Source organism: Benincasa hispida, chromosome 8, assembly GCF_027475165.1.
Source record: "Benincasa hispida cultivar pf3 chromosome 8, pf3_genome.v1.1, whole genome shotgun sequence".
Lineage (NCBI taxonomy): Eukaryota > Viridiplantae > Streptophyta > Magnoliopsida > Cucurbitales > Cucurbitaceae > Benincasa > Benincasa hispida.
Genome location: NC_143485.1, coordinates 41,314,922 through 41,387,010, shown reverse-complemented (window position 1 = coordinate 41,387,010; position 72,089 = coordinate 41,314,922). Strand labels below are relative to the sequence as shown.

General features: G+C 35.1%; 2 protein-coding genes across 3 annotated transcripts; one reads left to right on the top strand and one right to left on the bottom strand.

Moving 5' to 3' along the window:
* The first annotated feature begins 59,495 nt into the window (after positions 1–59,495).
* NFXL1 (NF-X-like 1) lies at positions 59,496–65,155 on the top strand. Of its 2 annotated transcripts, XR_005483435.2 has the most exons (3): positions 59,505–59,748; positions 61,363–64,854; positions 64,974–65,155. XR_005483435.2 is itself a non-coding variant. In XM_039039259.2 (2 exons), exons 1-2 carry the CDS (start codon positions 59,503–59,505, stop codon positions 64,684–64,686), a joined length of 3,570 nt encoding a protein of 1,189 aa, XP_038895187.2. In that variant the 5' UTR covers positions 59,496–59,502; the 3' UTR covers positions 64,687–65,155. The 2 variants fall into 2 exon arrangements, 1 of the variants encoding a protein (XP_038895187.2); XM_039039259.2 differs by having other exon boundaries at positions 59,496–59,748; positions 61,363–65,155.
* A 340-nt stretch (positions 65,156–65,495) lies between these two features.
* On the bottom strand, positions 65,496–68,801 carry PYD1 (pyrimidine 1). Its single transcript, XM_039039260.2, has 7 exons — positions 68,246–68,801; positions 67,503–67,766; positions 67,247–67,417; positions 66,601–66,713; positions 66,313–66,499; positions 65,962–66,071; positions 65,496–65,865 (listed from the first exon to the last, which is right to left on the bottom strand). The coding sequence occupies exons 1-7, from the start codon at positions 68,516–68,518 to the stop codon at positions 65,709–65,711; spliced, it is 1,275 nt and encodes a 424-aa protein (XP_038895188.1). The 5' UTR covers positions 68,519–68,801; the 3' UTR covers positions 65,496–65,708.
* Positions 68,802–72,089: the final 3,288 nt, after the last annotated feature.

Sequence of the window (72,089 nt, the reverse complement as noted above, 5' to 3'; positions counted from 1 at the left end):
CAAATGATCGCATAGCCTTATGGTCGCAATCTCTTAATGCGCTTTGACGTTAATTTCTTTGGATCGCATTTTCGCCTTGCGCCAATGCATTTTCTGCACAAAAATACATAAGTCAGTTGTTTTAATGCGATGGACGCATGCGATCGCAATGTTGTGAACTTAATACTTTTGGACGCAATATTGTATATTTTTACCATCGCAATCCTGCATTGTTTTATGACTTTCCGCTGTAATAACGTGCATTTCTGCCCGTTATCACACCCCCAAATTTAAAACAATGCTTGTCCTCAAGCATAAGCTAAAGATTTTCTTTAGGAAGTCGACCGCCTTCTCTTTCCTAGATTTCTCAAGGATGCCTTATTCAAATCCTATGCATCAAAATCTCCTTAATTTTTATCCAGGTCTCTTAAAATATTTCTAAAATTTAGGAATCTCAAGTTTAACCTTCAAAAAGATTTTACTAGCTTCCAGGGCATCACATGATTTATTTCATAAAAAAAAATTCACTGAGGTATTCTCAAATGATCTTTATCTATATATATATATATATACCTTTTCTTTATCTGACCTTGCGCTGATCCAAATGTCTAGCCTTCGTTTTGGATTGCCCCCACGTGTGTCATGCGGACATCCAACTACGAGCAAGGTGCTCTTCCTCAGTCTAAACTCATGCCCATTTGGCAGTGGAGGTACGATCATTTATTTATGCGTTGCTCACGATTCCTACCTTCGTTTTGGCTTGCCCCCACGTGTGTCATGCGGACATCCAACTACGAGTAGGATCCGATTGCAACATTTATAATTTTTATTTTTTTAGAACCTAAAATAGCAAGGTCGAAAATGAATACCGCACCCCCAAATTTAAAACACAGCAATGTCCCCATTGCTGAAAGATTGAAAGAAGTGATGCGATGCTCTTAGAAAGTTTCGTACAAAGTCAGTTTGAAAAAAAGCTAGCAGACCACTAATTTCTAGAAATATTTCATGAGTTGACTGTCCTAAAATTAAGTTGACTCTAGGATATACGAAAAAATAGAGGCATGCGTTTCATCATTGAAATCATAATTGGCACAGAGAAATAATGCGGTGACCTACTAAATTAATCAATGTTAAATGATTGCGTCGACTAAAAAGGATGCGATGATAAAATTTTCAAGATTAAATTGCGATGCGAAAGAGCAAAATTTGGAAATAACGAAGTCAAAGAAAGATACAACCCCCAAATTTGCGCTGTCGCCCGCATTATTTGTGAATGCATCCTTCTTTGCGGCGAACTGCTTTCTTCGATTGCGGTGACAGAATAAGCTAGTTGCGTTTTTCGTGTGGCGCCTCCGCAATCGTTCACCATGATCGTTTGCAAGGAAAACATTGAGAGGGTCAAAATAAAAAAACAAAGTTAACAAAACATAATTTTTTTTTAGAAGCAAAGCAACAAATAGCGAAATACTAAAAGGAGATAAAGATAAGTTCATGAATTGAGGATTTCAACGAATACTTCACAAAACTTGCGTCCCTGATGAATTTGAATCATATGATTGCGCAGGGACTACGCACTTCTTTTTCAGTTAGATTTTCTCAGGTGCATGGAGGCGACATTGCGATGCTAGCCTTCTCCGCGATATACTTTCACTCGTTGCCCATTGACTTTGAATATGTTGGTCCCGTTTTCATTGGATAACTCGACCGCGCCATGCGGGAATACCTCTCTAACTATGAAGGGTCTGGACCAACGTGACTTTAATTTTCCAGGGAAGAGTCGTAGTCGCGAATTAAATAGTAAGACTTTTTGCCCGACTTGGAGATTCTTCCCGCATAATTGTTTGTTGTGCCAGCGCTTTGCACGCTCTTTGTAGATTTTTGTGTTCTTGTATGCGTGAATTCTCCATTCCTCTAGTTCGACCAATTGAAGTTTCCTTGGTTCTCCTGCGGACTTTAAGTCAAAGTTTAGCTTTTTCACCGCCCACAGTGCTTTATGTTCCAGCTCGAGTGGTAAATGACATGCCTTTCCAAATACTAATGCATACGGGAACATGCCTAGAGGTGTCTTATAGGCGGTTCTGTATGCCCACAGTGTGTCGTCCAACTTTGTTGCTCAATCTTTTCGTAAAGGCTTTACCACCTTCTCTAATATTAGCTTGATCTCCCGGTTGAACACTTTAGCTTGACCATTTGTCTTTGGATGGTATGCGGTGGCCACTTTATGGAGGATATTATATTTGAGCAGCAAATATTTAACAGTGTGATTGACAAAGTCGGAGCCTTCATCACTTATTATGACACGCGGAGTGCCAAAACGAGTGAAAATATTTTTCTTCAGGAACTTGGAGACTACTGCCGCATCGCTTGTGGCACACGTTACAGCTTCTACCCATTTGAAAACATAGTCAATGGCAAACAGAATTTGTGACCATTCGATGGTGGAAATGATCCCATAAAGTTAATTCCCCAGATGTCGAACCAGTTCTAAAATGATGTTCATGGGCATCGCATGCTTCCATGAAATATTACCCGTGCATTAGCACCGGTAACATTTCATCGACTAGTCTCTTGCGTCCTTAAATAATGTTGGCCAATAATACCCATTTTGTAATACTTTCGCTGCTGTGCATTGGTCTCCAAAGTGCCCTCCATATGGCGAGTCATGACATTGTGATAATATGCGTTGGTGAGAAGCATCTAGTATGCACAGCCGCAAAATCTGGTCTGACCCCCACTTATACAGATTTGGCTTATCCCAATAATATGACCTGCAGTCATGTCTGAGCCGCCAGTTTTTGTGGTTGGTATAATCTTTGGGAAATTGGTCACAAACCAGATAATTTACCACGTCTGCATACCATGGTAATTCTTCAATCTGAAATAGCTGTTTGTCTGGGAACGTTGCGCTCACCTCTGACTGATTGTGGTCAACTTCTGGATTTTCTAATCTGGATAAATGGTCCGCAACTTGGTTCTCCATCCCCTTGCGATCAATGATTTCCATATCGAATTCTTGGAGGAGGAGAACCCATTTAATCAATCTCGGCTTCGCATCTTTCTTTGTCATCAAATATTTTATCGTCAAGTGGTCAGTGTGAAGGATTACTTTAGTTCCCAACAAATAAGCTCTGAATTTTTCCAACACAAATATCACCGCAAGTAATTCTTTTTCTGTGGTGGTGTAGTTTGCTTGAGCAGGATTCAAGGTTTTACTCGCATATGCGATGAGATGTAGCATTGTTTTCTTCTTCTGTGCCAGCATTGCTCCCATCGCATAACCGCTTACATCGCACATTGATTCAAAGGGCTATGTCCAGTTTGGTACGATCAACACTGGTGCGGTCGTTAATGCGTTCTTCAAAATCATGAATGCGTTGAGGCATTGGTCATTGAAGTCAAACTTTCTATTCGCCTCTAGCAACGCACTCAGTGGTCGTGCAATCTTTGAAAAGTCTTTGACAACACGTCTACAAAATTCAGCATGTCCTAAGAAGCTCTTGACAACCTTTACACTTGCTGGAGGTGGGAGCTTTTCAATCGCCTCAATTTTTTCCTTGTCCACCTCAACCCATCCTTGGAGACCTTGTGCCCATGCACAATGCCTTCCTTCATCATGAAGTGGCATTTTTCCCAATTAAGCACGAGGTTCGTCTCTTCACATCTTTTTAATATCTTCTCTAGGTTACTAAGACAGACTTCGTATGTTTGCCCATACACAAAGAAGTCGTCCATGAATATTTCTACAGATTCTTCGAGATATTCAGAAAAGATGGCCATCATACACCTTTGGAAAGGGCTCGACGCATTGCAGAGGCCGAACGACATGCATCGAAATGCAAATGTTCCATACGGGCAGGTGAATGTGGTTTTTTCTTGATCTTTAGGAGCAATCATGATCTGGTTATTACCGACATGCCCATCCAAGAAGCAGTAAAAGTCATTTCCAGCAAGGCGATCTAGCATTTGGTCGATAAAAGGTATAGGGAAATGATCCTTCTTTGTTGCCGCATTTAATTTGCGGTAGTCCATGTAAATCCACCATCCCGTGATGGTTCTTTGCAGTATCAGTTCGTTTGTTGCATTAGGGACTACCGTCATCTCTTCTTTCTTCGGCATGCATTGCATGGGCTGACCCACGTGCTGTCGGCTATTGGATAGATGATGCCCGCGTCTAACCACTTGATTATCTCCTTCTTTACGACCTTTTTCATCGCAGAGTTGAGTCTGCGCCAATGTTCGATCGATCCTTTGTGATTATCTTCGAGACGAATTCTATGTATGTAGTATGCGGGGCTGATTCCTCTAATGTTTGCAAGCGTCCAACCAATTGATTTTACATACTTTCTCAGAATGCTCAGCAGCTCATTTTCTTGGTCTTCATTAAGTGCAGAGGAAATTATTATAGGTAGCTTTTCATTCTGCCCCAGAAATGCATACTTCAGGTGGTTAGAAAGGGTCTTTAACTCTATTATTGGTGGTTGTTCCAAGGATGGTTTTGTTGTTTTCTTCTCTTCATTCACTGTCGGCTTATCTTCTTGGGATGCGATCATCTCATCTTCTTTGGTTGTTTTTTTTATGATCGCATTGCATGCTACAATGGATGCGATCGCATCCTCATCTTCATTTTCATCGTCAGGCTTTTCTTCGTCATTCAAACTTTGTTCATCGTCAGATTCATTAAGGTCTTCTTCATCAGGATATTTCATGACTCGGATAATGTCAAACCTGAGCTTCTATCCATTCACGCTTAGCATGATCTCTCTTTTGTACACATCAATCTGGGCACGACTGGCAGATAAAAATGGTCGTCCCAAGATGATGGGTATATCTTTGTCTGCTTCGTAGTCCAGGATGATGAAGTCTGCTGGTAATATAAATTTGTCGATTGTAACTAGAACATCCTTCACCTTCCCCTCTGGATGCACAAAAGATCTATCTACTAATTGAAGAGTCACCGTTGTGGGTGCAAGCTGCTCTGCATTTAACTACTTGAAAATTGATAGGGGCATCAAGTTAATGTTGGCCCTGAGATCGCATAGCACTTGACCGATGTATAATCCTCCAATAGAGCAAGGTATAGTGAAACTCCCAGGGTTGCACACTTTCAGTGGGATTATAGATTTTGAACTCTACGTCAAAGCCACCATTACGAACTTGCCAGTGCCTCTCTTCTTTGTCATCATATCCTTTAGAAACTTCGCATATGCGGGCATCTATTCAATGGCTTTAGTGAACGGAATGTTAATATGCAACTGTTTTAGCATATCCATAAAGCGTTGATACTGTACCTCATCATTTTTCTTCTTTTTGAGTCTCTAGGGGAATAGTGGCAGCTGTATTCTTACGGTGTTCTGTTCTTTCGGCTCTGAGGTGGACGTAATCTCTAGTTCCATCGCCTTAGTTTCTTCTGTTTCTCCTCGAGTCAATGCAATCTCTGGTTCTAGCGCAATTGGAGTAGTCCAGCTAGACTCATTCTTTTCCCCTGCCACAGTCTTTCCGCTCCGCAACGTCACCACTTGACATTGTTCTTTTCCCGTACCCCTTGGGTTACGTGGGAGTTTTGTTGAACTCAGCAGACCCCCTTGCGGTCTATTCTTGAGTTCGCCCACAATCTGGCCTATCTGATTTTCTAGGTTGCGGATAGATATCGTTTGGTTTTGAAGCACTGTTTCGTTCTTTTCAATATATTGCTTCAACAAACTCTCCAAAGAGGAAGATTGCGGCGCCTGTGAACTACTGGCTTGATTATGTGTTTGACCGTTGGTTTGTGGGAAAAATCCAGGTAGCCCTTCTTTTTGCGCCACTGATTAAAATTTCTCTGTTGATTTTTCCACGTGAAGTTGATGGTTTCTCCACCCAGGGTTGTACGTGTTAGAAAACCGATTAATCTTCACAAAATAGACTGACTATGGGTTTCTCGAGCATTCCTCCATTTGATGTCCTTCACCGCAAGTAGCACAACTTGCGATCGTCTGGTTGATTGCATTCATTTGCCCACTATGCATTGTTGGGCTATTGATTGCGATTCCCTGTATCAAGTTCATCATCGCAGTCATTTGACTTCAAAGGGATGCGATGGCCTCGTTATTCGCATCATTGTCCTTGATTCTCAATCTTTGATCGCTTTCTCTCCAGTCTTCATGATTTTTAGAAATGCGATCAAGGATATTCTTGGCCTCATCATAAGTTGTATCCAGCAGACCTCCAGCTGCTGCCGCATTGGCAGTCGTCTGCGAAGCAGTGTTTAATCCGTGGTAGAGAATCTTCATTTGTAAGCAGTCTGGTAAGCCGTTATTCGGGCAATCTCTTATCAGCCTCTTAAACCTCGCCCAAGCGTCGTAGAGAGATTCGTCAGTATCTTGTTCAAAATTGGTGATCAACTTCCTTCTTCAGGCGTTCTCCGTTGGAGGGAAGTACTTCTTCATAAATTTCTCTACTACTTGCTCCCATGATGTAATCTCCCCTGGTTCGAGAGAATAAGCTCATTTCCATGCCTGGTCACACAATGAAAATGAAAACAAAGTTAATTGAACCTCCTCAGTGGAGATGTTAGGGAACACAAACGTGTTGCAGATCTCAATGAAACTCTGGAGGTGGGCGTGCGGATCCTCGCCACGCCTACCATACAACTATTCAGCAATTTGGATCATCTGTAACATCACCGCTTTCATTTCGGATCTCGATCCGTCAAGATTGGGCCTCATGATTCCTAGGGAGAAATCATAGAGGTTGGGCGACGCATATTCCCGAATGGGCCTATTGCGGTCGTTCGCCAATAGGATAGGATTCACCATGACATTATTTTCATTTGGTGCTTAATTTCCTGGTTGTTCCGCCATGTTATCTTTCTCTTGTTATTGTTGTTGACGACTGTCTCTCAATCTTCGTCGGAATGTTCTTTCAATCTCTGGGTCGTAATTCGCCAAAGATTGAAATCTGCAAAGAAAATAAAAAAAATACCATTAGCACGATGTATTGCCGAAGTCCTCGGCAACGACGCCAAAAACATGATGCGGTGTTGTTATGCGATGAAATAATGACAAAGGATGCGTTGGTGGAAAATGCGTTGTGCATGCAAGTTTTCTCAGCAAGGTCCAAGTATAAACCCTACTGAGTTGCCTGGTAAGCCCAGGGTCAAACTCAGGGACTAAGAAAAACAATATGCGATGGTAATGTTTAGATCTTTTTGCGATAACAAATAAATAAAGTCGTTGGTTGGTTTATTGTTTACAGTATAAAGTGTATGCAGCGGAGTTGAGAAAAGAGTTAATAATACGAAAGATGCGATGAATATGCGGGGGAACGGGTTGAGAAGGGATTTAGCTAACACTTCCTAGGATTGCGTTCATTGTTATGCGATCATGCTACATACATACAACAAAAAATCATCTCTCAATGCAAATGCTACGGCTTCTAGTTTTAGAACGCATGCGATATATGCGATGATGTCTATAGGACTTAGACATAAGCCTCTATTCTTGTCTATGCGATGATGATTAACACACACACATACAAGGCGACCGAATACTACCATAACCTATCTTTAGGGTGCATGCGATGCATGTTGAAAAATAGAGCTTATCTCTAAGCCTTTATCTCTTGCTTATGCAGATCTAATCTTACTCTCTCAAGTCTAGATTCTAACCTAGCTCTCTCAAGTCTTAGGTTCTTTTTTTATACTCGCTCTCGAGTAGTTCTAAAGGGGTGATGGATGCAACATAAGACAAGATGATTGCATGCAATGACGATCCTAGGTCATGTTAGCTAAGTACTTCTCAACCCATTCGATAGTTTTAGCTACTCATACGTGTTTTAAAGAGAGTGAACAGATGTAGATAAGCAAGTTCCATTTTATAGATATATAATCGAAGTACAGAATGACAATGCGGAATGAGAATAAAGAGTCTGGTAGAAATTTCTTTCTTCCCAAGGCTTTTACACTATTCTTCTCTACTCTGCTCAAAAGATATTCTTGCTCTTGCAAGAGTCGGCCCTTTATCTGTTTTCCCACGCTCCCTGGCACTCTCTCGAGCTGACCAAGATGATCTTCCAGCGTCTCTTCCCTTCTCTTGCTCCGCCTTATAGGGATAAGAAACTAAGAACAAGGCTAAGTATCGTCTAAATGGTGAACTCTAAAAACTCGGCGAACTAACTAACTGAACGAACTCCTTCACTGAAGATGGCCTTCAGTATTTATAGAGCTCCAGAAGAAAAAGCTTCTTCTCTCTTATGATTGCACTAATGGGATGACATTAATTCTGTCTGATGCGCCGAATAATTGTCACCGAAAAGTTGAGTGTACTTGCTACAGTAGGTCGTTAACGGCTTGTCAACTTAATTCGGAATCGATCGTCATCAGCTTTCTGTCCCATCGTGATTTATTAAGCTTTCACCTAGATGCACCCACCTTGATGCGTCAGCTTTATGCGGCAACCTTCTTGAGCAGATTTTCACGAGTGCAAATGATCGAATAGCCTTGTGGTCGCAATCTCTTAATGCGCTCGGATGTTAATTTTGTTGGATCGCATTTTTTCCTTGCGCCAACGCATTTTCTGCACAAAAAAATAAGTCAGTTGTTTTAATGCGATGGACGCATGTGATCGCAATGTTGTGAACTTAATGCTTTTGGATGCAATATTGTATATTTTTACCATCGTAAACCTGCATTGTTTTATGACTTTGCGCTGAATAATGTGCATTTCTGCCTGTTATCAATGACCATAGGTAACATGACATTAATCTTGAGTAAGTTGGGAATTTCTGCCTTTGAGGGCGGTTCTTTGATTTGCATGGGTGCAAGTGGCCAGATTGCCGACTCAAACCTACCACTTTGGGGATTTTTCTGATTTTGGAGCTAGGAACTCAGCTACACAAGATAGAATTCACTTCTTCCCCGAAGCAAGGATAATTAGATAGATTGCTCCCTTAAGGGCTTATACCGTTTGAACAGATCAAGCACGAGGCTCTTAAATGCATCTTCAACACCAAAATGGAGGAAGGCACCTCTGTTCGTGAACATGTGCTTAATATGATGGTCCACTTTAACGTGGCGGAGATGAATGGGTCTCGGATCGATGAGGGCAACCAGGTTAGCATAATCCTGCATTCGTTGCCAGATAATTTCCTGCACTTTGTCAGCAATGCGATTTTGAACAAAGTGGACTATACCCTTACATCTCTCCTCAACAAGTTATATATATTCCAATCTTTACTGAAAAGTAAGGAAAAGAAGGTTGGTGACAAAAATGTTGCCTCGTCATCCATCAAGGTTCGACCTCAGGGACTAAATCTATGCCTTCTACTTCTAACACTACTAAGTGGAAGAAGAAGAATGGTGGTAAGAGGAAGGGGAAGACACCTGTTAACCTACAGCCTGTCACCCAACGAGGTAGGTATCTAGCGCCGGGTGACAAGGGAAAGTGTTTCCACTACAACCAGGATAGGCACTGGAAGAGGAATTGTCCTCGCTGGATCAAAGAGAAGAACAAGGTTAAGGCTAAGATCAAGGAAAAACAAGGTAAATTTGACGGAAATGGAACACCCCTACCTGGGAACCTACCTGGAAAGGTGAATTAGATAGATTTACTACAAGCATGCAACAGTTGATCAAAGACTTCGTTAAAGTGTTTAATGAATGATGATCAAAAGTTGTTAAACTTTCCAAAGTAAGAGTTACTTTTGGCCAAACTTAAAAATTCGCTTAGTTAAAATCATTAGCCATGTTTTTTTAAGTATATTAAACCCTAGGTTCTTAAAATACTTAGTGAGAAGAAAAGATATATATGATATGTCAATTCCACTCACGTTTCTCCCTTAATGTTCATACCGTGAGATTCATGCTTGGCCTCATGGTGCCCTGGGAGCATCCCCCTTCAAATGGTGTTTGCATGAGTCAATATCAAGGTGGACGGAGAAAGTATTTATAGTAAGTGGGTGAAGAATGTGTGTCAACATGTCTTGCGGTCTCCTTCATTGGTTTGCATTGTGAGATCTTCTTGCATGACCTCATTGCGCCCTGGGAGCGTCCTCCTTCGGATGGTTTGTGTGGTTGGTCAATATGAAGGTGAACTCCAGAAATGGATAGGATCACTTTAGTTTTTGCCCCAGTCGGATTTTTTCCCTTCAGATTGGCTGCTTGAGGCGGAACTCTAGGATCTAAAATGAAGGGTCACATTTATGGGAAATTGTTAAGCAAGTTAATGATTTCTTGACCAAATAAATGATGGCTAGTCGTTATGTGAACAAGAGTTGTTCTGGTGTTAATGACTGGTTGAGAGTGTCTCAATTCAGGGGAGGGATAAATGGACTACACTTTGGTGACTTTTGTCCTAAACCACTGTAGCATCATTGCAAAACTAGATGTCACATGGGTTCATTTAGATTTTGCTAAACCAGATTCCATTTTGTTTTAAAGTGTATTTGCTAAAATCTAATATAGATCAACATGTTTGTTTTTTCAGCAACATGTATGATTTTCCATTAGTTCCCACTTTTAATTTGACCGATTACATACATTGGAAAGCGTCTCTTAAAACATGTTTCGTGGTAAACGACCTTCAGTTTGTCATGGTTGAGGAGTGTCCTCAAGTCTCGACCCTTGATGTACCGCGAAATGTTCATAATGCATATGAGGTGTGGATGAAGGCTAATTCGATGGTTCGACTTCACATTTTGGCTTGCATACCTAATGCATTAGTCAAAAGGGCGGAGAACATGGTCATTGCACGTCAGATCATGGACTTGTTTCAAAAATTGTTTGAACGTGAGTTCTCACTTTTTGAGCATAAAGGGATGATTGACAATGAAATCAATGGTGTCAGCTCCCAAGATAATCTCTAGTCTTTCTTGAATGTCAAAGGACTAAAAGAGAAAATAATTGTTGCTGATTCAGATGAAGTTCATCGATGAGAATTGTTATCTGAAATGGAACTTGAATCTTATATAGGTTCTGATACTGATCCTATTACTCTCCAGAAGAGGAAAAAGTCTAAAGACAGTAAATGTGATTTATTTGTCTTGGAGACGTGTTTAGTAGAGAATGATGATTTTGCCTGGATACATGATTCAGGTGCTACTAATCACGTAAGTTCTTTTTACCATGGATTTAGTTCTTAGAAAACATTGGAAGATAGAGGGATGACTCTTCGAGTCGGTACTGGTGAGGTTGTTTCAGCTGTTGTTGTAGGCAGACTGAAGTTATTTTTGGACAAGAAACATTATCTGTTACTGGATAATATTTATGTAGTTCCTCATATCAAGAGGAACTTAATTTCAATTTCCTGTCTGATTGAACAAGGTTATACCGTCTCCTTTTCTGAGTAGGGGTGGTCATTCAAACTGTAAAAACTGAACCGTTTCTAAAAACCTAACAAAACCGAACCAAAAACTCAGTGAAACCGAAAAATGCGGTTCGATCCGGTTTGAAGAAATTTTGAAACTGAATTAATTTGGTTCGGTTCGGTTTCAATTTCGAAAACCGAATTGAATCGTTTTTAACTAATATATATATTTATTTATTTATATATTAAAAAAAGAGTAAAACTGAATTTAAAATCGAACCGAACCAAATTGTTTTTTAATTTAAAAAGAATATAACATGGATTTTTAAAAATACCAAAACTGAATTTGAAACCGAATCAAACTGCAGGTTTGGTTCAGTTTGAACCAATAAATCGATTCGGTTCAGTTTCACATTTTAAAAAATTTGGTTCGGTTGGTTTGACCACCAAACCGAACCGAACCGAACCATTTCCACCCCTATTTCTGAGAATAAAGTGTTTATTTTCAAGAATGGTATGGAGATTGGTTTTGGTTTAATGGATAATAACTTATATGTGCTAAGGTCGTTAGTCATAAAAGCCTTGCTTAATACTGAAATGTTCAAAAAAGCGACAACTACAAAAAGATCAAAGGTTTCTCTTAAAGAAAATGCCATCTTTGGCATCTAAGGTTAGGTCATATCCACCTCAATAGGATTGAGAAGTTGGTGAAATGTAGACTTCTAAATGGTTTAGAATAAATCTCTTTGTCGGTATGTGAATCATGCCTTGAAGGTAAGATGACCAAACGACCTTTTACTGGAAAATGTTATAGAGCCAAGGAAACCTTGGAGCTTATACATTCAGACCTCTGTGGTCCAATGAGTGTTAGAGCTCGAGTTAAGTATGAATATTTCATCTCTTTCATAGATGATTATTCAAGATATGGGTATCTATACCTAATGTAACATAAGTCTGATGCTCTTAAAAAGTTCAAGGAGTATGAGGCTAAAGTTGAAAACTTGTTAGGTAAGAAGATAAAAACACTACGATCTGATCGTTGTGGAGAGTATATGGACATAAAATTCCATAACTATATGATAAAACATGGAATCACGTCCCAACTCTCGGCCCCCGGTACACCTCAGTAGAATGGTGTATCAGAAAGGATAAACAGAACCCTGTTGGACATGGTTTGGTCTATAATGAGTTATGCTTATCTTCCAACTCGTTTTGGGGATTTGCAGTGGAGACTGCATGTTACATTTTGAACAACGTTCCTTCAAAGAGTGTTTCTGAAATACCTTTTGAGCTGTGGAGAGGCTGTAAAGGTAGTTTACGCCATTTCAGGATTTGGAGATGTCCGACCCATATGCTAGTGGCTAACCCTAAAAAGTTGGAACCATGTTCGAAAGTTTACCTCTTTGTAGGCTACCCAAAAGAAACATTCTTTCGAACAATCTAAGTTAAAGATGCTTTTACCAATTTGTCAAGTTAGCTTGAGCTTTAGAATGAAGTTGTGCATAAAGTATTAATGCATTCAAAATAAACATGAAATAAACAATGGCAAGTATGATGGATCAAACATATGAATTTTATAAAGAAGGAGAATCTTTACAAAAGCAATATTTAATCAAATGGAATGAAAGTGATAAATGAGAAGAAGGAAACTGAGTCGAGCCAAAGAATACAATCTCTTGTATTTCTTTGGCTCAATCTCATTGTGTACAATCACTTGTTTAGAAATTGGATGAAGTGTCTTTCTCAAGATTAGCTTCCTCCGCTCCCTGACCGGCGGTGGGGTGGTTCTCAACCCTTCTGATCGTCTAGCACCACAACACAGCCTCTACAGAACTAGAATTATGACTACAATATACAGAGAGTAAAGATCTTTATAATTTCCGAACTTCTTAACTCTGGAGGGACTTCATCTATTTATAGGTGTTGGTCACGTCCACTTAGTTAATGGGCAGCATTAAAGTCCATGTCTTGGTCAGCATTAAAGTTCATGCCCTGATTAGTCGCCTGACTCTCTGAAGCTTTTCAGATGCCGCCTGCTGCGTGGAAGCTTTTCAGACGTCGCCTGCTGCAGTTGCTAATACTTGCAAGTGGTGATGTGACACAATCAGCCTGGAGCAATGAATCTTCTCTGCATTGAACTCCCTCCAACGCATGGCCCATGCATTAGAGCTTTTCCTGCGACATTTGTCTAATGCGTTAACGTTAATCCTTGCGTTGAAATCCTGCAATACAATGCGTTAGTTCCGCGATATTTAGTAATAAAACTTCTTTTGCATGAGTTTGCTAATGTTTGAATAAATCCATACGTTTCTTCTAAAAACGAGGAGAATCTAGCATTAAAAACTTAGTTGTTCCAAGCTTAAGAGCAAAAATAACTTGTATTTCTACAAGTTATCAGTAACCCCTCATTTTAGATTCTAAAGTTGCGCCCCCAATTAGCCAACCGTAGGAAAAAACTGAATGGGACATGAAACTAAAGTAATCCTATCCTTTTTTGGAGTTCGAATAAAGTGAAGTGTCATACAACAATGCCAACCTTAAGGGGATACTCAAGGTGCCACGAGGTTGTGCATGAAACTTTACTTCAAACTAATGAGAGAGACCGAGGGATGTGCTGTCACACATCTCATTCCCACTTACTATAAACACTCTCTCCATTCATCTTGATATTGATCTATACAAACATTAGCCGTAGGAGGACACTCAAGGTACCTCGAGGTCGAGTATAGATCTCATGGTGTGAACTTTTAGGGAGAAACGTGAAAAGGAAAAATGAAATATCATATACCCATTTTTCTCCCATCGAGCATTTTACCTAGGTTTAATTAATTTAGAAAAAATCCGGGTATTGATTTTAATTAAGTGTTTGTTTTAATTTGCCAAAAAACAATACTTGCTTTGGATAGTTAAACAATTTTGATTAAGGTTTATTAAACACTTTAGCAAACTTTAATCAAACATTGCATGCTTGTAGCAAATCTATCTAATTTACCTTTCCAGTTAAGTTCCTAGGTAGGGGTGTTACGTTTCCGTCAACTTAAATACCCCAGCCTAGACAGAACTAGCCATAGACAAAAGATCCCTTATAGATGCATTTGTTATAATGTTAAGGTTTTAATTAAGAATCAATTTAATCCTATTAAACCGATTAAAATATTATACTTAAATTTCTAATCTCATTAGAAAAGTGATCTTAGGTCTATATGAATCATATTTTAAAACAATTTTAAAAGATGATTTTAACTTAAGGTTTGCATGCAATTCTGAATTATTGATTTTAATTTCTAGATTCATTTAATTATAATGATTATAAAAAAAATTGAACAAATTAAAACCAATCAATTGCATCGGATGACATACTTAGTAAATTATAACAATTATAAATTACCTAATGTAATGTCATGCTTGGAACCCATGAGGTCCCCCTACTAGTTCATATCGGACAAAACCTTAGAATAGTATGACACACGAATTTGAAGATTTTTAAGTCGGTTTTGGAGCAAAGCATTAAATATATACGATATATTTAACCTAATGTTTAATTGTGAATTAATCATAAAGAGAGAGAAAATAAGAGATATTTAAATAAGATTTAAATATCAAGATTATAAATAGGGATTCATATTGGTTGGGATTAGTGTTGGATTTAATATTAAATTAAATTAATTAAATTGTTTAATTAATTATTTAATATTAATTTAATTTTAAATTAATTATTTAATATTAATTTAGAAATTAAATAGAATTGATCAAAATTGCAATAAAAGTCAAAATAGTTGACTAGGTCAAAATTGCATCAAAAGTCAAAATTGTTGACTAGGTCAAGATGTATGAAAGTCAAAATATTGACTTTTGATTTTGAAAGTCAAAAGTCAAAATTGCTGACTTTGGACTTTGAGAATCAAATTTTGACATTTAACCAAGTTAATGGAAAGATCCAACAATTGCGAGTGGGATATTCCAACATTTGTATTGCTAAGTGTTGTCTTCAATTGAAGACACTTGCCCAACTAATCCCACTTTGAGTTAGTGGATTTTTGTGTTTTAAATTCTCATCAAACTCAAAATTGCATATTTTGCATGAAATGATCTTCAAAAAGAAGAATTTTATGAATTTTACCACTCTTGGCCAAGTGCAATTTTATGAGATTATTTAATAATCTCAACCTTTTTCTCTCACAAATCTTTAACCTTTTCCTTTCCAAATTAGTCACTCACCAGATTTCACCATCCCGTTCTAAGGCTGGAGAATAGTCGGGAAGATTTTCATGGTGATCTACAGACCGTTCGTGAGGAGATTGGAGCTAATTTGAAGAAGTTTTGAGACTACAAAGGTAGTATATCTTATATCCATTCGTTCTTAATTTAATTGCATGCTTATTCTTTGAAATTAACCTAATTAGAGTACTTTAGATCATTTGTTTTTTCCGCTGTGCACGTGTTCGTTCCATCAATTGGTATCAGAGAATGCTTAAAGCACTCAATTTTGGTTAATTTTTGCATATGGTTGGTATTTATTCATGTGATGAATGTTTGTGTTCTAAAATGGATATTTCGGTTTTGGCATCCAAATTCTCTCTTGGGTTGTAATAATTATTGTAATTTCCCGGTGTTTATGGACTTTAACGTGTCATGAAGGGTCTGTAAATTTGCTAAAGTCATTAGAGTTGTTTTTAGACTGTATTTGTACATTTCTGGTAAAGAGGACAACTTCAAATTTAGAGAAGAAAAGCTTTCAGACTCGTTTTCTCCACCTAGACTCGGTTCACGACCTATACCCCGACCTGGAGTGGCGCCTGACTCGTAAAGTGACGCTGACGCGTGTAACAGTTCCAGATCCGGCAATCCTGCAACTCAACCCAACGTCTTCGTTAGCTGCTCCGTGTTGAGGCCCAGTGCGTGCCAGTCTACTCCAAGCCTTTTAGCCGGCCCGTGTCTCCAGCCATTCGTTCTGACCTGTGCCTAGCTCTTATCGCATCCAGATCCATTCCAGCCGACCCGTTGACCCGTGCACCAATCCGACCCATTGACCTGTGTGTGCCTAGTTGGTGGCTCAGTCTGTCCAGATGGTCTAGACCGGTCTGATTCGACTGATTTGACCAGTTTTGACCAATTTTGGGCAGTTTTTGCCAGTTTTTTGGGTTTTTGAAGTCGGTTCAAGCATTTTTCAAGGGGTTCAAGCTAGTTCGAAGTGTTTGAGTTATTATTTAATTATGCATTGTGAATGTATGAATTAAATAATTTATCTATTGTGTGCATATTGTATGCCATGTAGATTTAAAATCCAACCATAGGATAAGCATGTAGCATTCATTGCAAGTATATTATAAGTGTTATAATATATAGTATGCATGTATAGGATTCCATGGTTTTTGATATAAATTGTTGTATTAATGCATAAAATGAATGTTTATATAATTGTTATATAAAGCATGTTTAGATGCTTATTATAGGTTTGTTGTCTTTTTATAAGTGTTATAAAATTAGATAGACTTTAAAATCTATAACAAAGATAAAAACATGCTCACTTAGGGTTAACGAAATCCAAGCAATCCTGTTTTAATAGTTAAATTAGGTCGTTATCTTATAAACTTGGGTTACAAACTCAACTGGTATATAACCCTGTCTAGGGCTAGGGATATTTAAGTTGACGGTCTATGGAACACCTCCTACCTGGGGATTATGACCGAATAATTGAGCATGATTAACTGGTTTTATGAGCACATGTGAGCGGTGTGAGGTGTTAAAACTGGTTTCACCTAGACATCGTAGGTTAATTCTAAATATAATCGTTATACTTGGAAAATCACCTAGACTTAGGGTGTTTAATTAGCCGGAACATACCTAAGATTTACCCAAAAAAAAAAAAAAAATAGAACACTTTAGTGGAAGATTAATAATCTATAAGATATGTTGTTTTTAGCTCTCACGTCCCTAAGAGTTCATACCGTTAAATCCATATAACGCTTCGTGTCAATTATACCTCGACTGCTCCATTCAGAGAGTGTTTGTATGGTTCAATAGCAAGGTGAATAGGGGAAATAGTTCATAGTAAGTGGGTGAAAGATGTGTGTCAACGTGTCCTACTGTCTCTTCCATTAGTTTAGACTGTGAGATTCCTATGTTGACCTGCTTATTGACTTTACGCGATCTTCGCTAGTCGTTATTTCGACGACTATCCTCTCAGAGGGTTGTAACATATGATTTTGAACAACTCAAACTCCAGAAAGGAAAGGATTTCTTAGGTCGTTCCCAACCTTGACTTTTCAATTCGGTAGCATCGTTGGGGCCGCTAATCTCTGAGATCTGAAAAATGGAGGGTTAGACTTACAAAATTACTAAGTGTTAGTAGGTTCTTGACTGAAAACGGCAGCTAAATGACTATCGAAATATGAGTTATTCTGAAGATAGTATTTAGTCAAGAATATTTTGCTTTAGTGAATGAGTATTTGACTGCCTTTCGGTAGCACTTATTCCGACTCACTATAATATCGTTGCAAATAAAATAATGAAATTTGGGTACATTATTACTTTGCGAAAAATTTACTTGGCTCTTAAAGCAATTCAATAATAGAATTTGTTTACTTTTTCAGAATTACTAGCTCATTAATACAATTATTAGCTTTTGATAAACTTACTGGGGACAATTATACTACATGACAATCGAATCTTTATACAATACTGATGATAGATAATCTAAGGTTCGTTTTAACTGAAGAATGTCCTTTAAACTCTAGCTCAAATGCAAACCGAACTGTTCGGGAAGCATATGACAAGTGGCTAAAGACAAATGAAAAAACCCGAGCCTATATTCTTGCCAACATATCTGATGTTTTGGCTAAGAAACACGATTTCATGTATACCGCTAAAGAGATTATGGAATCTCTGCGGGGGATGTTCAGACAGCCGTCATTTTCCCTTAAACATGATGCCATCAAGTATGTTTACAACTACCATATGAAAGAAGGGGTCTCTGTTAGAGAACATGTATTGGACATCATGGTCCATTTCAATGTGGCAGAAGTAAACGGAGCTATCATAGATGAGAAGAGTCAAGTCAGTTTTATTCTAGAGTCTCTTCCGAAGAACTTCTTACAGTTCCACACAAATGTGATGATGAACAAGACAGAATATAACTTGACTACTCTTCTCAATGAGCTTCAGACTTATCAGTCCCTCTTGAAATCTAAGGGACAGGAAGCGGAGGTAAATTTTGCCACCACGAATAAAGTCTATAGAGGATTGTCCTCTGGGATAAAGTTTGACCCTTCTTCTTCTAAGAACAATAGTGTTCCGACAAAAAAAGATAAGGGGAAAAGGAAGACTCCTACTGACTACAAAAACAAGACTAAAGTTGCAGATAAAGTAAAATTTTTCTACTGCAATGAGGATGGGCACTGGAAAAGAAACTGCCCAAAGTACCTTGCGGAGAAGAAAGCCGTAAAAACAAAACAAGGAAACTAGTTTTTGAAGAATGCTTACGGAAGGCGAGATAACTTTTAGGGTTTCGAACAGGAGAGGTTATCTCAGCAAAATCAATGGGAGTTTTTGAAGTTGTTATTCGAAGATAGATTCATTATATTAGATAATGAACTTTTTGTTTCTGAAATGAAATCTTATATCTATCTCTTGTTAAAACAATTGAACAAAGTATCTTTTGACATAAATGAAGTGTTCATTAGGAAAAGAAATATTGTTATTTGTTATACTAAAAAACAACTTATGTGTTAAAACCAACCAAAGTGAAGGCTATTTTAAATATTGTGATATTTAAAAAATGGCTAAAACGAAAAACAAAAGGCAAAATGTTTCTTCGAGTACATATCTTTGGCACTTAAGCCTTGACCACATTAATCTCAATGAGATTAAGAGATTGGTTAAAAGTAGTCATCTAAACTAGTTAGAAGATAACTGGTCTTAGAGCCAAAGAACCCTTATAACTTGTTCATTTAGACCTCTATGGTTCGATGAATATCAAAGCATGAGTATGGTATGAATATTTCACCAGATAATTATTCAAGGTACGATTATGTTTACCTAAACTCATCATAAGTCGAACCACTTGAAATGTTCAAGGTATATAAGATTGAAGTCGAGAACTTGTTAGGTAAAACATTTAAGACACTTTGATCAGATCGAGGTGGAGAGTACATAGACCTTAGATTCCAGGACTATTTGATAGAACATGGAATCTAGTCACAACTCTCTGCACCTGGCGCCTCACTAGAACGGTGTATCAGGAAGAAGAAACGGAATCCTATTAGACATGGTTTGGTTGATAAGTGAGTTATGCTCAGTTGCCTAATTATTTTTGGGGATACACAGTAGAGACTGCTATATACTTTTTGAATGTAGTTTCCATTAAGAGGATTTCTAAAACTCCATATGAGTTATGGAGAGGTCGTAAAAGTTGTTTATGACACGTAAAAGTTGTTTACATTATTTCAGCATTTGGGGACGATCGACACATGTGTTAGTGCAAAATCCTAAGTAAATGGAACGCTGTTCAAAAGTATGCCTATCTGTAGGCTACCCAAAAGTTGAATACTTCTTCAAAGAAAATAAAGTATATGTATCTACAAATGCTGCTTTTCTCGAAAAAGATCACATGAGAAATCATCAATCTTGTGGTAAGCTAGTATTGTGTTAAAATTTCCACATAAGTTACAAAAAATCAACAAGTGTTGTTGATTTAGTTGGTCCTATAACAAGAGTTGTTAGAACTAGTCAGATACATCTTTCTCAAGAGTTGAGAGTACTTTGATGTAGTGGGAGAGTTTTGTGACAAACTACCCATAGCATGAGTTTAGTCAAAACTCAAGTCACTAATATTTGATATTAACAGTTAAGAAGCCCACTGTATACTGATATTTTTATAGTAATCCTCTCGGCTAAAGTGTTCAAGGGTCACCTAGTGGGACTAAGACTGCAAGATAGATAGAATAAGAGCAAGTGGGAGAAATACTGGGTATCTGATGTCCTAGTTTATTGTATTTATTCTCTCATTACTCAATATTGTATATATATATATATATATATATATTTGTATATACGTAAAATACACTAGAGTTTTAGTCAAGTGGGAGCTTGTTAGGTTGTATGTCCTAAAACTTGCAGTTTGTAATGTTAAACATATTCTATTATCAATGAAGATGTTATTAACGTTTATTCAACAAAACTGTTGTTGAATATGTAAATTGCACTTGTAAAGACTAAATCCAATAAATTAAAGATCCATGGCTATTATATGAATACTTGAACTTTATGTGGCGACATAAAAATAGATCAAGTTCGAGTAAATAGCCAAAACGATTTATAGTATATGAATAAGGTTGGGTGCCTTATTCTAGTAACACTATCGGATGCGGCCCACTCTATAGTTGTTATAATTTGTTGTAAAGTACTACAAATGAAGTGATCTTGATTCATTCATGTAGTGACATGAGGAGCGGGGACATCCTATGCAATGAGTTTGCATAAGATCAGACCAAGAAATAAGTCACTCTTACTTTATAACGCTGTTTACTATTTATGACTGACTATTTCAAAACAATGACCTAGGTAACTTGACCTTAATCTTGAGCTAAGTATGAACTCCCTTTTATTCAGAATTATCCCTAGATTTGCATGGGTGAGGGTTGGTTCAACGACTCAATAAGCCTTCAATTTCAGGGATAAGATCGGGTAGATAGCTGGGGACATAGGGTGTAACACAGAATTCATTCCTACCCGCTTTTAGGGATAGTAGAGAGGTTATTCCTTTAAGTGTTGACTCCGGGTCTTTGAGGCTATCCTTTCCTATTTGATCCATTGATATTTAAGATATAAAGGTTCAATATAAGAGGGCCTTTTCTTTTGGAATAAATAAATATATAAAAGATGGTCTTGGTAAAAAATAGAGATGCTTTGAATATTTTTCATCGTGTTTGGCTTTAGATAATTATTAAAAAGAAGTTTATTGGTTCAAATCACATTTAAGAATAATATAAAGAAAAGCATAATTAAGGTCCTGTTAAGTAACCATTTTGATTTTTTATTTTTGTTTTTAAAAATTAAGTCTATAGACACTATCTTCTACCTCTAGATTTCTTCCTTCATTATCAACTTCTTACTAATGGTTTAAAAAATCAAGTCAAAATTTGAAAACAAAAAAGTAATTTTTAAGAATTTGTTTTTGTTTTTGGAATTTGGCCAAGAATTCAAACATTATATTTAAGAAAGATGCAATTCGTTATAAAAAAATGAGGAGGAAATATACTTAATTTTCAAAAATAAAAAACAAAACCAAAATGATTACAAAACGGGTCTAAATTGATATGAGAAGGAATTCAAATGAGTAATTTACTTGAAAACAATTTTTTTTTTCGAAACTAATTTCATTATAAAAAATGGTTCTTTTCAAATATAGAAAAATGAGTAAACTTATTTACATTATAGTAAAATGTTACTATTCATTAGTGCTGATAGATAATCACATTTTTTCATATTTGAAAATATTTTCAATATTTTTATCATTTAAAATAATTATCCTTATAAAAACTGCTATCAGTAGTCCTATAAAAAAATTCACTACTCCTATTTCACAAATTATTGTCATTCGTTTGAGTTAAAAAAAATATATTGTCATTAGTTTTCAGTTTTCACTCATTAGTTTTACCGTTTTTCGTTTATTTGACCAAATTCTTTTACATTTTCAAATTTTAAATAGAAGTATATTACAAGAAAAAAAAAAAAAAACCTTTTGCCTAGTTTTATTTCAAACCTTTACCACAACCAAATAATGATTTTTCTATGGTTTTTTCAAAACTATTTCTTTTCAAACACAAACCAGAGTGGAAGTTTCAACATTTGAAGTTTTCCATTTGCGAAATCTATAGAATTAAAAAAAAAAAAAAAAAAAAAGCCAAATAAACACACAATATATAATAAATCATATAACACCAAGTATAACATACATTGTAATTTATTAAAGAGATGTTTCTTAATTAAAGGAACAGTTTTGTCGTTTGAATATATCCTATATAATATCGTATTACATATGGTGAATAAATTACAATATATAATAAAATTTATAAGACCAATAAACATATATATTATGATATGTTACTTTTAATTCAGGTTCATAATCAATTTTTATTGAAATAATGTAATATTACAAAAAGATGGCGAATAAATTACAGTATATAATAAGAAATGGTATAAGACCAGTAATCATACACGTAATAAATCTTTCATCTTCAAAACATAATTGTGGTATTAGAAGAAAACACGATTCATGAAACTAATAACAAAAAAACATATCCACGTATTTCAGAAATAGAAGTTTTGATAATGTTCAATAACAAAAAGATGAACAAAGTAAATTGGTGGATCCTGAAATGAAATTCTAAACACCAAAACATGAAGAAATGATCAACATCAAAATATGAATAAAATGAATAACTAAAGCAAGAAATTTAGATTATTGATTGAACTCATCGTCAACACAAAAGAAGAAATCAGGTTTGGTACGATGCAAGAAAAAAAAATGTTACTGTCATATCATATTCCTTAATTCTACAAATATATACCATCTTAATTTTACGAATATATACTATATTAATTAAGAAATAAAATAATATATCATTAGATGACAACCCAACTTTGATGATGATATATAGTGTGATTAATGTTTATTAAAAAAATAAAATTTATGAAGAATTAATACTATATTCAGAGTGATTCCTTTTTTTTTTAATATGAGAGAGATTGTACCAAAAATTAAAATTGTCCTAAATTTATGTTGTAATCTAGTTATGGAATATACTAGAGTGATGTAGATTAATTCTCTAAATCTTCTTAAATGATTTATACAATGTTTGGAAAAAAAAACATTTTTTTCATTGCATCAAGTTATTCTTACTTACATCTTTATTATTATTATTATTTCCCTTTTAATAAACTTTATTAGACAAAAAAATCGGTAATAGCAAGGTCTTTATTAAGCGTAAAAGACACCCAGTTAATGAGACTAAAGATGTCCATTTAACCTACGGAGTTGACCTCGCTCTGAATGAATGGAGAATTTTCGATTAGACAGAGAATATAGAGGAATCGGAGATTTTTTTTTTCCATTGACTAAACTGGGATGGGGATGAGGATTATATAATATTCTCCACCGTGCCCCACCCCATCTCGATTATATATATGTATATATATGTATGTATGTATAAAAGATTAAAAAATATTGTTATAATATTTAAATTTAAATTTTTATACATTATGAAAAATAGACATTTTAATTATATCTTTGTCACAAATGAATGAGAAATTTAACTATTTAATTAAAAAAACATGTTCATAGAAGTAGTTTAAGTTATTTTTTTAAAAAAAATCCAAACGGAGAAAAAGTCCTTAGAAATGCTCGATCTCTAGAATTTTCAGTGGAGAATTTCGTGGGGATAGAGAATAAAATTGGTAGAGAGAAGAGGACAAAGAAGTCATCTCTAATCCTGCCTCATCCCGTGACATCTCTAAATGAGACACTTAACCAAGGTTTTATTCAAATCTTGATTTCAAAATATATGAAATAAAAATTTCTTTTGAAATTGTTTGAAAAATAATTTAAATTGATATGAATTTAAATTACAAACTATTAAACTAAAATTAATAAAATACATAATATTTAATTTTCATTCACTATATTAACAAAAATATTTTAGTTACAATTAGACTTATTCAATTTCTTTAAGATACTATTAGAATTATTCAAATTTTTTGAGATACAATTAGACTTATTCATGGTAAAAAAAAAAAGGGTATGATATTCCATCCTAAATAGCAACATGAACATATCTCTAACTTACATAAAAAAATACACAACTTACATTAAAAAATACAAATTGATTTTTAAATTTAATCATATTTAAACATTATGAAAATAGTCTATTTTAATTTGACTATAATTAAAGTAACAAATTTAAACTATTCTAAAATCTAAACATTGTCATTCATTAAATTTGTAGTCAAACACAATTTTTTTTTAAAAAAAATCCAAATTACCTAAAAATATGAGTTAACCTTCCAAGATCAAGATTCAAAAAATGTACATACAATCAAACTATCAACTTCTAAGATGTTAATATGTTTTTTCTTTTGTAAGATGAACTTTCAAAATTTTTATCTACAAATTTAATTGAAAGTTTTCAATCCTCATTTTCAAGATTTAATTGATAATCAGTGGTATTATTTTATATTTTCTAATCTTAATATTCTCTATGACGATACGATGTCTTGGAGTCTTAAAGATCGATCATTGGTAATGGTTGGTGGACCATGTTTATGCTTAGGAGTTTCATAAGTTTATTGTGCTTGCATGGCAAATATGGAAAGCTAGGAATAAAACTATTTTCCAAGACCAAGTGGGTAGATCGAGCAGCTTTTGTTTACTAAACAGCAGGAGATCTCAATTAACACTAACTCTATATTTAAAGCTCTCCAATACTCATTTTGGATATTAGTCTCATGTGCTTGCAATGAGACGAAATCCTCTCCTGATCAACTCATGAAAGCTCGATTATGATCCTACATGAAGTCGGTATTATATGATCATCTAGGTTGTGTTTGGTTTGTTAGATATATTTAAATAATAATATGTTTAATTAAAATATGGGTTATATATGTGGATTAATAATTAAAATATGGGTTATATATGTGGATTAATAATAAGTGGTTTTGTGTGTTTTAGCCGAAAAAGGAAGGAAAAACAATGGAATCCGAATCATCACATAGGATCTTCTAGCTTGTTTTAATCACGTTGACACTGGAAGGTGCAGTTTCCAAATTTTTACTCACAATTTGACTCAAATCATTTTTTTGGGTGGGTCTAATGTTCTTGTCAATTTGGGGATGAACACTTTAGAATTCCTGTGTAAACATGTGGCTTTTATCTTAGTTTTGTACCAGGTCTTCGAACAATGGTTTTTCATTGACTAACAATTAAATTGTTCGTGGCTAGTACTAAACGAGGGATTTGAGGGAATAAATCAATCCATTTGATATTGTCATGTTTCTTGTTTGATCTTGTTGGTCGTTCTTGGATCTTGATTGATAAGATTGAGAATTTGAATCTAAAATTTGATTGATAATTCAAGTTTACATTAAATTAATTATATTGTGAATCTGATTTAATTTGATTTATCACGTTGTGGATTCAAAATTAATTGACCATGTTGTGGATTCATTTTAAATTTGATCGATATTTTGGTTAATTTAAATTTAAATTTGATTAATGATATTTGATGATAATCACATGTTTATGTTGCTTTAATTGTATTATATGTATGCAATTATTGGGTGAATTTTGGTCAAGATTATTTGGTGCTCTTTTCCCATTATTTTTGTACAATAATATTGTTATATTATTGTGTCTTATATTTTAGATTAAATTTGTCAAAATAATATGTTACCGAAGTAGCCTCTGTAATCTAGATTAATTTAATTATGAAATATAAGATGTGCATATTCATGAATTTATGTAGATAATTATCGGCCCAAAGGAAAATAACTATTTGGCTGAATTGTGGTACTCATATGGTAATGAGTATGTGATTAAGGATTGCTCATGTGACAAATAGTTGATCCAAAGAAAGACTATTTTTAAATAGAGTTTATTGTCAGTACTTTGATTACTACATTGAGAGTACCATTTACAGTTGGTGTTTTTGTCCAAAGCCTGAACATCGATGTTGTGCTAGGTATCTTGTTAAAGGGGCCAACCACATATGTGAAATTATTTTATTTATATTTTAATTGTGAGTATCTGTTTCATTGTTTATTGTCTCAGATGATCTTACTCAAATATTTGGAAATCTAAGTTCAATTCCTAAGTTGAATGGATCGAACCTCAAGACTTGGAAGGAAATCCTAAAGATACTTGTTGGGTGTATGGATTTGGACCTTGCATTAAGGACCGATAAACCTATTTCTACCGAGGAACAACCAAATACGACTAGTATAGAGAAGTGGAAACGGTAAAATCGCATGTGTCTAATGATCATTAAGCACTCCATTCCGGAGACTTTTTGGGGCTTTATCACGGAAAGTGAAAATGTCAATAAGTTCCTTGCTCAAATTGAGAAATATTTTGCTAAAAATATAAAAAGGGAAGCTAGTAGTCTTTTGACTTCTTTAATTTCTATAAGGTATAAGGGCAATGGAAACATAAAGGAGTACATATGGAAATGTCCAATCTCGCAGGTAAATTAAAGGCACTTGATATCGAGATAAATGAAAATTTACTCGTACATCTAGTACTTGTCTCTCTTCTTGCACAATTCACTCAGTTTAAGATAAGCTATAATACTTAGAAGAATAAATGGAGTATTAATGAGCTTATCTCACAATATGTGTAGGAAGAAGATAGGATTAAGAGAGAAAGAATAGATAGTGCTCATTTGACAACTGGCTCTCATGATAAGAAGAAAAGGAAATCTATGGGTGTTATAGGAGGGGCATCTCAGCAAAATAAGAGCAAGAAACAGACTATTGAAATTCTTTCTTTTTTCTGCAAAAAGAAAGTTCACTTCAAGAAAGATTGTCCCAACTACGCCAAGTTGTGTATAAAGAAGGGTAAACTTCTTACTTTGGTTAGTTATGGGGTTAATTTAGCTTCTATATCTACAAATACTTGGTGGATAGATTTTGGTGCTATTACTAACATAGTATATCGATGCAGTGTTGCCTGTAGAGTCGATCGCCAAGTGATGTTGAAATATTCATTTATGTGGGCGATGGAAAAACAGTTCCAGTTGAAGCTATTGGAAATTTTAGATTACTTTTAAAAACTCGTTGTTATTTGGATCTAAATGAGACTTTTGTTGTACCGTCATTTAGATAAAATTTAGTTTCTATTTTCAATTTGGACAAATTTGGTTTTTCTTGTTCTTTTGGAAATAATAAAGTTAGTCTTTTTCAAGATTCCAAGCTTATTGGTACCGGTTCTTTAATTGATAATTTATATATGCTTGATTCTTTTGCTTCATTTAACAAGATCCTGTTATCTAATTCATGTGGTACAAAGCGTAAATTAAATGAGAATTCTGCTATGTTATGACACAAGCGTTTAGGTTACATCTCTAAATAGAGAATTCAGAGACTTGTGTTAGATGGAATTTTTGAGTCCCTTGATTTAAGTAACTTCAATATTTGTGCAGAATGTATTAAGGAAAAACAAATAGACATAAGAAAATTAGGTGCCAATAGATGTTTAAACGTTTTAGAACTAATACATACAGACATTTGTGGTTCATTCCCTACGACTTCTTGGAATGGGTAACAATATTTTATTACGTTCATAGACGATTATTCAAGATATGGGTACCTATATTTAATTCATGAGAAGTCTCAATCTTTGGACATTTTCAAGTCTTTCAAAGCTGAAGTTGAACTTCAACTTGGAAAGAAAATTAAGGGTGTCAAATTGGACTCGAGAACTATTAACTGCTATTTTTTTGGGTATTCTGAGTGCTCTCGCGGTTTCAAATTTTGTAAATTTTGGGTATTTGGTTCAATCCCATGTTCTGTAAATTTTTGGTATTTGGTTCAATCCCATGTTCTGTAAATTTTGGGTATTTGGTCGGATTAATTTTACATTGTTCTGATGGGATTTTGCATTATGTAATTTATGTAATGAATGTTTTGTGGAATGTTTGATTTTACGATTATTGGGTGTTTTCAGGATTGGACTGTATAGATTTATTGCTTTCTTTTTACAAATTGGTTTGTAAGGGCATTTGTTTTGGGACATTTAAATGCGATCGAGTCTGTATTTAAAGTTTTGAGTCACTTGTGTTGTTCCCTGTGTGTTTTCTTGGATAAAACGAAGTCCATTTTGGAAGAATAAGAAAGTTCGTTCATTCATTGCTAGGCGATGCTTACTGTGTGATGGCACTTGGCATGAGGTGCTATGTGATAGCACTATGCGGTCATGATTATGCGATGGCACTATGCGATCGTGGCTATGTGATAGCACTATGCGATCATAGCTATGTGATAGCTTTGTGCTATCGTTGCTATGCAATAGTACTGGATGATCATTACTATGCGATAGCACTTTACGATTGTGGCTAAGCGTGTCATTGTATGTTTGTTGCTATGAGATGGTTGTGGGCGATCATTGCTGGGCGGTTCGAGTCGGGCAGTTCAAGACCTGGTTCACCTGTTTCGAATCGGTTGACTCTTTGTTTGTAATAGTTAGATTTAAATTTTCTTTTAGGTGTCCAATCTCAACTTGTTAATTGCTTTTATTTTATACATGTGATGTATGAATTTTATTTATATTTATATGTCATAAAGTATGTCATATAGTATAAAATCCCACCATAGGTTAAGCATTTAATTTTATGCATCATTTATATTATAAGTGTTATAATATATGTGTATCCATGATTTAATTAATGTAGTATGCTTATGCATCATATAATATAAATGTTATAATATATTCAAGCATGCATTAATAGCATATTCAGACATCATTTATATTATAATTGTTATAATATATGGTTCAATGAATGTATGGATGTATGCTATTGACAATTTCATTACTTTATTATATAAATGTTATATATATTAGTAATGAAATGAAATTGCATGAAGTATGATACTGCTTTAGGTTAATTTATAAATGTTATCATTTACTAAAGTATGTCAAAGCATGCAATGTATGGTTTTAATTTATTTCATTTGTTTATAATTGTTATAACAAAATGAAATTAAAAATTAAAATCAATAATTAAAAGTTGCATGCAAACCTTGGGTTAAAAATCATCTTTTAAAATTGTTTTAAAACATGATTCAGATAGACCTAAGATCACCATTTCTAATAAGATTGGAAATTTAAGTTTAATCTTTTAATTGGTTTAATAGGATTAAATTGATTCTTGATAAAATATTAGCTATGTAATAAATGTATCTATAAGGGACCTTTTGTCTAAAGTGAGTTCTGTCTAGGCTAGGGTATTTAAGTTGATGGAAACGTAACATTCCTACTAGGGAACTTACTTGAAAAAGTGAATTAGTTAGATAGATTTATTATATGCATGCAAGTTTGATTAAAGTTTGTTAAAGAGCTTAATAGATCTTAATCAAAATTGTTTAACTATCCAAAGGCAAGTATTTTTTTTTTGGACAAATTAAACAATCACTTAGATAAAATCAGTAGCCAGATTTTTCTCAATTAATTAACCCTAGGTAAAACACTCAGTGGGAGGAAAATGGGGTATATGATATTTCATTTCATTCTCTTCACTTTTCTCCTTAAAGTTCACATTGTGAGGTCTATACTCAGCCTCGAGGCACCATGGGTGTCCCCCTACGAGTGGCATTTGTATAGATCAATATCAAAGTGAATGGAAAGAGTATTTATAGTAAGTGGGAGCAGGACGTGTGACAACACATCCCTCGATCTCTCTCATTAGTTTGAAGTAAATTTTCATGTATGGCCTTATGGTACTATGGGCGTCCCCCTAAAGGATGACATTTTTGCATGACGCTTTATTCAATCTTCAGCAATAGATAGGGTTGCTTTAGTTTCATGTCCCAAACGATTTTTCCCTACGATTGGCTCATTGGGGTGGAACTCTAGGACTTAAAATGAAGGGTTACACTTACAAGAATTGTTAAGTGAGTTTAACAAATTCTGGACCGAACAATGGTGACTAATAATGATAGTAACAAGGAGTTGTTCTGTCTATTAGTTGAGATTGACTCATTTCAATGAAGGGGCACTTGATCACCCTACATGACTTTTGTCCTACATCACTGAAACTGAAGGAACTCTTAACAAAGAGACCCGTGAGTGGAAGTGAGATCGTTCCAAACCCCATTGTGACAGAACATACACATTTACAATCAAACAGTAATAGTCATGCAAAAACTCTAAATTACACCATGCTTCAAAAGAGAAATACTAAGGTTCAAGTGAACTTACCCTTGAAGAACTATTCTTCTCGTTCCCTCGAACTCACTACACGATCGTTCGCCAACACGAACGAATCTACACTCGAACAGAAATCTCCTCAGCAACCTCCTCGAGCAAGAATCAATTTACACTCGTCCCTCGAACAAAAAGAATACACCACCAGAAGGTTACCTTGGTATTCTCGATGTGAGAATCCAGAAGTTGTGGGCTCTGTAGGATTTGGTAGAGGGTAGGAGGAATTTTCAGATCGTGTAGACGATCGAGTAAGTGGGAGATGGTTTTAGTCTATTGTATAGACAATGTACTCGAGCGTTTAGAAGACAAGTTACTATCGTATAGAAAACTCTTACACAATCGTGTATGCTCTCAAGCTATCGTATAGCTTATGCTTTTGATCGCACGATTCTTAATCGCTTAATGATCACATTTGTAAAAATGAAAACAATTTTCATTTTAACCATCAATTACCATAACTAATCACAACTTCCCACTAAGTTTGTTATGGGAGGAAAAAAACCGTAACCAATTATCCTATAATTGATTTAATTGCAAATATAAATAATATATTCATAACCTATAATTTTAATATCACATCTCATGCAATATATAAATCATGGTTCTTTTTCTCCCTTATAGCATTTAATAATAATTCCTCCATTTAATGTATCTAATACATTAAGTCAATTATATCTCATATAATTGATACAATTTAATTATATCATACATAATCAAATTTCCTCTTGTTAATTTGAACATTTCAAACTAACCCAAAAACTGATTCTCCACATGAATCCATTGAGCTACCAAGGGGACCTTTTGGATCTATAGCTTGAAGCTCCAATGGTACGTGAATAACTGACTAAACTCTTTAATCACGATATCCACCATCTGTTAACTGTCAGGCATTCCATTAAAGACCGATAGCTGCACTCTCCGCGCTACAGATATATTTCTATGTCCATTGGATATAACCAATCAACAGTACGATGACCTTTCACAAATCGCTCGTAAGTATAGTTGGGCCAATTTACCATTTTGCCCCTGTAATTACATTTAATACCTTAAGTACCACTGATTCCTCTAATGAACAATAGATCATAGTCCTACTATGAGTAAATTCTTCTCGAGCCAAGAGAAGGTGTGGCGCCACATTGTTCAAGGTCTGGAACCAGCCCTTAAGGGAGCAATTTATCTACTTACCCCTAAATCGGGGAAAGGGTGAATTCCGTCTTGTGTAGCTAAGTTCCTAGCTCCTCAATCATCTCCAAAGTGGTAGGTTTGAGTCAGCGATCTGGCCACTCGCGCTCATACAAATCAAAGGACTGCCCTTATAGGCAGAACTTCCCCACTCAAGATTAAGGTCATGTTACCTATGGACATCCTATTGAAATGAAAGTCTTTGTCATGAACGGTGTTATATAACAAGACTTGTCATGAACGGTGTTATATAACGAGACTAAACATTTCGTGGTCTAGTCTTATACAAACTTTTTTTGTATAGAGCATCCCCGCTTGCATGTCTAATCATGAATGGTCAGGATCATACCATTTGTAGTACTTTACAATACTTGTAACATCTACAAAGCGGGCTACACTCGTAGTGTCAACAGGATAAGGTTTCCCTCATTTATCCATCTATTACATACCATTTAGGTTATCACTTAAAGCACGATCCACTTGTATGTCATTACATACATGCTTAAGTTACAACAATAACCAAGGATATTAGTTTATTGGTTTGTGGTTAATGCAACAAAACATCTCATATATCAAAGACTGTAGTGAAGAAAATATCTCATATTATTACATCATATAATGTTTGTTCATATACATGTTTACAAACTATTGGACCCAACGAGATTTATAAAAAGGAATAGAATTGAGAGGTTGGTGAACAATGGACTTCTAAGTGAGTTAAAATAAAATTCTTCTTAGAATTCCATTCTTTACCAGTGTGTGAGTCATGCTTTGAAGACAAGATGATTAAAAGACCCTTTACTGGAGAATGTCACAGGGCCAAAGAACCTCTGGAGCTGGTACATTAAGACCTCTATGGTCTGATGAATGTTAAAGCAAGGGGAGGTTTTGAATATTTCATCACTTTTACTGAAGATTATTCAAGATATGGGCATGTTTATTTAATGTAATATAAGTCTGAATCTTTTGAAAAGTTCAAAGAATTCAAGGTTGAAGTTGAAAATGAATCAAATAGAACTATTAAAATATTTTGATCTGATCGAGGTGGAGAGTTTATGGATCTAACATTCCAAAACTATTTGATAGAACATGGAATTGTATCCCAACTCTTAGCACCTAGTATACCTTAGCAGAATGGTGTATTAGAAAGAAGAAATCAAACCTTATTGAACATGGTTCAGTCTATGATGAGTTACGGTTCCTTACTTGACTCGTTTTGGGGTTGTGTAGAAGAGACTGCAATATATATTTTGAACTGCGTTCCATTCAAAAGTGTTACCATAACACCTTTGGATTTATGGAATGGTCGTAAATCTAGTTTACATCATTTCAGAATCTGGGGTTGCCCAGCAGTATGCTTGAGGCTAATCTTAAGAAATGAGAGGTGGTTTCTTCTTCGAACCTAAGAGAAACAAAGTGTTTGTGTTGACAAATGCTACTTTTTTGGAAGAGGACCACATAAGGAAACACAAGCCCCGTAGTAAAGTTGTGTTGAATGAACTTTCCAAAGAAACTACTGAACCTTCATCAAGTGTTGTTGAAGAACCTAACATCTCAACAAGAGTTGTTGAAGTTATATCATCTAGTATGTCAAATCCACCTCAAACGTTCAGGGAACCTCGACGCAGCGGGAGGGTTTCGAACCCACTTGTCCGTTATATGGGTTTAATAGAAATCCTAGCTATGGTAGCTGAGGAGATGTTGAAGATCCATTGTCTTACAAGAAGGCAATGGAGGATGTTGACAAAGATGAGTGGATCAAAGCTAGAATCTCGAAATAGAGCCGATGTACTTCAATTCAGTTTGGAATCTTGTAGATCTACATGATGGGGTTAAACTTATAGGTTGCAAATGGATCTACAAGAGAAAACGGGGTGCTGATGGGAAGGTGCAAACCTTCAAGACTAGACTAGTGGCAAAGAGTTATACCCAGGTTGAGGGAGTCAACTATGAGAAGACTAGTTATACCCAGGTTGAGGGAGTCAACTATGAGGAGACTTTTTCATCTGTTGCCATGTTAAAGTCTATCTAGATCCTCCTGTCCATTGCCTCATATTATGACTATAAGATTTGACAGATGGATGTCAAGACTGCCTTCTGAATGGTAATCTTTAGGAGACCATTTATATGGAGCAGCCCTAGGGATTCATAACTCAAGGTCAAGAGCAAAAGGTTTGCAGGCTTAATTGGTCCATTTATGGACTGAAGCAAGCTTCTCAATCTTGGAATATAAGGTTGATACTGCGATCAAATCTTATAGCTTTGACCAGAATGTTGATGAGTCTTATATATACAAGAGAATTATCAACAATTCACTAGCTTTCCTAGTTTAAGGGAGAAGAACGGTTCTCTTATTGGGGTTGATGCCCTAAATCTCGTAGGGTCCCATAGTTTGTAATTGTAATGTAAAGACATTTTATTTATGTAATAAAATATGTGATGTTTTATTTCAAAATTAGTTGCATTAACCATAAACCAATAAACTAACATCCAAGGTTATCATTGTAGCTTAAACATATATGTAGAGACATACAGGTGGATCATGTTTAAGTAATAACCTAAATGGTATGTAGTAGATGGATAAGGTTGGATACCTTATCCTAATGACACTACGAGTATGGCCCTCTTTGTAGATGTTACAATTATTGTAAAGTGCTATAAATGATCTGATCCTGATCATTCATGTAGAGACTTGTGAACGGGGATATTCTATACAAAGGAGTTTGTATAAGACCAGACCACGAAATGTTTAGTCTCATTATATATCACCGTTCATAATAGAGACTTACATTTCACCAGGATGACCATAAGTAACATGACCTGAATCCTGAGTGAGTTGTAAACTCCTGCCTATGAAGGCAGTGCTTTGATTTGTATGAGTGAGAATGGCCAGATCGCCGACTCAACAAGCCTACCATTTTGGAGATTCGTCTGATTGGGGAGCTGGGAACACAACTACACAAGAAGGAGTTCACTTCTTCCCTAATGTCGGGGTAAGTAGATAAATTGCTCATTTAAGGACTGATTTTGGGACTTGAACAATGTGGTGACACACCCTTTCCTTAGGTTTTGGTCATAGTTGGACTATGATTTATTGTTCATTAGAGGGATCAATGGTACTTCAGGAGTTAGATGTAATTATAGAGGCAAAATGGTAACTTTGGCCCAACTATACTTAAGAGCAATTTGCGAAGGGTCATCGTACTATTGATTGGTTACATCTAATGGACATAGAAATATATCTGTAATACGAAGAGTGTAGTTGTCGATCTTTAGTGGAGTGCCCGACAGTTAACGAATGGTGAATAATTTAATTAAAGGAGTTTAATTAATTATTCACGTACCATTGGAGCATCAAGCTACAGGTCCATGAGGTCCCCTCTGTAGCTCAACGGGAATTAATAAGAATTAATTTTTGGATTAATTTTAATTGTTCAAATTAATTGAGGAAATTAATTATATGTGATATAATTAATTTAATCTAATTATATATGATATAATTACTATAATGTATTTTATACATTATAATATAAAGTTTATTTGAGAGAAAATAAATATTTGAATATGATTCAAATATTAATTATATGAAAATTAAATTTAATATAGATGAGATTTATATTAAATTCCATTGTTTAGAAAATAGAAACTATATGTTATATTATATTTGATACAATATAGAATCTATAGGTTATTTGTTATATTTGATATAACATATAGATTAATATATATATATATATATATATATATGACAAGGTAGTTACCATATAAATATATATATTGATTTATGAAAATAAATTAATGTAATTTATTTTAAAAGTCATTTTGGGAGGGAGTTGTAATTCTCCCCTTTTTCCTCTCTAAAAACGTGGTATTGGGAATTAAAAAGAAGTTGTTGTTCTTCTTCTTCCTGATGTGTGGTTTTTCACAAGGGTGAGATACACAAAAAAGTTTTATGAGAATTGTTGAATATCATCTCTTCCTATCAATACTCTCATAATCCCTCCCTTCCAAAATAGCCAGAGCCCACAAAACTCCTGGATTCTCATCTAGAGAACACAGAGGAAACATTCGTGGTGGTATCCTCACTGAAGGTTAAAGGGTTTGAGATTTTTTGTGACAAGTTTTGGAGAAGAAATTTCGTGAAGAAGAGTTCTTCAAGGGTAAGGTTTCTTAAACCCTTTTTCTTTTTCTGTTCTCTGTTTTAAAGCATGCCTATGTGTTTTTGCTGTAAAATTTATGTTAGTAAATTTTAGGTATTTGGTCCGATCCCATGCTTCCGCTTAAGGACCTTCAATGGTTCCTTTCAGTTCAAACATCCCCCGCAGAGATGTCATAATCTCTTTAGCGGTATGCATACCATTGTGTTTATTAGCCAAAACATCAGATATGCTAGCAAGAATATAGACTCCGACTTTTTCATTCGCCCTTGTCCATTTGTCATATGCATCCCGAATAGTTCGGTTTGCATTTGAGTCGGGGTTTATAGGCCACTCCTCAGTTAAAACAAACCTAAGATCATCAATTACTAGTATTGTGTTCAAGTTTGATTTTCACGTAGCATAATTGTCCCCATTAAGCTTCTTGAATTCAAGTCATTGTATTAAAGAGCTAGTCATGCTGAAAATATAAACAAATTCTATTAGTGAATTACTATTATCCGATCAGGTTTAGCAAAATTAATAATATACCCATCATTATTGTTATTGCAATGATACTTCAAAGGTTTAGAGCAACATCTACCGAGGGGCAGTTTGGTACTCCTCTTTTAACTATCGTTTCTTTGGTCTAGAATATACTAACACTTAGTAATTCTCATAAGTTTGACTCGCCATTTTCAAATCCAGAGATCGACCCCAAAAATGCTATCGAATTGGAGAGTCAAAATTGGGAATCGACCTAAAAGACCCTATCCATTTCTGGAGTTTGAATTGTTCTGAATCCCATGTTACAACCCTCTGAGGGATAACTACTGAAAAACAACTAGCTTATGCCGCCTAAAAATGACGAGTAAACGTAACATAGGAATCTCACGGTCCAAACTAATGGAAGAGACTGCAGGATACGTTGACACACATCCTTCACCCACTTGCTATGAACTATTTCCCCTATTCACCTTGCTATTGACACAAGAAAACACTTTTTGAATGAAGCCGAGCATGAATCTCACGATGTGAACTCTTAAGGACGTGAGAGCTAAGAATAAAATATTATATATGTTATTAATCTTCGACTAAAGTGTTCTATATGGTTTTAGGTAAATATTTACTTAGGTGTATTCTGGCTAATAAAACATTCCCTAACTCTAGGTGATTTTTTCGACTATAACATTTATACTGGAACAAATCCTACGATGTCTAAGTGATAAACCAATTTTATTACCTCACATCGCTCATGCATGCTCATAAAATTGGGTTAACCTAAGTCATACTGCAACACCCCACACATTTTTTAGTAATAATGTAATTTTAGTAACTTTATTATTTGGAATTTCAGTAATTTTTATTAATTAATGGCATTTTTGGAATTTTTGGACTTAAGTATAATTGTGGGGATTTAATTATTGACGTTGAAATTATTTAATTTGGAAATTAATGGATTAATGTTGAAATTATTCAAATTGGAAATTAATGGCAGGAATTAATTTTCTTTTGAAACGGAAAGGAATTTAATAGTATAAAACGGAAAGGAATTAAATGTAATTATACTTATTTCCTTTTTTATTATTATTATTATTAGTATTATTGTTTTAATTTTATAAAAATCAAACCTCACCTCCCATTTGTTCGCTTTCTCCTTCCAATGAACAACGGCAATGCCCACGATCTCCAACCAATGTCCTCTGATGCCGCAGCATACAACTTCAACGGCCACAACGCTTGTGACTTCTAGTAACTTTAATTGTTCCATTGGGCAAGGAAGAGGTTGAGCTTCTTGTTTCTAGAGTTTGCGATTAGAGGTAAGTAATCTTACTACCGGAACTACTCACGGGCCAGACATTAGATGTATGCTAACATGATAAATGAATGATATGGCAGAATGACAGCATGATGGACTGATAGTATAGTATGACCAATGTATGTTCTAGTATGAGATCTAAAGATTTATTTGTGTACATAGACACTTGAATGCTAGCATGAGATGATATGTGATTCCATATGGTTGTATTTGATCTATTGATGTTGAGAATTGTAAGACTAGTTAGAAGGATAATTTTGACTGTTCTGAGATTAATAGACTGTTTAGAAAAGATAGATGAGCATGTGATAATATGACTGAAGCACGTTAATGTATGAGCATAATTTAGAATTTTAAGAAATATATTAAAAGGACGATTGGGCATAACCCTAAATTATGAGTTAAGCGACACCACTACGGAAATGTCTTAAAGTTAGGTGAAAGTTGGAGCATTTTGTTGATGTGCTTATTGATGTGATTTATTATGAAAGTGCGTAAGTTATATGATGTATTATGAAATTTCAAATGTTTGATTGTTACATGAGTTAGTGTGTCAAAGTGATGTTCTAGAGTGGATCCATTAATACTAGATTAATTACGTATGTTGAGGCTAACTAGTCTGGCCTTGATCAGGAGATTTTAGAGGATTCATGATTAGGTGAATGTTATATGTAATATAAAGTTAGATGCAATCTCTTTTCCTTTCCAGACTATGTGACTGCATGAAAGTGATGCACGTCCAAAGGTGCTAGTACATGAAAGAGATGTACTAGGGCTGGTGTGTATGAAAGTGATACATACCTAGAGGGTACTGGGGTGTACAAAAGAGGTACATACTCAGTGGGTTATGTGTATACGAAAGAGGTGTATGCCTAACCATGTGCACGAAAGAGGTACGCATCCCTACATTTATAGAGAGTATCTGAGGTGTACGAAAGAGGTATATACTCAGTGGGTTATGTATATACGAAAGAGGTGTATACATAACTAGATGTACGAAAGAGGTACATACTCAGTAGGTTAGGTGTATACGAAAGAGGTGTATACTTAACCAGGTGTACGAAAGAGGTACACATTCAGTGTGTTATGTCTATACGAAAGAAGTGTATACTTAACCAGGTGTACGAAAGAGGTACACATTCAGTGGGTTATGTGTATATGAAAGAGGTGTATACATAACTAGATGTATGAAAGAGGTACATACTCAGTAGGTTAGGTGTATATGAAAGAGGTGTATACTTAACCAGGTGTACGAAAGAGGTACACATTCAGTGGGTTATGTGTATACAAAAGAGGTGTATACGTAACCATGTGTACAAAAGAGTTACACATTAAGTGGATTATGTGTATACGAAAGAGGTGTATACATAACCATTCATATGTAAGAGATTGTGTTTCCTTCGGGATTCATCAAAGGTTGTGGGTCCTACGGGACTTACTAAAGGTAGTGGACATACTTAACTACAGTAGGATAGAAATAAGTTTTTCATGCATGTATGAGTCCCATGAGGACTAGAGCAGTTTATATGTTCCACTAGAGGTAGGCATCTAGAGGACATAGATGTCTAGCCTGACCCCAGTAGTGGGGCTACTTACTGAGTATTTTTATACTCACCCTTTCTCATGTTTATGTTTCAGGTAAGAGTAGGGACGCACTGGCGAGTGACAAGCGGAATCCGTGATCGAGCCACTGGGGCCAATTTTATGCTTCCGCTCAGGATGTTTAGATTTCTTTAATGTTTTTCCACTTCCAGTCTTCATGTTTGAAACTTACTGATTAGTATTCGTTTTCAAACTTTTACAGTTTTCTAGACTCATTAAATTTCTAATTATGATTTATGGGTACCCTGTTATTTGACTTTTATTTAGTTTTAATGAAAATATTTTATTTGACTTTATTTATTTAGCATTTATTTCACGATGAAAGAGTATCGCCTTAAGTTTTATGCATGCATGTATTTTAGTAACGGCCTAACTTAAGTCCTAGGGGGTCGGGTCGTTACACATACGCCGGCTTAATCCCCAGGTACCAGGTGTTCCGTAAACTGTCAATTTAAATACCTCCAACCTTAGACAGGATCTCGTCGGGTGAGTTATTATTGTAACCACTAGTTTTTACAAGATATCAACCTATTTTAACTATTAAAATAGGATTGCTTTGATTTTGTTAACCCTAAGTGAGCATGCTTTTATCTTTGTTATAGATTTTAAAGTCTATCTCTTTTTATAACACTTATAAAATAGACAACAAACCTACAACATGCATTAAACAAGCTTTATATAACAATTATTAAACATTTATTCCATGTATTAATATAACAACTTATATAAAAAAATATGGAATCTTACACATGCATACTATATATTATAACACTTATAATATACTTGCAATGCACGCTACATGTTTATTCTATGGTGGGATTTTCAATCTACATGGCGTACAATATGCACACAATAGATAAATTATTTAATCCATACATTCACAATGCATAATTGAATAAACACACTAAAATGGACCGATTTTAGCATCCTAAGCTAGCAAATAGTTAAAAAAAAAAAAAACAATAATAAACAACTAACAGACGAGAACCACCTTTAAACACTTCGAACCAGCTCGAATCGCTTGAAAAACACTTGAACCGACCTTCAAAACTGCAAAACCGTCCAAAATCAATCAAAACTGGTCAAACCAACCGAACTAGACCGATCCAAACAATATGGACAGGCTGAGCCACCAAACAGGGCGCACGAACAAATGAGTCAGACAAGTCGGGCGAGCACACAGGTCTGTTGGCACTCCAAAACGTGGATATGGGTCGGCTGCAGGACAACTTGGGTTGGCGTGAGCCGAAACAAACTAGGTTGGGTCGCATGGAGTTGACTCCATCACGAACCGGGTCATATGGGTCGCAAGTCGGGTCTAAAGCATCTATACATGTCAGGCGCACTTCACAAAGCTAAGTCAGGTCGTTGGGTGGTGAACTGGATCTAGAAGCTTTTCTTCACCAAATTTGAAGTTGTCCACTTTGATGGAACCAAGCAATTACAACCTTAGAGCAACTCTAATGACTCTTAGAAAATTACAGACCCTTCACGACACATTAAAGCCCATAAAACACTGGGCAATTACAATAATTATTACAATCCAAGAGAGAATTTAGATGCCATAACTGAAATTATCCACTTTAGCACACACACATTCATCATATGAATAAATACCGGCCATATGCAAAAATTAACCAAAATTGAGTACTTTAAGCATGCTCTGATATCAATTGATTGGACGAGCACATGTGCAACGGAAGAAATAACGGATCTAAGGTACTCTAATTAGGTTAATTTCAAAGAATAAGCATACAATTAAATTAAGAATAAATGGATAGAAGATATGCAACCTTTATAGTCTCAAATCTTCTCGAAATTAGCTTCAATCTCCCACGAACGGTTCGTAGACCACCACGAGAGTCTTTCCGACTATTCTCTGACCTTCAAATGGGATGATGGGATCCGGTGAGTGATTAATTTGGAGAGGAAAAGGTTAAGGATTTGTGAGAGAAAAATAGGTTAAAATTTTCAAAAAATCTCATAAAAGTCCACTTGGCCAAGAGAGCTAAAATTCATCAAACTCTTCTTTTCATAGGTCATATCATGCAAAACATGCAACTTTGAGTTTAATAAGAATTTGACACTAAAAAATCCACTAAATTCAAAGTGGGTGGGCAAGTGTCTTTAATTGAAAACAACACTTAGTAATGCAAATGTTGGAATTTCTCACTCAAAATTGTTGGATCTTTCCACTATCTTGGTCAAAGGTCAAAGCCTGACTCTCAAAGTCCAAAGTCAACAATTTTGACTTAAGTCAAAAGTCAATGTTTTGACTTTCATTGCATTTTTTACCTAGTCAACAATTTTGACTTTTGATGCAATTTTGACCTAGTCAACTATTTTCTTTTATTGCAATTTTGACCAATTTTATTTAATTTCAAGATTAATTCTAATAATTAATTTTAAAATTTAATTAATTAAACAATTTAATTAATTTGATTCAATATTAAATCCAGCACTAATCCCAATCAATATGAATCCCTATTCATAATCTTCAGATTTAAATCTTATTAAATATATTCTATTTTCTCTTTCTTTATGTTAAATTCACAATTAAACATTAGGTTAAATATATCGTATATATTTAACGCTTTGTTCCGAAAATCGAATTCGAACACTTCAAATTCGTTTGTCACACTGTTCTAAGGTTTAGTTCGATATGAGCTAGTAGGGAGACCTCATGGACCTACAGATCATGGGCTCCAACGATCCGAGATTAACTGGCTAAACTCTTTAACCCAATTAACCAACATTCGTTAACTACCGGGTCACTCCACTAAAACCCAGTAGTTGCACTCCTCTCACTGTAGATATATTTCTGTCCACTCAATATAACCATAATCAGTAAGTCAACCCTTCACAGGTTGTTCGTAATAATAGTTGGGTCAAAAGTTGTTTTACCCCGAGATTACATCTTGCTGCTTAAGTCCCACTGATCCTTTAATGAATAATTGGTTTGTGATCCAATCACTAAACCGAGTCCCCCATCGGGCTAATGAGAGGGTGGGGCCCCTTGTTCAAGACCAAAAGTCAGCACTTAAGGGAATAACCTCTCTATTATCCCTAAAAGTGGGTAGGAGGGAATTCTATCTTGCACCCTATGTCCTCAGCTATTTACTTGGTCTTACCCCTAAAATGGGAGGTTTATTGAGCCGGCGCTGTTGAGCCAACCCTCACCCATATAAATTTAAGGATAATCCTGAATAAACAAGAGTTCATAGTTAGTTTAGGATTAAGGTCAAGTTACCTAGGTCATCACTTTGAAATAGTCAATCTTAAACAGTAAACAACATTATAAAATAAAAGTGACTTATTTCTTGGTCTGGTCTTATACAAACTCTTTGCACAGGACGCCCCCACTCGCATGTCTCCACATGTACGATTCAGGTTCACATTGTTTGTACTAAATACAAAGTGGGTTTCATCCGATACCGTTTAGACTATTTACTCGAACTTGATCCACTTTTATGTCACTGCATAAAATCCAAGTATTCATGTAATAGCCATGGATCTTAGTTTATTGGATTTAGGTTCTTACTAAAACGAAATGAGCAATTCATACATTCAATAACAGCTTTATTGAATAAACCCTCAATAACATCTTTATTAATAACAGAATAAGTTTATTGTTTACAAACCACGAGTTTTAGGACATAAAACCCAACACCCACTACTTAAAGCACTTTCAACTCTTAAGAAGGATGTGGCTGACTAAAAGCACCTACTCCATCAACAACTCTTATTGAAGGACCCACTTGATCAACAACTCTTGTTGGCCTATTTGTAGATTCTTTAGAAATTTCATTTAATACTAACTTACTGCGACGTTGATTATCTCTCATGTGATATTCCTCTAAGAATGTAGTGTTTGTCGATACAAGCACTTTTTCGTCTTGAGGATCATAAAACAGACCACCTTTCGTTTCCTTTGGGTATCTTATGAATAGGCACAGTTTCGAACGACGTTCCAACTTCTTTGGGTTTTGCACCAACACATATGTCAGACATCTCCAAATTCTGAAGTGACGTGCCCTCTTCATAATTCATAAGGTGTTCAGAGACCCTTTTCGAAGGAACCATGTTCAAAATATATACCGCAGTCTATACTGCATATCCCCAAAATAAATTAGGCAATTGAGCATAGCTCATCATTGAACGAACCATGTCTAACAAGGTTCTATTTCTCCTCTCCGATGTACCATTCTGCTGAGGTGTATCGAGTGCTGTGAGCTGGGACTAGATTTCATGTTAGATCAAATAGTCTTTAAAATTAAAGTCCATATACTCACCACCTCGATCTGATCAAATTGTTTTAATTGTTTTACCTAACAGGCTCTCAACCTCAACCTTATACTCCTTGAACTTTTCAAGGATTTCGGACTTATGATGCATTAGGTAAACATAGTCACCTTGAATAATCATCAATAAAACTGATGAAATATACCTTGAATAATCATCAATAAAACTGATGAAATATTCATACCCTCCTCATGCTTTGACATTCATAGAACCATAGAGATTTGAATGCACGAGTTCTAAGGGTTCTTTGGCTCTAAAATCTTTTCCTGTAAAAGATCTTTTGGTCATCTTACTCTCAAAACAAGACTCACATGGCAGTAAATAGTTGTCTTCTAATTGATTTAGAAGTCCATTCTTGACCAACCTTTCAATCCTATTAAGATTTTTGTATCCAAGTCTCAAGTGCCAAAGATAGGCATTAGGAGAAACTTTTCACCTTTTATTTTGAGTTTTAGCTGTTTTAAACATATGAGTATTCAACATAGCTTTAGCCTCAGTTGGTTTTAACACATATAAGTTGTTTTCAAGTTTTGTAGAACATATTTGAACATCTCTTGAGCTAATAAACACTTCATTAATATCAAAAAACACTTTGTACAATTGTTCTAACAAGCAAGAGATAGATAATAAATTCATTCTCATATCATGAACATAAAATACATTTTCAAGTAAAATGAATCTATCTCCAAAAAATAACTTCAAGTCTCCCACTGCTTTAGCTTAGATGACTTTTCATGTTCCAACCTTAAAAGTCGTCTTGCCCTCTGCAAGTTGTCTCTAGGAACTAGTTTCCTGAATAAAAGTACAAATATGGCTAGCAACCCCTGAATCAAGTATCCAGGTAGAGTTATCATTTTCTGTTAAATATGTTTCAACAACGAGTAAATCATATTTACCTTGTTTTGTCTTCTCAACTTTCTTCTCAACAAGATATTTGGGGCAATTCCTTTTCCAATGTCCGTCTTTGTTACAATAGAAACATTTTCCTTTGTTTGCAACTTTCCCTTGCCTTTACGTTTTGCAGGAGCCTTTCTTTTCCCTTTACCCTTCTTCTTCATTGGAGTACTTTTATTTTGTGAAGTTGAAGGTCCAGACTCTGTTTTTGAGGACGATCCATTTTAGAACTTTTTAAAGGTAACAACATTTGCTTCCTCTTCTTGTTTCTTATTCTTCATAAGAGACTAGTAAGTTTGGAGCTTGTTTAAAAGAGTTGTCAGATTATATTCAATTTTATTCATCATTGCATTCATAAGAAATTGTAGGAAACTCTTCGGAAGAGATTCCATGATGAAACTGACTTGACTCTTTTCATCTATGACAGCGTCGTTTGCCTCTACCACAATGAAATGGACCAACATATCTCAAATGTGTTCTCTAACAGAGATTCTTTCTTTCATGCGGGAGTTATAAACATACTTAAGAGCATCATGTTGGGTTGTATGTCCTAAAACTTACCGTTTATAAAATTAAACATTTTCTATTATCAATAAAGATGTTATTTAACATTTCTTTAATAAAGTTGTTATTGAACCTTTAAATTACATTCATAAATTCTAAATCCAATAAACTAAGATCCATGGTTATTACATAAATACTTGAACTTTATGTCGAGACATAAAGATGGATCAAGTTCGAGTAAATAGCCAAAATGGTCTATAGTTTACGAATAAGGTTGGGTGCCTTGTTCTGGTAACACTGTTGGATGCGGCCTACTCTATAGCGGTTACAAGTTGTTGTAAAGGTGCTACAAACGAAGTGATCCTGATTCGTTCATGTATTGACATGAGGAGTGGGGGCGTCCTATGCAATGAGTTTGCATAAGATCGGACCAAGAAATAAGTCACTCTTACTTTATAATGTTGTCTACTGTTTAAGACTGACTATTTCGCTTAGATGACCTAGGTACCTCAATCTTAATACTAAGCTAACTATGAATTCCTATTTATTCGGGGTTATCCTTAGAATTGTATGGGTGAGGGTTGGTTCAACAGCGCCGGCTCAATAAGCCTCTCATTTCAGGAGTAAGACCGGGTAGATAGTTGGGGACATAGGGTGCAATATTGAGTTCACGCCTACCCGATTTAGGGATAGAAGAAAGGTTGTTCTCTTAAGTACTGAATCCAGGTCTTGAACAAGGAGCTCCACCCTCTCATTGGCCCGAGAGGGATCTGGTTTAGTGAATGGGTCACAAACCAACTGTTCATTAGAGGATCAGTGGAACTTAAGGAGCAAGATGTAATATCGGGGGTAAAACAACATATTGACCCAGCCGTTATTATGAACAACCTGTGAAGGGTCGACTTACTGGTTATGGTTAAATCATGTAGACACAAATATATCTACAGTGAGGAGAGTGCAACTATCGAGCTATAGTGGTGTGACTTGATAGTTAACGAATACTGATTAATTTGGTCTAAAGAGTGTTAGCCAATTAATCTTAAATCGTTGGAGCTCATGATCTGTAGGTCCATAAGGTTCCTCTACTAGCTCGTAAAATATGAACACCTTGAATTAATAAATTGAGTGAATTTGGAATGATATCAAATTGAATTGTTCAAATTAAATTTCAATTTTAAAATGTTCAAATTGGAATTAGGGTTTGAATTTGAATAAGTTCTAATTCAAATTAGGGTTTGTATAATTATATTCGATATAATTAAACGTTTAATTTGTTGAAATTAAACAAAATTGGAGAGTTTATAATATTTAAATATTGATGACATGAATGAGATTCATATTTAAAATTAAATGTGTGATTAATTTAATATTTGATATTAAATTATTTAATTAATTAATTATGTTTAATTAATTAAAAAACAAACTAATTTTCAATTTCAAATTCAATTTAAGAAATTGAATTTTGGTATTTTAGATTTTATTAATTATGAATTAATTAAATCATTTTTTAAGTTAATTTTAGAATTAATTGAATTTTGGAATTAAAAGAAATTGGAAATTGAAAAAAGGGATTTAGTGGGTTTTTCCCACAAAACACCAAGCATGAGGTGTTGGTCTTCCAATCATACACAAATCTCATTAAATCTTCAAGCAGCTACTTGCTATTAAGTTGAAGAGGAAATGCTTGCATGTATTCAATGATTAAAAGAAATGAATTTTGAAGAAGAATTGAGAGATTTTTCACCCAGAAAATCAGTTTTCAGTTAATTTTCTTCTTCCTCTCGAAACCTAGAGAATTCACTTCACAAATTCACTCAAATTCGAGTTCCAGCACTCAAATTCAAGACTGAGAATAGTAGAGAAGATCTCTTGGTGGTTCACTGTCAATTTGGAGCTGGAGGATATTCCTTCGTTAAAACAAACCTCAGATCATCGAGTACTAGTATTGTGTTTATATTTTATTTCCATGTTGAGTAATTGTCACTGTTACACTTATCTGAAATAAGTAGTTGAATTATTGAGTTTAACATGCTGAAAAATATAAACAAATTCTATTAGTGAAATGCTATTAAATCCAATCAAGTTTTAGCAAAAGTAATAAGATACTCATATCTCATTCATTTGCCACGATACTTCAGTGAGTCAGAATATAACCACAACTAAGGGGCAGTCAATCATTGAATCACTGAATCAAGATATTCTTGACTAAATAGTAATATCATAATACACTACAACGAATATCAGATGCGATAACATTAAAAAAAAAAAACACTATCGTAGATTTTCCATAGCGTTTTTGAAACATTGTCGTAGCTCATATTATTAAAAGTCTTTGACTTTCCATAGCATTTTTTCACCGCTATAAAAAGAGCTATGAAAATTTCATTTTTCGTAGCACAAATTTAATGCTATGAAAACTTTTCACAACGCGAAGAAAAAACGCTATAGAAAGTATTTTATAGCGTTTTTTATAACAACACCAAAACGCTATAAAAGACATTCAATAGCGTTTTTAATAGCGTTATAAAAACCCTATAAAAGTGTTTCCATAGCATTTTAAAGATGCTATCTTATCGATCTTATTGATATTCAATAACTTCAATTTAACGTCATGGAACCATTTCTTAGTGTTGGAAAAAATGTTAACGAAAGTTTCTATAGCAATAGAAAAATGCTATAAAAGACTTTCTATATCGTTTTTAGGTATGTTATTGAAAGCCCCTAACTTTTAATAGCATTTGTTTCACCGTAATAAAAAAGTTATAAGTAACCCATTTTCTATTGCATAATTTTAATGTTAGAAAACTTTCTATAGCATTTTTATAGTAATAAAAAATGCAATAATTGATCTTTAATAGCACTTTCTAATGACGTTATTTTTTTCCTTAGAATTTATTTCTATTGAAACATTTGTATCATTTACTTCAAATATTATGGTAAAACCATAATTATTTTTAGTCTACAAACCTCAAATGTACTTAAATACATTGACATAAAAGAATAAAAAGTTTAACATATATATATATATATTGAAGTCTCTGGCTCATACTATGTATAGTCATAAAAAAATGTAATTCTCATATTACCTCATTCACAATCATTAATATAATGATCAATAATGTGTTCTAACATATGATGATTACAAATGAAGCCAGTTGCAAGACTCCAAACAAATTGAGTACATATATGATTCTGAAAAATTTGTTTAGATTTGTAAATAAAATATTATGTATCAAACTTTAATCGAAAGTCAAAACCCAACCTTCAATCGTAAATGCAAGACTTCATTGTTCTTTAATGATGTCAAGACAAATGCTTCCATTATTATCGATATTTGGGTGAAACAAACTAGTTCTAAAAACAACCTAAGCAACAAATAATACACAATCATTGAACTTTGCGATCCTATTTGTATGTAGCTAAAAAGAAAAAAAAAACATTAGCTCTCAAGTCTAGAAAATGGAAAAGGTCATAGATTGGAGTAATCTCTAACTCAAACGTTTAGTGTATATTGAAAACATTGAAAATATTTACTCACAGTTTATGAGAGAGAATGATTCGGGTTATAGATGGCTCCAACTTTCGCTTGTCTTGAAATTAATTTGACCAATCATATCAACACAAATTTTCTATTCCAATCAACTTAACTTCTCCTTAACCCATACTCTAAGAAAATTAAACCTAACTTGAGCAAGAAACTACACTAAGACATTAAGAAGAAAATTTGTGAAATTCAAGCTAAGAGCGGAGTTAACCAAGCGAAAAACCAAAAAAACAGCTACTAACTTAAAAACAACAGTAAAATGACAAGTTCATTGCTATGTTATTTTTCATGTTTTTGCTGCTATTTTTAGTTGTTTTCCAGCCTAAACTATGTTCATTTGTTCAATCAACATTTAATCTTTATGAAATTATTAATCTAAGCCCCACATAAGCTCGTAGCTATATGCCCCATTTTCAGCACAAAACGGGAGCTAAAATGAATGAGAAAGACTTGGAAAAATGGTTTCAATTAAACAAGTATAACCTTAAGGAATGGATCATTCATCAAATCACCTTAACTAGCATCACATTTAAAGACCAGACTAACCGAAGGATTATTCCAACAAAAACAGTAACCAAAAACTTGAAGGAAAATAAAAAAGACCCAAACTAGCCCACCAGTGAAACTTACCAAATTTTCAACAATATTTTTACAACAAGTTCTTATTTTTACACTGGTTTTCATGTTTTTTAGTTATTTCTTCCTACCTCCAACCCATTTCTTCAATTTAATGATGAAGATTAAATAGAACACTCACCAAAGAATGCAATAAAGAGAAAGTTATAACTCAAAAACTATACAAATGCTAAGAAGCTAACAAACTACACGTATTACTCAAACATTATACAAAAACCAAGCATCCAACAAAGTGGGGGTAACTCGATAACGATACAAAAACAAAAAAAAAAAGGCAATAAAGGGAGAGTTATAACTCAACAACTATGCAAATGCCAATGAGGTTTGCAAATAGCTCTTAGCTGTGTGAGCAGCTCCTTGACACTCATTAATGAAAAAAAAAAAAATCCTTTCATAGTTTAGTTTTACTTATACAACATGGAACAAAAACTACAGAAGAAAAAACAAAACAGAAAAAGAAATCAAGTGCTTCAATCAGGCAAAAACTCAAAGAGCGTTCCAAGCAAAATAATCATGGAAATCAAAATAAATGATGTAGAACTTGGAAAATTGAAGAGTGATGGACGCCAAGAAAGCAACCATTCTTGAAAGTAGGAGAGTAACCTAATAACAAGGTAACAATTATTCTCCACTCAAAAAAGCTAGTTTCTCATAATAGTTGGCAAAGAATTTGAATTTGATTAAGAATTACAAATTTAAGGAAAGAAAATAAGAAAGAAAGAAAGACAAAAAAAAAAAAGTTCATTGGATTAGATGAACTTGAGAAAAATGCCATAAAATACAGTGAGAACAAGGTGGAGGCCAAACCATATACCAAACCACTTAGAAGCATTTTACATGAGAAAAATAAAATGTCATGACCACAATACATTATAGTAGAAGTTCATTTCATAAATTAGGTTTCAAATACTATCCCTGTACTAGATAATAATGCAACACGGAGATTAATTTAATTACCAACCTTTACTATGTCGTTTTATTTACCACAGTTTCATTGCAGTTCACACATGATTGCAATGAGTTAGACAGTTGAGGAAACCATGAACTTATTTCGAAATTAACCACCTGAATAGAAAAATTGATTCAAAGAGATGCACGAATTCAACAATAACAGACTTAGAGTCTAGTTCCTTTGATGGCCAAAATTGCCAGAATAGTTTATTATTTGAAATCAATCCCAGAGAATTCGATCGATCAACCCATTTTCACATGCTGCGGTATCAAAATTGAAACTAAGTCAAACGTTGGAATGCAATGTCGAGATAAAAGCCAAAAAATAGTCAAATATAAAGTCCTTGTTCCTGTGGACACTCGACAATTAGTCAAATGAAGAATCAAGAGTGGAGTGTATTTGAAAGCAAGATTATGAGGAAAAAAAGGAAAAGGAAAACACCAAAGAAGCCCAAGAAGATATCCTAACTTTGATAACAAGTGAAATCAACCTAAAAGTACCTCTGGTGTCATTTGCCTCTCTAAACAACCTAAAAAGTTCATAAATGTCACTTTGACTCTCAAAGCCAATTAAAAAGTTCTTGAAATGTGGCCTAGAAAAATGTATAAGTGACACTTGTGACTTTCAAGACCAACGAAAAAGTTTAAAAGTGTCTAAGTATTCGTTTGACTATCAGAACCACCTAAAAAGTTTCTAAAATGTGTCTAAATGACATTTTCACTTTTGAAACCACTTACTTCGACTCCATAAAATGTTTTACAAGTGCCTAAGTATTACTTTGACTCTCAAAGTCACCTAAAGAGTTCCAAAAAATTGTCTAAGTTTTCACTTTGACTCTCAAAACTACCTACAAATTTCCTACAGTTATCTAAGACATGTAATCCACTCCCTAAAACTACGAATATGTGTCGGGACTCCTTTCAAGACTAAAAGTAACTTGAAACAACCTAAAAATGGTTATCGTAACTGTAGGATAGCCATAAAACAATATGTATATATGAAGTGAGTGACATAATTGTAGGATAGTAATCAAACAACCCAATTACACTAACAAGAACAAACCCAACCGAATGAAAACAGTTGAGTAGTCTACAATTACCACCAACACTAAGATGGGCACCTCTACTTTAATAATGCGCTTCAGAAAGCCCATTTCTTTGCAACCTGACAACCCATCAAATTGAAAAAGATAAATTAAGAGCTCCATATCCTAAATAAAAGAATTCATAAGATTTAATGAATGAAAGATAAGTTTTCAATATTTTACTATAGTGAACTAAAGATTTAGGAAAATCAATTATCATGAGTTAGACAAAGAAAAGAATATATCAAATTTACAACTCCAAATAAAATCTATGTAGAAGGTAAGAATGATAAAGGAAAAACTGCAAAGACAGAACAATTAAAAACTGAAAAAAGTTTGAAGATAGAGAGTAGCAGAGAATATATTTTCTTGCACTTGGGGTTACTGGATATGGTCTTAGGCACTAATATCAAACCAAAACAAAACTTTTTTCCTAAATGATCTTCATGAAAATTTTCTTCCGAAAAGCTCATAAAGATTGAAAATAGTGGCTACATTGGCTAAGTTTTGATCCATTTATATAAAACCTCTACCAAAAAAACTCAAGGGCAAAGTTCAGAAATGTCGCATAACAGATACATAGTCATGATCATAGAAATAAATAAAGAAGACATAAAATTTTGGAAAGGCATAATCTCCTCTTTGCTTCTAGTAAAACAAATGTACTTTCCAGCTCTTCTCGAATAGCTACAACACGAACTCTCCTTGCAACAAATTACCAAAAAAAGTAGGCAAATGACATACCATACTCACCAAAATTCTAATGAATTCAAAATCTATAATGGTTAGAACTTAGTTCGAAAACCTTAATCGACACCAAGAGATTTTCAACCAGCTAACTCTGCATATTAGAAAATGAAAGAGATTGTTCCATCTTCAAAACTAAAAAAGTCAAAATTCTATGCTTAACCATCATGACAATCAAAGCAAAACCATCCCACCGTAGATTCCCAATCCCAAAGCATTTAAGAACAAGAAAATCCCCCACTTTACATTATTGCGCTATAGGCTAAACCCTAATGCTTGAAATTTATGCCCTATCAAAATATCAAGATATTGGAAAGAGGATCCACAAGAAAGAGAAAAACAGTTTTGTAAAACTGAGAAAAAATACTAGTTTCTAAATGACCTGTCAAAATATCAGATAGTTTCTCAATCTGTTCATTGAAGAATCAAGCTCAATCATCGACGAAACCTTGTCTAATAGTCTTTGTATAGCAATGTTCTCCATGACAAAGGTGAGCATCGCGGACAAGAAGAAAAAACCCAGATCGTGTACATTCAGATTTTAACTTTTAAATAGCCTGATTGTCCATGGAGTTTGGAAGCAATCATTGAGGAGAACCCAGATGCAAATGGATGATGACAGAGGTTTCAAAGGAGTCGATTGCAATCTTTAGAGCTGAAAGTTATGTTAATCCATAGATTTTGGAAAAGGTTTTGGTGGGTTGCTAAGAAGAAGATCGATAACACTTTTAAAATAAGAGATTTCAGTGGTTTCATTTGCTCCACTGAGCAAAAACTCTATGGTGGTTATATTGGGGATAATGTCCTAAACTCTCGTTGGGTTCCGTAGTTTGTAAACATTGTATTGAACAAACATTTGTGCTGTAATAACATATGATATTTTCTTTACTGTTGTCTATGAAACATATGATGTTTTATTTGCTTTACCATAAACTAATAAACTAAGATCCTTGGTTGTCGTTGTAACTTAAGCATGTACGTGGAGACATACAGGTGTAAGTGATAACCAAAATGATATGTAATATATGGATATCGGAAGAAAACTTTATCCTGGTGACACTACGGATGCGGCCCGCTTTGTAGAAGAGTTACAAGTGTTGTGACTTGCTACAGATGATCTGATCCTAATCATTCATCTGGAGACATGCGAGCAGGGCATCCTATACAAAGGAGTTTGTATAAGACTGGACCACGAAATGTTATAGTCTCGTTATATAACGTCATTCATGACAAAGACTTCACTTCACTAGGATGACTATAGGTAACAAGACCTCAATCTTGAGTGAGTTGGGAACTCCTGCCTTCGAGGGCGGTCCTTTGATTTGCATAGGTGTGAGTGGCCAGATTGTGGAATCAAACCTACCACTTGGGGGATTTGTTTGATTGGGGAACTGGAAACTCAGCTACACAAGATGGAATTCACTCCTTCTCCAAAGTAGGGGAAAGTAAATAGATTGCTCCTTTAAGGGTTAATTCTGGGGCTTGAACGATGTGGCTCCACACACCTTCTCATGGCCCGAGAGGTGTCCACACATAGTAGGACTATGTTGTATTGTTCATTAGAGAGATCAGTGGTACTTAAGGAGTTAGATGCTATAGGGGCAAAACGGTAAATTGACCCAGTTGTACTTACGAGCATTTATGAAGGGTTATCGTACTGTTGATTGGTTATATCCGATGGATACAAAAATATATCTGTGGTGAGAAGAGTGCAATTGTTGGTCTTTAGTGAAGTGTCTGGCAGTTAACGGATGGTGGATCTCGTGGCTAAAGAGTTTAGTCAGTTATTCACGTACCTTTAGAGCTTCAAGTCACAAGTCCATAAGGTCTCCTTGGTAGCTCAATAGATTCAAGTTGAAAATAAGTTTTTGGGTCAGTTTGAAGTGTTCAAATTGACAAGAGGGAGTTTGATTATATATGATATGATTAAACTGGTCGATTATATATGATATAGTTGACATGATGCATGAGATACATTAATTGGAAGAAAAGGATATAAATATGATTTATATCTAGTGGAGGAGGAAAAGACTATGGTTTATATGTTGCATATGATGTGATATTAAAACTATATGTTATAAATATAATATGATAAGTTAGTTATTAGATTTATTTAAACAATTATGAGATAATTGTTGGTGGTTTTTTCTCCATAATCGTGCGTGAAAGTGGGAGGTTGCATTCAGTTTTTCATAACTAAAGGAAAAAATGAAAATAGTTTTCATTTTGTAAAGAATCGAATTATTGCTTCACAAAAAATTGTACAGTGCCCATTGTATAGTTAACGAGAGCCTACACGATAGCTCAAGTTTTCCTAAACGATCGTGTACATGCACAGTCGACCTAACGATCGTATAGCTTTTACTAAGCGATTGCACGCGAGAGCAATATTACCTAAACAATTCTGCACCTTTCCTAAATAATCAAGCACCCGTTTATGCGATAGACACAAAATCTCTCCCACTTGCTTAGTCGTTGAATACGATCGTAGTTTCCTCCTCCCCTCTACCAAATCCAACAGAGCCCACATCTCCTGGATTCTCACTCTGAGAATACCAAGGTCACTAAGTGGTGGTGTCCTATTTGTTGCTTGTTCGTGTAGAAGACCGTTCGGTGGTGAGCGATAGTGAGATTTGGTAGATAATTGGATTGGCGATCACAACGACAGCGAGAGGTGCTATTCCTAGCGAGTCTAAGAGAAAGACAGAAGAAGTGTTTTTCAAAGGTGAGTCTTTTGGTTCTTTGTATGTAAGTTTTCAAAGCATGTCGTAATTTGTTCTGAAATTCATAACTTGTATGTATGTTTGTGAATGCTTGTATTTCTGTCACAATGAATCTGGAATGCTTCCTCTCATAGGTCCTCTTTGATAAGAGTTCCTACAGATTCTTCGATGGGAGAATTTGGCGAATAGACTAATCTTTCAATGGCTAAATCCATAAGATAGATGGAGGGCTTTGATGGGAGGGAGAGAAAGAGAGGGAGAAAGTTCAGTGGGTTGAAAAGGAAGAGATTGAGATCATTTCAAATGTTACCACAAATTGGATACGATAAGCAAAGGGTGAGAGACTAAGATTTTACTTTTGCCTTTTTTTCATTTTTTTTATAGCTCTTTATATATATATATAAAGATATTCTTTGATGATATAGAGAGTGGTATTTGTTGCAGTAATAACTTTTATTCCTATAGCATTTAGTCATTGCTCTTTAGTAAAAAAAACTTACTAATACTTAGTAATTCTTGTAAGTGTAACTCGCCATTTTCAGATCCCAGAGATCAGTATCAACAAGCTACTGAGGGGCAGACAATGCTGAAGATGGACCTAAGAGACCCTATCCATTTTTAGAATTTGCATTGTTCTGATCCCCAAATCACAACCATCTGAATGGGTGGTCGCCTAAAAACGACACGCAGGAAAAAATATGGGAATCTCACGATGCAACCTAATGGAGGAGACCATAGGATGTATTAACACACTTCCTTTTCCCACTTACTTTGAATAAATTCCCCGACTCACCTTGCTATTGACCCATGCAAACACTTTTCGAATGGAGTGGTCACCTAAAAATGACATGAAGCCGAGCATGAATCTCACGTTGTGAACTCTTAAGGACGTGAGAGCTAAAAATAATATATCATATATCATTAATCTCCCACTGAAGTGTTCTAGACGGTTTGGGTAAACTTTTACTTAGGTATATTCCAACTAATTAAAACAATCTAAGTCTAGATGTTTATTCGAGTATAACTTTTATATTGGATTTAACCTATGGTGTCTAAGTGATAAACCATTTATTATCTCACATCGCTCACACATGCTCATAAAACTAGGTTAACAAAACTCAAGAACCGGTTTGATCTCTAGGTAGCAAGTGTTCCGTAAACCGTCTCCAGCCTTAGACAGAATCTTGCCAGGTGAGTTTGTAATCGAAATTTTACAAGATAACGACCTATTTTAATTATTAAAATAATTTTTCATTTGCTAACCCTAGGTGAACATGCATTTATCTTTGTTATAGATTTTAAATGTCTAATTCATTTTATAACACTTATAACTTAGACATTCTCCATAACATACATCATACATTTCATAATTTAATATAACAACTTATATTTTAAAACTTATGAAAACCAACATGCATACTATATATTATAATACTTATAACATATTTTCAATGCATGAAATATGCTTTCTTATGGTAGGATTTTAAATCTGCATGACATACTTTATGCACAAACAAGATTTAATTTAATTAAAACATACATTCATAATGCATAATTAATTAAACAAACACAGAAGTGGACTGATTTTGGCATCCTAAAGAAGCAAGGAAAAAGCTAAATTATTACAATAATAACTCATAACTACTCCAAACTGCTCTCGAACACTTCGAATAAGCCCAAATCAGTTGAAAAACTCTTGAACTGAACCTCCAATGCACCAAACCAGGCTGAACCGGATCAGAATGGGATGAATCGAGCCATACTGGTCCAATTGGACTGTTGCTCCTCACGTACGCATTTCTGAAAAAGCTGAAAAATAACTCCATGACGTTGTTGAAGGAGTGCGCTGCGATTCTAGGCTTGCTGAAGAACAGCATCGCAGAGTCACTTGACAGAAGCAACTTCCAATTGCTTTTCCTACTGCGCCTTGCTCTAAATTCTTCCAATTACAACCTAATTTCAAATCTAGTCACTCTAGCAAATTTATGGACCCTTCTTCACACATTAAAACCCATAAACAATGGGCCAATTACAACAATTACAATAGAATAGAAGGTAAATCTAGATGCCAAAACTGTAATATATCCACTTCAGCCACCATAACATTCATTATATGAATTAACGCTCGTAAAGCTAAAATTAATGCAAGTTTAGTGCTTAAATCATGCTCTAATACCAATTGTAAGAGTTTACAACATGCATGCAAATGCAATCAAGAAATTAAGCATCCTAACTATATTAATTTTGAGGATTAAGGATGCATGTTCATAACATAAAAATAGAGTTTGAGAAAAACAATCTTTGTAGAAATTCAAAATTAGTGCAACCATTTGCTTGAATCTAATCACAAATGGTTCTTAGACCATCGCTAGAGTCTTTCTCGCTATTCTCGACCTTAGAATGGATTATAGGATCCATTGTGGTGAGATTGAATGGAATTTTGGCTTGAAAGTGGTTTTGGTGAAAATTTTTGGAAGACCAATTTCTTCTTCGAAATTTCAATTTGCATGAAGAGCTTTTTCCAAAAAAAAAAAAAAAAAACACTTCTATTTATAGAAGTAAACACATGCAATTATATTGCATGTAAATTTAACACCAAATAAAGCACTAATTAAGTGGGATTTGTGAGGTGTTTTGCATAGTGAGAATTGTGGGAAAGCCCCGCTAACCCTAAATTCCATTTTAATTTTCAAAAAATCAATTTAAAAGAAATTTTAATTTTAAATAAAATTAGTTCAAAAGATTAACTTTAAATAAAATTTCTTAAAACTAATTTTATATAAAAGTAATTCTAATAATTAATTTTAAATATTTAATTAATAAAATTTAATTTGATATCTAATATTAAATTAATAAAACATCAATCTTAACATGAATCCCTTCACATATACACGTGTTTAAATCATATTTAAATATTTTCAACTCTCCAATTTGTTTAATTCAACAATTAAACTATATCATTACGTCAATTATATCATATATAATTAACTATTATTCCCTAAACCGAATTTGAACATTTCAAATTCTCTCATCACACTGTTCTAAGGTTTAGTCCAATATGGGCTAATAGGAGGATTTAATAGACCTAAAAATCATGAGCTCCAACGATCCAAGATTAACCAGTTAAACTCTTAACCTAATTAACCAACATTCGTTAACTACCGAGACACTCCATTAAAATCTAGTAGTAAGTCGATCCTTCACAAGTTGTTCGTAATTACATTTAGGTAAAAATTACCATGTTACCCCTGTAATTACATCTTGCTTCTTAAGTCCCACTAATCCTCTAATGAACAATTGGTTTGTGGTTCAACCATCAAACCGAGTCCTTCTCAGGCCAATGAGTGGGTGGGCCCCTTATTCAATACCTAGAGTCAGCACTTAAGAGAACAACCTATCTATTATCCCTAAAATCGGGTAGAAGTGAATTCCATCTTGCAGGACTTTGTCTCCAGCTATCTATCTGGTCTTACACCTAAAATTGGAGGCTTATTGAGCTGACGATGTTGAGCTAGTCTCACGCATGAAGATTAAGATAATCCCGAATAAATAGAAGTTCATAGTTAGCTTAGGATTAAGATCGGGATACCTAGGTCATCGAATTGAAATAGATAGTCTTAATAGTAAATGGCGTTATAAAGTAAAAGTGACTATCTCGTGGTCCAATTTTATGCAAACTCATTGCATAGGACGTTTCCATTCACATGTCTCCATATGTATGGTTCAGGATCACATTGTTTGTGTCAATATAAAATGGGTTACACCCATAGTGTCCCCAAGTTAAGGTACCCAACCTTATCCTTATACTACGTTTTGGTTATACTCGAACTTGTTCTACTTTTATGTCTCCATATAAAGTTTAAGTATTCATGCTATAGTCGGGGGTTCTTAGTTGATTGGATTTAGGGTCAAAATGTGCAATTCACATATTTAATAACATCTTTACTAAATAAACCCCAATAATATCTTTATTACAAAATAGAATATGTTTAATGTTTACAAACCATGAGTTTTAGGACATAAAACCCAACACGAATGGTACCACTGGACGAATAAAATAATAGAAGAAACAAGGTTTGAGCCAAAACTACCACCCTAGGCCCAAAATGGACCTAGGGAAGAGAGTTAAATCGAGTCAAAGCCAAATTGACAAGCTCGACCGAGGCCGACATTAGCAAAGCAACTAAGATGGCATGTCCAGGCATGCTCTGGTCCAAAGCATTGCCCTAGGCCTAATTTGGACATAGGGGAGATGCTCGACCTTGGCCAAGGTTGAAATCGACCCTAGCAAAATAGCTAAAGCGACATTTCCTATGCATGCCCCGACCCTAGCCAAACATGAAATTGGATACGATCCTTGGCCCGATAGGTTATCTATTTATCCTAAGGCGACTTCAAAACCCAAGCGACTAACCTAGGTCAACTTTCTCTATAAATACATCATTATAATTTCATATAAGGTAACTTGAGTCATAATCTTAAACTCTCTAGCCTCCACACTCTTTCACTCTCTGACTTAAGCATCAGAGTGTATGTGGCAAGTGCTACATCAGTGTGCAGGTTTTCTCTTTTGTAATCCACGTTCGTCTTCTCTTCAAACATATTCACTGTTTCTGTCATGTGAAGATCAAGTGCACTTTATCCTGTCCAAAATTTGACATCAACATCTTCTAACTTACATTATTATGTAAAATGGTGTATTATATCATAGGAAAAATGAGGATAAAAGAATTGGAGGCCTAAAATTAAATTGACATAAATTTCGATAGAGTAATTGTTTAAAATATTAAAACTGTTGAAAATATTTTCAAATATAGTAAAATATCACTATATATTAGTGATAGATCGCGATAGACATCCATCACTAATACTGATAGATATAAATCATAGTTTATCACGATATATCACGAATAGATAGTGAAATTTTATTATATTTATAAATAAATTGACTCATTTTCATTTATTTGAAAACAACCAATATCGATATAAAATAAACTTCTAATTTAGTTAGATATAATATTTTGTAAAATGATGTATTATATTATAGGGAAAATGAAGGTGAAAATAATAATAATAATTATTATTATTATTAAATATATATATATAAAAAGAAGGAAAATGGTAGAACCGAGTGCGGACCACGCATATGAATCAAGAGGCGGTGTGCGAGGGGGACCACTTCCTTACGGCCCAAGCGATTAGCAAATGCGGAACCCAAAGCCACCCGCTTCCCTATAAATTGCCGGAAACCGCTTCTTTGACCTCACTTCTCGCCTTTCCCAGCAAATTAAAAATCCCCATTTCTCTTTCAATTTCATCACCGGAGCCGGAGGACGATTACAATCACCGCCCTCTGTCGCCTTCTTCGCCATTTCGGAGTTCCTTCGATCAGGTTTCTATCATCTCTTCAGTTTTTTATGTATTCTTTTTTTTTCTTTTTCTTGTAAGAGTTTGTTTGATTCTGCGCTAGGGCTTCATTGTTGTTCCTGATGCTTTGATCGTCATTTCCCACTTTCAAAATCGTGTTTTCACCTCTTTCTTCATTCAACGAAATTTCTTCCACTGTTCGCCTTCGCCTGTACATTTTATTTCGCTGTGTTTTTCCATTTTGTTTCAGTCTCTTATTGTTTTCAGCTGCCTCAAATTTCTTATTCTCATTATTAGGGGTAATGGTCAAACCGACATATTTTATGAATACCGATCTCTTCCTGCTGTACGCAAGTAGCTTTAATACCCAATCTTGATTTTGAACTGAATTATACTTTAATTGTGTTTCTGTGAATCAAATCTTTTTTTTTTTTTTTAATTCTATCATTTTTTTTTTTTTTGGGTAGTTTAGGTTTCAATATTAATATGTGGAAGCAAGCGATTACCCACATTTGTACAAAAACTGAGAGGGGGCTGACTTTGATCAGAATAAGTTTTTAGGTTGATTCTCTATGTGTGCATATGGAGAAATGGAGGATAAGATCAGAGGGTAAAGGAGAAAGAAAGGACTTTAGGATACTAATAGATGAGGTTGAAATAGTGAAAGGGTGGGCAAAAGAAAAGTGGATTAAGAGGGAAAATGTTGTATATCAAAATCCAAAATGTGCTCATCAATACCGTTGAAGGTGGCTCAAGCCTTATCCTTGTTTCTGTAGGTGAATTATAACTTCTCTTGATCATTTGAAATCATTAGTTTAAATGATCGTAATTCATTAGTTTAATTAGTATGTTATTGACAAATTTATTAGAGTAAGAATTAAAAAGATTATTAGAGAGTAAGAATGGAACTTGTATTATAATCATCACAACATACTTGGTTTCATTGGTGGGCTAGTAATTCTAATATTTGTTTTCACTCACGAGTCATTAATATGTTCTGCAATTCATATGAATAAATGAGGAGAAACCAACTTAACAATGTTCTTCAGTTTCTTCATTACAATAATTTTTAAGTTGTTGTTGGATCGATGTGTTTCTTGTTTGATGATTTTTTTAAAAAAAAATTCATCCTTTCCTTTCACATTTAGAGAGGAAATTAGAGAGTGAGAAGGGGGATTGAGATTGGAAGTGGGATTTGATTTTGGTTTTTCTGGATTGACACTTGGACTGTGATTAGCTACGTATGTGCCAGCTTTTCATTCAATGGAATTATGCAAGATGTGTTTACTCTCTTTCTTAATAATAACTGAGATATAAGAGATGTTTAAATTTTAAATTTTGTATTTTGTTGTATATTTTTACTTGCTTCAGGTTTGCAAATCGTGTATAAAACTAGAAACTCGATACCATGTTCTTTGTATTGTAAGTTAGTTGGATTCTGCACTAGGGCTTCATTGTTGTTCCTGTTCATTTGATCGTTTGGGTCCGTTCATCTCGATTTTTATCAGGATGAAATAGTATCTCTTATTATTTGTAATGGACGCATTTCCATTTTAAGATGTGTTGCTTAACTCATTGGGGTTGATACAGTGTTGAATATTGACTAAGCCCATTTCTTTTTTGGTTTATTTAATTGCAGAATATGAGCTCACATGTCCGAAATGTGCGGAAGGATAGGTCTAGATTTCCTGCATCAAGTGCTCGACAAGAGTGGGTAGCGAGAGGATCCACGACAACCACTACTACCACAACTACAACTACGACCACGGCTATTCCTGTGAATCAGCCATTGAACGTCAATTTGAATGATAATCGGAATGGGCTAGAGCTAAATTCTAGCCCTCCTCATCCAGTTTGTCGAGACAGAGGTAATCATGGTCCAAGGGTTCATGTGGGTCCTCGAAGGAATCAAAGAAAAGACAAGGAAAAAGATAAGGAGAAAAGTGGGGGTCAGGGTGAAAAGGAGTTGAGAATCTCCAACTTGCCTCAGCTAGTTCATGAAATTCAGGAAAAATTGATGAAGGGCACTGTTGAGTGCATGATTTGTTATGATATGGTGCGGAGATCTGCACCCATATGGTCTTGTTCAAGCTGCTTTTGCATTTTTCATTTAACTTGCATCAAGAAATGGGCTAGAGCACCCACTTCCACCGACTTGGTAGCTGAGAAGAATCAGGGATTAAATTGGCGTTGTCCTGGATGCCAATCTGTGCAGCTTACGTCTTCGAAGGAGATTCGATATGTTTGTTTCTGTGGTAAAAGGCAGGATCCCCCTTCTGACTTGTATTTGACACCCCATTCATGTGGGGAACCATGTGGCAAGCCACTTGATCGAGAGATGATGGTTGCTGGTGGAAGCAAGGAGGATCTTTGTCCCCATAATTGTGTCTTGCAGTGCCATCCAGGTCCCTGCCCTCCTTGCAAGGCATTTGCTCCTCCCCGTTTATGCCCTTGTGGCAAGAAGTTGATAACAACACGTTGTTCAGATAGGAAATCCACTTTAACTTGTGGTCAGCATTGTGAAAAACTCCTGGATTGTGGACGTCACTGGTGTGAAAAAATATGCCATGTGGGTACTTGTGATCCTTGTCAGGTTCAAGTTAGTGCCTCTTGCTTTTGCAAGAAAAAGAAAGAGCTTGTTCTTTGTGGAAGCATGACTTTGAAGGGTGAAATAAATACAGAAGATGGTGTTTTCCCCTGTAGTTCCATCTGTGGGAAGACTCTTAACTGCGGCAATCATGTCTGCCGTGAAATTTGTCATCCAGGACCCTGTGAAGGCTGTGATTTAATGCCTGACATGATTAAGACATGTTATTGTGGTAAAACACGATTGCAGGACGAACGGACAAGTTGTTTGGATCCAATCCCAACATGTTCTGAGCTCTGTGAGAAACTATTACCTTGTGGGAAGCATCATTGTAAGGATGTCTGTCACGCTGGAGATTGTGCACCTTGCTTGGTTCAAGTTGTGCAAAAATGCCGGTGTGGATCAACTTCTCGAAATGTGGAATGCTACAAGACTTCCAGCCCAACTGACATATTCACTTGCGAAAAGCCATGCGGGTGGAAGAAGAATTGTGGAAGGCACAGGTGCAGTGAGAGGTGCTGTCCTCTATCAAACTCCAGCTATAATCATTTAGGAGATTGGGATCCACACTTTTGTGTAATGAGATGTGGGAAGAAACTAAGGTGTCGCCAGCACTCTTGTCAATCACTGTGTCATAGTGGCCATTGCTCTCCATGTCCCGAGACAATCTTCACAGACTTGACATGTGCTTGTGGTAAAACTTCAATTCCTCCACCCTTGCCTTGTGGAACACCGCCCCCATCATGTCAACTGCCATGTTCCGTCCCTCAGCCATGTGGCCATTGTTCTACTCATAGCTGTCACTTTGGTGACTGCCCGCCTTGTACAGTTCCAATAGCCAAGGAGTGCATCGGTGGACATGTAGTTCTAAGGAACATTCCTTGCGGTTCAAGGGACATCAGATGCAACAAGCTATGTGGGAAAACTAGGCAGTGTGGGATGCATGCCTGCAACAGAACTTGTCACCCGCCACCGTGTGACACTGCTGCTGGATCTGATTTGGGTCAGAAAACTTCCTGTGGACAGACATGTGGTGCGCCTCGAAGAGATTGTAGGCATACATGTACTGCGCCATGTCACCCATCTGCTCCTTGCCCCGATGCAAGATGTGAATTCCCTGTTATCATCACTTGTTCATGTGGCCGAATAACAGCATCTGTTCCTTGCGATGCTGGAGGGAGCAGTATTGGTTTCAATACTGATACTCTGTATGCTTCAATTATTCAAAAATTACCTGTTCCGCTTCAACCCATTGAGGCAACTGGCAAAAAGATTCCACTAGGACAGAGAAAACTGACATGTGATGATGAATGCTCTAAGCTAGAGAGGAATCGGGTTCTTGCAGATGCTTTTGATATCAATCCCCCAAATTTGGATGCCCTTCACTTCGGCGATAGTTCTGCTTCTGAATTGCTTGCAGACCTCTTTAGACGTGATTCAAAATGGGTATTGGCTGTGGAGGAGAGATGCAAATTCCTGGTCCTTGGGAAGAATAGAGGAACAATGAGTGGCCTTAAAGTTCATGTTTTCTGTCCAATGGCCAAGGATAAGAGAGATGCTGTCAGGCTGATTGCTGAGAGGTGGAAGCTTGCGATCAATTCGGTTGGCTGGGAGCCCAAACGTTTCATTACAATTCATGTTACTCCTAAATCAAAAGCTCCGCCTCGGGTGCTTGGTATTAAGGGCTCAACCACCACCAGTACTCTATATCCACCATCTTACGATCCTTTAGTAGATATGGATCCTAGGCTAGTTGTTTCTTTTCCAGATTTGCCTAGGGAATCAGACATAAGTGCATTAGTCTTAAGGTTTGGTGGGGAATGTGAATTAGTATGGTTGAACGACAAGAATGCTTTGGCTGTCTTCAGCGATCCTGCTCGAGCAGCTACTGCAATGAGAAGGTTGGATCATGGGACAGCGTATCATGGAGCCAGTGCTCTTCAGAATGGTGGTGCATCAGCATCATCTAATGCAAATGCTTGGGGAGGAGGGGAGAATGCAAAGGAAGGTGGAGCATCAAAGAGTAGTAATCCATGGAAAAGGGTCGTAGTTCAGGACTCTAGTTGGAAGGACACTTCATGGGGCGATGAAGAATGGTCCGGTTCATCTATCGACGTTCAGGCATCCGTATGGAAAAGAGAAGCTCCACTTCCTGCTTCACTTAATCGGTGGCATCCGTTGGACACCGAATCTGCTGTGAGTTCTTCCACTCGATCTCCCGAACACAATATTGGCAATCGGGTTGGCCATTCCTCTTTAGGATCTGAATCAGGCACAAGTAGGAACCTGAGCTCTGCAGGAGGGATACAGGTTGTAACAGATGATGGAACAAACACGTCGGAAGTGGCAGATGATTGGGAGAAGGCTTATGAATGAAATGAGGGAAATAGTAGTATATCTGTAGCTGATAAATAAAATTAGCCTTAAGGTTTCTCCATCAATGGCTGGCCTTGTTCGGATCTTCGACGCAGCCTTCCTGTCCTTGAATTTGCATCTGTTGTCACTCAGTCAGAATGTGTTTCACGAGACGGTTCAATTTTGAAAGTAAGTTTGTAGGTAATACCTTGAGAGAATAATGATTGTAGAGTGTAGCTTTTACAGTACAATAGACATTTATATATTGCATAAAGTTGGAAGGTAAAACTGAAAATCTTTTTCTTCAGCTGCTGCTGCTGCTGCTTCTATGTACTGAAGGAGGCTTCTTATTTATCGAAGCATAACTTTCAGTAGTTGTGTCCTTTCCAGTTTTGGGGGGGAGTACAATACTATATCTTTTGTACTAATTCTTCAGAAAGACATGATATGTGAATTCTTTCACTGATAATGAAATTGGATCTTCTGTTTATTTCACGCCTTCCATTTTGTATTTAATTTAATTTCTTCTATTATCTTTGTTTCTGTCCGTATATTTACAATGTGATATGAAAGCATTGCAATTTATTAGTGTAATTAACATATATATTTTATCTTTAGAAGTTGGAGATTCAAGCTTCTAAATTCCACTTTTTTTGTACTAAAAGAAGTTTATGTTCTCGATTAAGAAGGGAATTTTTCCCTTTTATGTTCTCGATTAAGAAGGGAATTTTTCCCCAGAAGACGTTATTTTACATTCATCTTTGTCCACGTAAAAATTCATAACTTTCTACCAAGGGCTTGAGATGAATTTGAAATAGGTGGATGAATCATTTCAGAATGAATTTTTACTATAATAAATTGCCGTTGTCCCTTCACGTATTCAATCTACACAAAGTTTATTATACGAAGTTGAACTGTTCTGTAATGATACATTTATTCGTCATCCTTTAAGAGGGAGGGAGAAAGAAACTCTATCCAGATACAAAGACACCATTTTTTGTTACTTCCAGTGACGAAGGCTTGATTGATATGTATTAGGACTTTCAGTTTGAAACCATACTCTCAGTTTCCTTAACAAAGCCATCGCCTGTCCAGTCTTTATCAGATTGCAGACCCTTCTTCACAGCTTTTCTCTGCTCGATTGCTTCTCGCTGCCTCCGAACCAGATCGGTGTGGGTCGTGAAATACGGAAGAGAAGCCCTGTTTCACTCGGAATTCATTAATGTGACCAATGTTCGAGGGACCGGAGTCATAATGTATAAAGAACTACTATAGAGATTCAAACTCCAAACTTACCCTCTGAAATCTTCAATGGATGAGAAGTTGTGAAGTTTCATGAAGTCCTTAAGCTCAGCACAAAGTTTCTTTACAAGGCCATACCCATGCATCATCACTCCTGTACACACCTGAAGATGAATCCAATTTTGTCAAGACTAATACACGTTCGAGTTTGTTTAAATGAAATCATTGTTGTTCTGTGAGTCTTAGTTCTAAAACAGAAGATAAAATTAATGCCGAACTTTCAAACATGATAAATGAAAACAAGACAGATGAAATCAAATTAAGAATAAAAACATGGAAACCAATAGGGAATTACACTCATGCATATAATATAAAGAAAACATAGGCTACAATTTCTCGTCGTACCTGAACAGTGTTTGCTCCGAGTAGAATAAACTCAGCAGCATCTCCACCGGTTTCGACACCCCCAATGCCAGAAAGAGAGTAGTCTCCATCATTAAATTCTGCCTTCATCATTTTTGCAATGCTCAACACTTTGCCAAGAGCAATAGGATGAACTGCCTTGGAAGAATAGCCTCCTGGAGTTGAATACCTAACAACATATAGATTGAAGTACATCAAATTTTTAGCTGAACGGTAATTCAATACACAAGCATTCTACATTGAAGAGGTTGAAAGTTCGAATTAGCAAACCCCTCAACACAAGGCTCAGGACGTAAGGTCTTGAGATCGATTCCCATTACACTCATGATCGTGTTGATGGCCGCTATTCCCTCACATCCTGATTTCAGAGCCACCCTTGCAGGCTTTATAAAAGGAGAATTGCACGTTACATGAAAATTCAATTCAATTAATACCATACAAAAAGAGGAGCAAATTCATCAGTTGCATCAATACATGCAACCATAGAACAGATTTCATGTTCTTCATGCTTCTTTCAACATCTGAATTTGGTTCATATGCACAGTTATCCAAATTATTCCCAAAGCTACAGCCATAGAACAGATTTCATTATAATTATTCATAAATGTCGAATCTGATTCAAATATAAAGACTGCTTCCTCCAACATACAACTTATGTGCCAAAGTGAGAACAACTCAACTGACATCCGAGGTGTGTTAGTGACCATGAGTCCATGATTTGAATCCCCCCACCCCTCTCCTTATTGTACTAAAAAAAAAGCATAAAAGTTATGTAGGTCCAAAGTTTGTTTAGGAGTTGTACCATATATATCATATTATTATCAACTATCATCATCAGCAAAAGAATTTGTCCCATAACAAGATAAACACAGTTCTAAGAATAATGTGATCTTCCAAATGTAGGAGGCAAAAATACCTGTGAAATGTCAGTGATATTGGGGGTCATTTTTGCCCAAACAGGGATTGTAGCTTTTGCATTAATCCATCCACAAACCTCTTCCAGAAGTGCACAATCTTGCCCAACTGCAGCACCCATTCTCCGTTCGGGCATGCCGTGAGGGCATGAGAAATTGATTTCAAATGCATCCTGACAAACGAAACGTAAATGTTGGATGAAATGAACCTGTTCTTGGTATTTAACACAGTAAAGAAGTCATAGACAGCAATCTTACAACTCCAGTTTGTTCGACTCGATCGATAAGTTCTTCCCAAGCAGCTTTATCATACTCCTCCATTATTGAAGCAATGAGAATCCTATCAGGATACTCCTCTTTTAATTGCTTTAACTCTTTCAACATAGTTTCAAGGGGCCTATCACTTATCAATTCAATGTTCTCCCATCCAATAATCTGCCCCTTTGCAGAGCCATTTGAATTTGCTCGAAGCCGGGCATATCTAGGAGTCACATTTATAACTTTTTCTGCATCTAGTGACACCTAACAAAGAAAAAGATACATGTAAAAACATGAAATGGAAATGTAAGCCAATGGACAGATAACAGAACCAGTAGCTTCCAGCCAAAGATTAATCTTCAAATCTCTTTGTCCAAACAGTTATCTTAAAATCTTCCAATTCCTTGCACTACTTAACTAACTCCTTTTCGAACCTTCAACATATTTTCTGAATTTCACTCTTTATATGTTGGATTTTCAAGATCTCCGTGAAAGCTAATAACAACAACAGATTAACATTAACAAACTAAATTAATCAAATCAGGGGTCAACAGATCACACTTACTAAGTACAGGAACAGAAAATGAAACGAACAAAAAGTAAGAAAATTCCCGAATTACATTTTCCAACTTCATCATATACAAATAATTTCCAAAATATAATGAATATTCCTTATAACCTCCTTAACTTTCCCATCTACTTTCTTAGTAACCAAACAGAATCAACAGAGCGAGAAAACTTACAGTTTTGGCAATCACAGCCCCCCAACCTTCATCAAATGCCCTCTTCATAACCGTATAGTTAGTTCCTGGCGGACCCGACCCGATCACAAACGGGTTAGGCATGTGCAACCCATTGACCGTCACACTGAGATCGGGCTCCGCCTGAGCCTCGCTGGCGGCAACCAATCTGAACCCAAGTCTACTTCGGCGAGTCAAATCCGTCCGAGACCGATTCAGTGCGAGGTTGGGAATTGGGTTTTTAGTTCTGAATTGGGTAAGATTGAAGGACGCCATGGATCAAGAAACTCGAGTTCTCTGCAACTGCAAATCCTGCAGTGGAACAGAAGAAGAAGAAGAAGAAGAAGAAGAAGAGAAAAGGTAATTGAATCTGAGGTGTAATATTCGATCAAGAGCGATGGGAAGGTGGGGTATGAAGAATCATCCTCGTCGACTTCCTTTTGGATTTACGAAAGTAGTGATCTGATTAATAATGCATTATTCTCTGACAAGTCTTCAATAACTAAAGGAAAAATAATAAGAATTGATTTAGAAAAAAAAAAAAAAAAATACTTTCTATATTTTAGGTCAGTTTACTCTTAAAATTTGAATATTGTTTTAGTTTTGTATTTACATTTTTGTCCTTCACTGAATACTCATGCTTCACCTTTAACGTTAATGTCTATTAAAGTAGTTAAAATAATCAAATGGATTATAATAAATTAGGTTTCACTATCTTTATTTTTTTTCTTCTTTCTCTATCCCTATCTCACAAATATATGTTTGAATCAATCTTTTATTCTATATTTGTATGAAACGATATTATTACATTCCAATTTCTTCTCTTATATTTTTGAAGAAAAGTTTTGAATTTGATCCAAAATTAATGGGTTGGTATGAGCTTATACATACATTTATGTACTATTCGAATAGGAAAAGAAATTGCGTAGAATGGCGAAAACAAAACTCCCAATTGAAAAAATAGTCATTTTATTAATTTTCTTATCTATGGCTAAAACATAATATAGAGGGTCCATCTCCCTTCATTTTTTCAATTTTGCTCTCACAATCCCAAGTTTGCTTCGATTACGTGTGGGGTATATCTCCTCACAAATTTATAATATCTCCTCCAAATTAGGTTTCATCAGGATTTGATTACTAATTATTTATTTTTAAATATTAGAGACGACTTAAAAATTAAAAAACAAATTTTTTTATTTTTCTTACATCCGTTGCTTCCATCATTTGCTGTCGTTGGCATCAACACATCTACAATTCAAATTTCTTATTAATTCCACCCAGTATATCAAACACTCCCTTAGTGTATTATTTGTATAAGTTTCCACCCATCTTCATCTTCTTTACTGATGTATAGTCTTTAGACCAAATTTTATGTGCAACATCTACCAAAAGGAAATAACAATTAGCGATATAGGACAATGTCCAATGGGGAAGTCGGCATGCGTAATTCTGGTATGTGTTCATCAATATATTGTTTTTTTTTTAATCATTTTCAAAAGCATGGAGTAGGATCAGTGATTTGAGTTTTGTAGGGTAAAGGAAAAGTTTAAAAATATCGAGTATTTTTGTTAAATGTTTGATTGTAAACAAATTGAAGGGTTCGACAAATTTGAGAGCCTGAAAGCTCTCCTAATCTCAACGAATATATGTAGACATCTTTGAAACCCTAGCCAAAAGAACTAATGATGGAAGAAAGGTGTCTTTCTCTATCTGTCTAGAAATAAAATGTGTTCCTGATAGGAGATTTTCATTGGAACATTGTAAATACTAGGTATTTGCATGTTTTTCTCAAATCTATTAAACTCCTCCTTACACTATTTTCTTGTTTTTTGTTATTCTAACCCTCGAGATTTTGATGAGTTGCAAATATCAAGTATTTGCATGCACTAAATATTTTTATCTTTTTTCATAGATTTTTAATGATTTTTAAATGTGAAAATACTAGGTATATACCTTTTTTTTTTCTTTCAAATCTATCAAAGTCTTCTTTACACTATTTATTTACCTTTTGTTATTCCAACATTTTAGATTTTCAATTTCTTACAAATACCATGCAATAAGTTATCCAATAAAAAATGTTTTTGTCCAATATATTATTTCTATAAAAAAAATGTTATTACAAAGTATTTATATGGCGATTGATTTTATTTTTGTTATATTTACAAGACTAAATCTACAAAATTTTAGTTGTTACAAAAATATGTGTGGCCCCATTTTAAGTAGGTTACTTTACTCACACCAAATCTCCATAAGTAATTTTTTTCCAAAACATCATTTTTGGTTTGTTAAATTAGTATATTATCCTAAATTTAGAAATTTAGGAGATTGTTGGTTGGGTAGTTAAGATTATTAGATATTTTGTTTTTGATTTATTAGATTTGTTTAAAATACACCATAATTGTAGGGATTGGACAACAAGAGTGTATTTGTCCATTTTTAGATTCTAAAAAGTAGAAGATTAAGTTGTTTGGTCATTTTTTTCCAAACTAAAACCATTTTGGCCATTTAAATATTATTCTATTTTGGTCATTTGTCCAATTGATCCATTTGGGTGTGCAAAAATTGGACAAAGTCGATGAACCGAACTGGACCGAACCAAACCGACTAGTTCGACCCGATTTCTTCAAAAAATCTGGGACTATGGTTCACTAAGAGAACCGACTAATTCAATTTGGTTTCTGGTTCAAGAGTTATAAAAATCCTTTAGAACCGAACCAAACCGACTTTTATTATATTTATATGTATTTTTCTGATTGTATGAATCAGCCCAATCCATTGATTCCTTTTACTTTGAAAAGCCCATAAGCCCTTAGTTTAGTTCTAAAAAGTAAATAAACATAAAAAAAAAAATTAAAAAAAAAAAAAAATTAAAAAAAAACCCAAAACTAAAGAAGCAGTTGCACGCCCGCTTCACTTTCTCTAGTCTCATGTCACCTTGCCATCTCTATTATCCTCTCTTGATCAATATCTTCATTCCTCACCTCTATTCTATCTTCTCTTCTGGTAGTTTTCATCTTCAAGCTCGATGTTGCCTCTCTTCGCCTTTCATGGTCTCCACAGCTAGTCTTCATCTTCAGCTTCTCTTCAAGTCTTTATCTTCAAGTCTCTGGGTCGGCCTTCATCTTCGACGTACGCATATGCACGTGTCTTCATCTTCAGCTTCTCTTTAGCCTCTCTGCAAGTCTTCATCTTCAAACTCTATTTCATTTTTGCCACCACTTCGAGATGAGTAAATAAACAATTTTGTTCTCCAAGGTTTTATTATTTTTCTTTACTGTAGCCAGAGGAGGGAGCATTTCTTTTTTAAAATAAAAAGAAAAAGAAAATCGCTAATAACCAAACCGAACCAACTTGAACCGAAGTAGGCTGGTTCGGTTACAAATCGAAATCACGGAATATCGATTTTTCACAATTTTCCCTCTTATAAACCGAGCACCTCGGTTTGGTCATTGGTTTTGTCCAAAACTGGATTGAACTGAACCGTGCTCGCCTGGTTAGAGCGGATTTCGTTGCCCAAATCCAGACCAAATAAGTAACTGTATCCATGACAACAAACTACTAGTCTTAGTGGCAAGACCGAATCGAACACAGGGAACGCTAGAATTTCTTAATTAAAGTGTTTTCCGTTCACAGTAACCAAAGGGGAGTTTTGTGAAAGTTATTTTGTTGTAAAATAAATTAAATTGCATAAAATGAAATGAAATGCGCAAATTCGGAAAGCCTAGCTTAGGTTTTGACGAAATTCATCTATTTCTATATATTCGTTCACAGAATTCTCATTACTAGAGACATGCAATTAATTTTACTTAATTGAATTAATTGGAACAACCAATTAATCCGACTTAAT

What these genes read in the sequence shown, in the direction of transcription:
- PYD1 (XM_039039260.2), bottom strand. Translation starts at nt 68,518, where the DNA reads ATGGCGTCCTTCAATCTTACCCAATTCAGAACTAAAAACCCAATTCCC. An exon ending in GAGTCGAACAAACTGGAGTT is followed by an intron (nt 67,418 to 67,502) that starts GTAAGATTGCTG and finishes TTCGTTTGTCAG; the next exon opens with GATGCATTTGAAATCAATTT. An exon ending in TCGGAGCAAACACTGTTCAG is followed by an intron (nt 66,072 to 66,312) that starts GTACGACGAGAA and finishes ATTCATCTTCAG; the next exon opens with GTGTGTACAGGAGTGATGAT.
- NFXL1 (XM_039039259.2), top strand. Translation starts at nt 59,503, where the DNA reads ATGAATCAAGAGGCGGTGTGCGAGGGGGACCACTTCCTTACGGCCCAA. An exon ending in TTCGGAGTTCCTTCGATCAG is followed by an intron (nt 59,749 to 61,362) that starts GTTTCTATCATC and finishes ATTTAATTGCAG; the next exon opens with AATATGAGCTCACATGTCCG.